General features: G+C 39.7%; 2 protein-coding genes and 1 long non-coding RNA gene across 3 annotated transcripts in view; 1 reads left to right on the forward strand and 2 right to left on the reverse strand.

Annotated features, from left to right (window-relative positions):
- Nucleotides 1-16,204: 16,204 nt before the first annotated feature.
- Nucleotides 16,205-21,320, forward strand: LOC134677780 (uncharacterized). Its single transcript, XM_063536208.1, has 2 exons — nucleotides 16,205-17,536; nucleotides 17,616-21,320. Exons 1-2 carry the CDS (start codon nucleotides 16,205-16,207, stop codon nucleotides 21,318-21,320), a joined length of 5,037 nt encoding a protein of 1,678 aa, XP_063392278.1.
- A 9,286-nt stretch (nucleotides 21,321-30,606) lies between these two features.
- Nucleotides 30,607-31,908, reverse strand: LOC134678020 (uncharacterized). Its single transcript, XR_010100152.1, has 2 exons — nucleotides 31,800-31,908; nucleotides 30,607-30,749 (listed from the first exon to the last, which is right to left on the reverse strand). It is a non-coding gene; the product is annotated as an uncharacterized LOC134678020 (long non-coding RNA).
- A 34,110-nt stretch (nucleotides 31,909-66,018) lies between these two features.
- The window catches only part of LOC134677781 (uncharacterized), a 7,852-nt gene continuing 1,781 nt past the window's right edge, over nucleotides 66,019-72,089 (reverse strand). The window contains exon 3 of the mRNA XM_063536209.1: nucleotides 66,019-66,149. Coding sequence (XP_063392279.1) covers nucleotides 66,019-66,149 — 131 coding nt within the window. The remainder of the gene's footprint in view (nucleotides 66,150-72,089) is intronic.

Here is a 72,089-nt window from a genome sequence, read left to right on the forward strand (position 1 = left end):
TTTAGACGCAACGCAAGCGTTACCGTTCATTACTACCGTGCTGTGTTTGTGTTTGAAGATAATAATGGAAGAAACTGCAGTAAGTGTAATTTATGTGTTATAATTACGCGTGCGAACTCGCATGCGCGTTTCTTTTCAGTCCACAATGTAATTAAAACCGTATGTGATTTCGCGCGTCGTCCAAATAAATAATCGCCTACAACAACGGTCGTTTTTGGGGACGCGCTGTGGTTTATCTCTATAATAATAGTTGATCTTAGACAAAAGATATTTATTATAACATTTTTTACACGATGAAGTATTTAAAAAATGGTATTAGTATGTTAATAAAAATTACATCGGTCCCAAGGGCGGCCTCCCATTCCTATTTTGACACTGCGATTATAATTATGCTTGTATCTAACAGAACACTATCTATTAATTTATATGGCGGATATGTTGTTTATTAAATACCTTAGATATACCAGGATATACTTATCTTAAAAACAAAAAATCCTCCTGTAGTGGCTTAAAATGCCAAAAATAATATTCTTATATCACCCATATTATCACTAAGTATACACGTTTTGTTATCGTCAAATTTAAGGGAATAAAACTCATAACGGCAAAACAGAGGCTCTTAAAAAGTCTTTGGGATTTATAACTGTGCGTTTATTGAATTTTTATATTATGATAGAGTAGGTACCCAAATATTTGCATATTTACTATGAAAACCGTGTGGGAATTCAATTTTGTGATAAAATGTGATATGTAGTGTGTTGTATTATCAACGCGCCCTTGTATTTAAGTGGTTTTGTGCTAAAAATGTGGTTAATTATTTTGTCATGTTTTGAGCAAGGCTATTACAAGAGCAAAAGGAATTAGCATATCGTCTGGATTGAAATTGAGTTGAAATTTTCACAGATGATGTATTTCTGTTGCCGCTATAACAACAAATACTAAAAACAGAATAAAATATAGATTTAAATGGGGCTCCATTACAACAAACGTGATTTTTGACCAAAGTTAAGCAACGTCGGGAGTGGTCAGTACTTGGATGGGTGACCGTTTTTTTTTGCTTTTTTTTGTTTTTTTTTTTTTTTTGCGTTATGATACGGAACCCTTCGTGCGCGAGTCCGACTCGCACTTGCCCGGTTTTAATAAATATCGATGATATACCTGCACAGTATACCTAATAAATAATGATATTATAGAAAACTTGCAGTCATTAATTTGTTTAATTATAAACTGTATTTACCCTTATAATTATATATTATTGAAATAAGAGTTGACTTATATTTAATTTACACTATGTTTCATTTATTTTTCCATTTTAATTTTAACGCCATCTATGAGATGCAGCATGCTTTTTCAGTATTTAGAAATACGTTTTACAAATCAGTGTCCTGTTAGTTCATTTAAAGTCGCTACTTCTTGCGTGGCGCTGTTGTATCGTCATTGTATCTAGGGTCGGTCGGGACGGGTGGCGTGAGGGGAGGCTCGATTGTAGATTTCATTTGGGTACGGGAACGGCCTTAAGGAACGGCTTTTAAAAATAAGTTACGGCAAACATGTAACAATTATGAATCTAATACGATCGTTTATATTATATTCTTCTGCTTTCATAAGTTTTTGATTTTTAAAAAGCGTTTTTCAATTAAAAGACATGTCAAGGTCGCTTACCTTCTTGAAAGTTCTTTCTAATGCTAAAAAACGAACTACCTATAGTAATAAAATACAGAATACATTATTTATGTGCATAGTCCAGTTATGAAACTACTGACGCCATCTATTGCTTAACGTGGTAATCGTTCCAGGGCAGTATTTGATTTTATTCCAACTTACAATATGTATAATATTAAACAAATAATGAATTTATGATAAATTATGTGATGTTTATCATATCCTATTCTAATACCCAAATAGTAACTTTTATTGCTTAACATATAACTCGGCTCAGTATGGTACCACTGTCGCCATCTGTTGAAAATCTTAGTATTTCAAGTAATGTGCTGTAACTGTTATCACATATTTGTTATTTTGCCTAATTTTCACGAGTTCCGATTTTTATTTATTTCATTTATTTTACCTTTACATATTAACAATCCTTTGAACGGCCGTCATTAACTAATCAAAATGCCATATTTTTTAATATAGTTGTGTTTGCTCAGAGCATAAAAAGGTCAACCACGGCGTTGCATGAACAAGAGATTTTCTTTGGCAGGATTGATCCTTAGGACCCAAGGATGGAATTAAGAAGTGGAGCCACCCAGATTTTTGCTGCAAGTCCGGTGGGGGGGTTTTTAAGCGTCTGCGACGTCTGAGGTTAATAATTATTTAAGTTTAGGTTTTAAGTCAAGTTTAGTATCATTTTCAACTAAATCAAAGATGTAGACATATATTTCATCGAAATCGGTTCAGCGTTTATTGATTTTCCATACAATCCTACACCTTACCTTTCATTTTTAAGGTATTTTTTTCGGAATAAAAACTATCCTATGTTCTTCCTCGGGACTCAAACTATCTCTATACTTACCAAATTTTATCTAAATCGGTTCAGCGGTTATTGAATCCCCATACAAATTTCCTCCTCCCTTTTCACACCCTTAAGGGATGATTTTTGAGATTAAATGTTTGCTATGTTATTCCCCGGGACTCAAACTATCTCTGTGCCAAATTTTAACTAAATTGGTTCAGCAGTTTAAGCGTGAAAAGGAATTTAAAAATAAAGTATTCTTTAGGGTTCCGTACCCAAAGGGTAAAACGGGACCCTATTACTAAGACTTCGCTGTCCGTCCGTCCGTCCGTCCGTCCGTCCGTCCGTCTGTCCGTCTGTCCGTCTGTCACCAGGCTGTATCTCACGAACCGTGATAGCTAGACAATTGAAATTTTCACAGATGATGTATTTCTGTTACCGCTATAACAACAAATACTAAAAACAGAATAAAATAAAGATTTAAATGGGGCTCCCATACAACAAACGTTATTTTTAACCAAAGTTAAGCAACGTCGGGAGTGGTCAATACTTGGATGGGTGACCGTTTTTTTTTGCTTTTTTTTTGTTTTTTTTTGCATTATGATACGGAACCCTTCGTGCGCGAGTCCGACTCGCACTTGCCCGGTTTTTTAAGATATGTTTATAGATTAAAAGACCAAAAGTTCAGAAAATTAGTATCGCTGATTTTAGCGGTATTTAGATATTTACCCCTTATTCATAAACATTTACTAAAGTTAACAAGCCGTTAATAATCGTTTGTCCCTTTCCATTATACCGATATGTCGGAAAGGGACAAACGATTATTATCGGCTTCTCAACTTTAGTAAACGTTTATGAATAAGGGGGTTAGTTTATACTCGAGAGTGAATAGCCGAATTTCGTCAGCTTAGCTAAGAACTATCATGGCGTATTTTGCAAACATTCGCTTTTTTTGTTTGCACACAGAAAGTCTGGGTTCGATCCCCAGTGAGACATAACCTTTTATATTTTATTTTTTTTGTATTATTGATTGATCAAACCGCTGTGTGGCGCTGTCATCGTGCACGGTCCCAATAAGCTATGCTCGCGAGGTCTACAACTCACAGAGCCACTAGTTTAACGCTGATTTACTTATGTACTTTCAAAATTATGAAAAATACAAAAAGTGGCAAAGTGGATTGTCGTTAGGAATCAAGATGACAAAGTAAGTTTTTGAAAGCTCCATTAACTGTTAAAGCTTTGAATACTACTGCCACACCCCGGACACTGGCGATAAAATGTATGAAACAAACGCGTTCCTACGCACAGACTGTGTGCGTAAGTAAGCTCGTGTAGGTAAACGCGTACCATACTTGTGTGAGTGAGATAAGACGTGTGAGGGTTCTCGCCAGTTTGTTGTCAAGTTCGATGACCTCAATTACTCAAAACTCATTGCGCGAATTAGGAAGAAATAAGAATCGTATTATGTTGTAAGGTGGGTATCTAAGCTTAATTTATACAATAGTTTCCTATTTTGAATCAGTATAAACAAAGTAACGAAAATTTTGTAAGGAAATTCAGGCCACCAACATATTACGTAAGTTGTAAACATGATTTTTTGTTCATATAGGTATTGTACTGGTTCCAGTGTGATCTGATAGGTTTTGTAAATATTTGTTTAATATTTGAATATTTTACGTGGCCTCCGCTCTGCGCACCGCGTCGTCGCGTCCTTGCCGGCCGGTAACTGTGAGGTAACCGAGAGCGGGTGGGCGGCACTTTCAACGGGAGGCAGGGAGTGTCCATACTGTACGTTAGTACTCTTTATTATACTGTGCTACTGCTCCTCACAAGCGTTTTGTTCTGGCGTCAAGCTGTACCTAGGAACAATTGAATCTAACTCCCGAAATAGCGAGACGTGAATATTTGCATCTGACGGCATTTCATATGAATTTATTTTTGGTAAATTGATTAAGTCTGATTGAATTGTGCGCCTTAACAACGGTATTAACAGCGCTTACCTCCGACCCATTGACGGCAGAATTACGCCGCGCATGCTTTTGAATCAGCACTTGCGCAAACGACATATCCCCTCTCCGATATCCCCTTCACTTGTATATGCAGACAAAATCGCGATGTATGTCTGTAATGCATCAAATTCATCATATATGTGACGTTATCTATGAAAAGGGACCTTATTGTCGATGGCGTTTACGCCATTATTAACGATGTTCCGATATAAATACAATACCGCGCGACGCTGTGCGGCATAAGCGCCATCGACAATAAGGTCCCTTTTCATAGAGAATGCCCCATATAGGCATTGTATTGTCGAATCTTAACTGTAACACGGCAAGCTTTCAAATCAATTATTAATTGTGGTTCGGCTGCTAGTTGATATAAATACAATACCGCGCGACGCTGTGCGGCATAAGCGCCATCGACAATAAGGTCCCTTTTCATAGAGAATGCCCCATATAGGCATTGTATTGTCGAATCTTAACTGTAACACGGCAAGCTTTCAAATCAATTATTAATTGTGGTTCGGCTGCTAGTTTCGAAACAAACTTCTGAAAAGCATTGAGTTTGCCTTTAATAACCTCGCGTTTGTAATTAAGTTTCCTTAAATCTTGTTAATAAGACATCGTGAAATAAAGTAAATTAAGTAATGAATGAACCTACTCAAAATAAGATGAGTTGTCTTTTAATAGAATTTGCTCTGAGAAAACATCAGGCGCTTAACTTAATTGCAATATAGATTAGAGATGCACCGGATATTCGGTTACTATCCGGTTTCCGGCCTGTCCGGCTATAATTTTCACATCCGGCCGGATACCGGGTAGTGGCGTATTATCAGGCCGGATACCGGATAGTAACATTGCTTGATTTCGGAGTTAACAAAATTGGAATAACGGCCATAGTCGTACTCGTTTATTATTTTAAAACAATTTAAACATTGCACGAGCACTCATTTCGAACCTAGAAATGAGTCCACGAGAACGTTCACTATGAAACAGATCAAAATTTACTGATTTTGTGTTCACGTGAGATTATGATAGTTTTAAATTGAAATTATACTATAGTGAATTGATTAACTAATGAATGACTGTGATTAATGAACAGTTAGGTATCAAGATGACAGTAAAATTGTGAAATTAAATCTCATGTATTGCAATGAAATGTGCTAAGAGGTTATATTTACCTACACTAATGAATACGGTTTACTAATATGTGGCCTAAAATTGTATGGCAAATTATCACTTCCCAAACTATTTTTCCCATAGTATCTGTTCGTATTTTTGCCTTCGATGTTATAATTACTAACTGTAAACCATAGGTTAAATGTTTTATTGTACTAGCATTACACAAACCACCAAAAATGAATCCACATACCTCTTTGACGAGTCTGGCGACGGCAGCTATATGCACTGGTTGATTTACACACAGATTTCAATGTTTCGACCGGGCCCAGCGTAAATCTTTATGCACACACACTTAAAGTTATGTTACAAATCTTTTTATGGTCAAACGAGTTCACTTATCACACAATTCTATGTAAAATATAGTTTTATGAACCGAGAAAAACTTTCATAACCCGACATCTTTTTAACCGAGAACCAAACTGCTCTCATTGGTCCATTTGAATGCTTGGTCTATTGCGCGACTGCGCAGTGCATCGTGGTGTTGCCATGCCATAACACAGGCAATGGATTTAAATGTTGAGAGAATGAATAATGCTTGCACAGTATCATTTGGCAAAACTATCAGATGGCAAACCAATGTTTCGCATATATAACATATGTCGCAAATGATTATTTACAATATTATTGTATGGCAAAATATTTAGTTGGTCATGTTTCAAAATGTCTTTTATTGTTATGTCGAATGTACCTATTGATAGGCATAAATTATTTTTCGCCTAATATTGTGATGCATACTACTAAATACCCTAATAATGTAGTACTCAACTACTCATGGTTCAAATTACAGTAGCATTTTATTTCGTTACGTAGGTAGTTTTTCGAAATGTGCAATTCAATGATGGAGGTGGTAATTTTGTTTACTACATTTCTGGCAACTGTTTGTTTTCGTGGGGTCGCAGTTCTTACCTAACCTAACCCACTTTTCTGGCAACAGCTCGTTTTCTAGGGGGTCGCAACTCTAATCTAACCTAACCCACTTTTCTGGCAACAGTTCGTTTTCTCGGGGGTCGCAGTTCTAACCTAACCTAACCCACCTTTCAGGCAACAGTTTGTTTTCGTGGGGTCGCAGTTCTAACCTAACCTAACCCACATTTCAGGCAATAGTTTGTTTACGTGGGGTCGCAGTTCTAACCTAACCTAACCCACTTTTCTGGCAACAGTTCATTTTCTTGGGGGTTGCAGTTCTAACTTAACCTAACCCACTTTTCTGGCAACAGTTCGTTTTCTTGGGGGTCGCAGTTCGAAGCTAACCCACCTTTCAGGCAACAGTTTGTTTTCGTGGGGTCGCAGTTCTAACCTAACCTAACCCACTTTTCTGGCAACAGTTCGTTTTCTCGGGGGTCGCAGTTCTAACCTAACCTAACCCACCTTTCAGGCAACAGTTTGTTTTCGTGGGGTCGCAGTTCTAACCTAACCTAACCCCCTTTTCTGGCAACAGTTTGTTTTCGTGGGGTCGCAGTTCTAACCTAACCTAACCCACTTTTCTGGCAACAGTTCGTTTTCTCGGGGGTCGCAGTTCTAACCTAACCTAACCCACCTTTCAGGCAACAGTTTGTTTTCGTGGGGTCGCAGTTCTAACCTAACCTAACCCACTTTTCTGGCAACAGTTAGTTTCCTTGAGGGTTGCAGTTCTAACTTAAAACATGTTGGTACATTCATCAAATCTATTAACGTAGTGGCACCCCTGCATGAAAATATGTACATACGTTTGATAAAAAATAGCCACTAACAGGGCAAATAGCCATCAAAATATATTATGAAAAGTAAGTATAAATAAATCAAAGGTTTTTTGACAATTAAGAGTTAGCTAAGTTGAATCATTTGCTCAGTGATTATTTGTCTTAATGAATTTTGGTAAAATCTACTAAATAAAATTGCAATAAAATAAAAAGTATGCGAAGTTTCAATTTTGGCAAACGTTATGTAACAATAAATAGTTAAGTATAATAAAACATTTGCTTAGTGATAAACCGTGGTAAAACGAACATCTGCTAAATAAAATTGTGATTAAATAAAAATTATGCTAAATAATAATATGCTAAGCATTAGTTAGCCAACTAAAAGTACTGCAATAAGTTAGTTGGGAAGTGAAATTAGGCGAAAAATATTTCGGCGAGATGGCAGTACACCAATGAATACCGGTAATGAATACTATTGAATATCTAGGTACTTGCTACTGGCAATGAAAACAATTAATCTACTTTCTGTACTAGATGGAAAAGTGGTGAATATGAATATGATAGAAATGTATGGGTGGTGCAGCTACAAAGGAAAACAAAAGAAATGTAAATGGAACAAAAGAAATAATAACGGTCTCACCACTCTCTTCTTCTTCTTCTTTTTAGGGGCTATATAAGGCTCCAAAGCCTATGTATCACTGCGACCATTCCTGATCTATTGTGATCGCCACCTACGACAACTCTCGATCCAAACCTGCAACTTCAAACAGCTGCAGGATCCTTTTGGTCTCGAGAGACTTTACCTCCTCCGGGCGCAATATGTGTCCGCCCAGGATTAGGTCACGAGTACGCATATATTAGGCAAGGGCACTCTGTGTGGATGTGCAAGAGCGTCTCCTCCGCCTCCATGCAGAGTCTGCACCGCCCTATCTCACGTTTCCCCATAGTGAGCATGTGCTTATTTAGGCCACAATGCCCGGTAAGCACCCTTACCAAGTTGCACAGTTGGTTCCTAGACAGCGCGAACGCGCTCACCTCTCTCGTTATCCCATTATAGTAGTTTAGAAACGAACAAAAGATTAGGATCCTGTGTTAGTAAAAGGGACACATATATTAATAGTTCATCGCTGGCTGTTCACACTGCCGGCGAGAACACTCGCTCTACTAGTTTGTCGCCGCGACAAGATAAAACTAGCTCAGCGGTACTCGCTCGGCGATGCTCGCTTCGTAGTTAGTAGCTGCGAGACCAATCAGTATGCGTGTTCAGGGCTACGCTGCACCGCCCGAGCGAGTGACGCGAGTAATAGCCCGTCGCACTCGAACACTCGCCTATAGCCGAGCGACAAAACTATTGGAGCTAACACTCGCTTCCCGCCGCTCGCCCACTCGTTTCTACTTCATCGTTCTACTCGCTTATCGCTCATCGTCGGCGGCGGTTCCGAAATTGCCGGTCAGTGAGCTTGTTTAAAATTCGAAATTCAAATTTGTAGCGTTAATTGTTTAAAATTCGAATAGCAATTGTAAAGTTACCTTGCAGACCTCGCATCTAAATATATTTGGTCATGATATTTTGAGTTTTATTCACCAGTACTAGAGTTCACTTTTATTAGCGATTTCATCAAGATGTAGCTTTATTGAATTATATTGGTGTGATATAAAGTTATGTAACTGTGAGATTCTCGTATCTCAGCCCGTACAAGATTAGAACATTGAGCTTTATTGCTTAATATATAATATTCGTAATGGATTTGAAAAATTGAAAAATCTGTTTCTGTCAGCTTAGTGGTTTAATTGATAAAAATATATGATTTTATATTAAAAAAACAGTGGAAAATTATCATCTCGTGACTATTATGGAAATTCTACTTTTTCTCCCACTCCTGCCGCAATTTTTGCCGAATGCCCTCCATCAGCCGTGCGACAGTGTCATTATAGCCACTTTCCTGCTCGCTGCGTTTAGGGTTGCCATATGGAATTGGAATTAAATGTCCTGATAAAAATTCGGACATCACCCTAAAAATCCGGACATTTCTTGTAACAGAGATTTGGCATAGCTTTAACGACGCCCCGGCGGCGGTAGCACGCTGCTTTCTGCGGTGTACTGTATCGTGGATCTACCTTTCCCTTTCCCTCCGCCCGACCCGCATCGCATTCGTTACGCAGTAGGTATATCACGTAAACATATTTTTTATAAGGTCATTCCTAAAATCCGGACACTTGCCAAGTCCGGCCGCAATCCGGACAAAGGGTCAAAAATTAACGCTGTCGCGAGTTTATCATTTTTTCCCAACCTCAAAAAGTGTTCAGCGCCGCTAAAGAGATTTTCACTTCAAAAACCGGCCAAGTGCGAGTCGGACTCGCACACGAAGGGTTCCGTACCATTATCTAAAAAAACGGTCACCCATCCAAGTACTGATCCCACCCGACGTTGCTTAACTTCGGTCAAAAATGACGTTTGTTGTATGGGAGCCCCACTTAAATCTTTATTTTATTATGTTTTTAGTATTTGTTGTTATAGCGGCAACAGAAATACGTCAACTGTGAAAATATCAGCTGTCTAGCTATCACGGTTCGTGAGATACAGCCTGGTGACGGACGGACGGACGGACGGACGGACGGACGGACGGACAGCGGAGTCTTAGTAATAGGATCCCGTTTTACCCTTTGGGTACGGAACCCTAAAAACAAAATTTCCTAAAGAAACAAACAAAATTTAAAAAGACATCAACGCGTGCCGACTGAACCTCATTCACTTTGATTACTATACAACACCTTATCTTAAGTACCTACTATTTAAGACTAATGCCTTGAGCATAATAACGAGGACCATCAGCATTCATCAAATCGCGCCGCATCGCGGTCACATCGAGATCGCTTACATAGGACACTTCTATGGGCATCAAAGGATTGATTGAGCCGCCTCGCGCCGCGTCCCGCCGTTTCGCTTCGGGATCGCGCGATGTTCGCCTACATAAGACGCTGCGTAAGCAAGATCCATATTTATTAAAAAACTTTCAACTTTCAACATTCTTACAGATTCTGTCAAACAACATCCCATTTGACAGTATCTGTCAATAATAATACTTAAGTAATTTTATTTTGTACTTAACCATGACAAAATATGATCTTACACTAAATTTGACAAAAAAACTGTCAAATTTGACAGTTTGACAGATCATGTCAATATACACTGCGACACTATAACATGTCACTTTGTACCAAATATTCCCATACGAAACCCAAAAAGTCGCCCAAAAATATATAAGCACAGCGATCACTGGGGCTGCAAGTGCGTTGCCGGCCCTTAAGATGAGAAATGCAGTCTACAAAAAATTACCCAACATTGACATTTAGTACTAAACTATGACAAAATATAATACTCTACACTAAATTTGACAAAAAAAAACCAATTTGACAGTTTGACAGATTATGTCAATATACATTATGCCATGTCACTTTGTACTAAATATTACCATACACATAAATGCATGTATATAAGTGGCGTACACAAAGAGAGGCCTATAGGTCAGCAGTGGGCGACTGAAAGCGAAAATGATGATGATGATGATTACCATATAATTACCTATTCTATTCTATTCTATTCAATAATAATATTCAAGTAATTTTATTTTGTACTTAACCATGACAAAATATGATCTTACACTAAATTTGACAAAAACTGTCAAATTTGACAGTTTGACAGATCATGTCAATATACACTAGGACACTGTAACATGTCCCTTTGTACCAAAGATTCCCATACGAAACCCAAAAACTCGCCCAAAAATACATACGCACAGCGATCACTGGGGCTGCAAGTGCGTTGCCGGCCCTTAAGATGAGAAATGCAGTCTACAAAAAATTACCCAACATTGACATTTAGTACTAAACTATGACAAAATATAATACTCTACACTAAATTTGACAAAAAAAAACCAATTTGACAGTTTGACAGATTATGTCAATATACATTATGCCATGTCACTTTGTACTAAATATTACCATACACATAAATGCATGTATATAAGTGGCGTACACGAAGAGAGGCCTATAGGTCAGCAGTGGGCGACTGAAAGCGAAAATGATGATGATGATGATTACCATATAATTACCTATTCTATTCTATTCTATTCAATAATAATATTTAAGTAATTTTATTTTGTACTTAACCATGACAAAATATGATCTTACACTAAATTTGACAAAAACTGTCAAATTTGACAGTTTGACAGATCATGTCAATATACACTGGGACACTGTAACATGCCCCTTTGTACCAAAGATTCCCATACGAAACCCAAAAACTCGCCCAAAAATACATACGCACAGCGATCACTGGGGCTGCAAGTGCGTTGCCGGCCCTTAAGATGAGAAATGCAGTCTACAAAAAATTACCCAACATTGACATTTAGTACTAAACTATGACAAAATATAATACTCTACACTAAATTTGACAAAAAAAAAACCAATTTGACAGTTTGACAGATTATGTCAATATACATTATGCCATGTCACTTTGTACTAAATATTACCATACACATAAATGCATGTATATAAGTGGCGTACACGAAGAGAGGCCTATACTCAGCAGTGGGCGACTGAAAGCGAAAATGATGATGATGATGATGATGATGATGATGATGGTGATTACCATATAAATCATGACCCGAACTTACTAACCCGAAATTACAAAAAAAAAAATTAATGTATGTAAAACGGTCAAGTGCGAGTCGGATTTCAATATTTCCATACAAAAAAGTCATCAGCCCCTGATGGAGCTAATAGCAAAGTTTTTTCGTAAATTCGTACCTTCAGAACGATATATCTCGAAAACGGTAAGAGATAAAGCAAAATGGACTTCAGTTTTGAGCTGTCGCTAGTACGAAGTACTAGCGATTAATGCATTTCCGTATACATAGACCTTTTTTGGGACCGATTTGGACAAAAAAAAAAATCAAAAAATGAAAAATAAAAATTTGACCCGGGTCTAAAATCTTTATTTTTAGAGCTAGAGAGATGAAAAAAAAACCGTTTCTGTAAAATTTTAATATCTTTTGTTCAACCCCAAATCCAATCATATAGTCTTGTAACTTTAATTTAAAAAAAATAAAAACTGAAAAATTTGTATGGGAGGTCCCAGAAGGGGGGGGATTTCCACCCCTAAAGGGGGGTTCAGAATTTAGATCTCCTTAAGAAACCCTTATATACCGAGTTTGAGTCAAATCTACCGAAGGACGTACCCTTAACCTAACCTAACCTAACCTAACCTAACCTAACCTAACCTAACCTAACCTAACCTAACCTAACCTAACCTAACCTAACCTAACCTAACCTAACCTAACCTAACCTAACCTAACCTAACCTAACCTAACCTAACCTAACCTAACCTAACCTACCTAACCTAACCTAACCTAACCTAACCTAACCTAACCTAACCTAACCTCACCTACCAAACCTACACCTAACCTAACCTAACCTAACCTAACTACCACCAACCTACCCCACCCAACCCTACCCACCCCTAACCAACCTAACCACCCCTACCAACCTAACCTACCAACCCTACCAAACCTAACCTACCTAACCAACCTAACCTACCTAACCTAACCTAACCTAACCTAACCTAACCTAACCTAACCTAACCTAACCTAACCTAACCTAACCTAACCTAACCTAACCTAACCTAACCTAACCTAACCTAACCTAACCTAACCTAACCTAACCTAACCTAACCTAACCTAACCTAACCTAACCTAACCTAACCTAACCTAACCTAACCTAACCTAACCTAACCTAACCTAACCTAACCTAACCTAACCTAACCTAACCTAACCTAACCTAACCTAACCTAACCTAACCTAACCTAACCTAACCTAACCTAACCTAACCTAACCTAACCTAACCTAACCTAACCTAACCTAACCTAACCTAACCTAACCTAACCTAACCTAACCTAACCTAACCTAACCTAACCTAACCTAACCTAACCTAACCTAACCTAACCTAACCTAACCTAACCTAACCTAACCTAACCTAACCTACCTAACCTAACCTAACCTAACCTAACCTAACCTAACCTAACCTAACCTAACCTAACCTAACCTAACCTAACCTAACCTAACCTAACCTAACCTAACCTAACCTAACCTAACCTAACCTAACCTAACCTAACCTAACCTAACCTAACCTAACCTAACCTAACCTAACCTAACCTAACCTAACCTAACCTAACCTAACCTAACCTAACCTAACCTAACCTAACCTAACCTAACCTAACCTAACCTAACCTAACCTAACCTAACCTAACCTAACCTAACCTAACCTAACCTAACCTAACCTAACCTAACCTAACCTAACCTAACCTAACCTAACCTAACCTAACCTAACCTAACCTAACCTAACCTAACCTAACCTAACCTAACCTAACCTAACCTAACCTAACCTAACCTAACCTAACCTAACCTAACCTAACCTAACCTAACCTAACCTAACCTAACCTAACCTAACCTAACCTAACCTAACCTAACCTAACCTAACCTAACCTAACCTAACCTAACCTAACCTAACCTAACCTAACCTAACCTAACCTAACCTAACCTAACCTAACCTAACCTAACCTAACCTAACCTAACCTAACCTAACCTAACCTAACCTAACCTAACCTAACCTAACCTAACCTAACCTAACCTAACCTAACCTAACCTAACCTAACCTAACCTAACCTAACCTAACCTAACCTAACCTAACCTAACCTAACCTAACCTAACCTAACCTAACCTAACCTAACCTAACCTAACCTAACCTAACCTAACCTAACCTAACCTAACCTAACCTAACCTAACCTAACCTAACCTAACCTAACCTAACCTAACCTAACCTAACCTAACCTAACCTAACCTAACCTAACCTAACCTAACCTAACCTAACCTAACCTAACCTAACCTAACCTAACCTAACCTAACCTAACCTAACCTAACCTAACCTAACCTAACCTAACCTAACCTAACCTAACCTAACCTAACCTAACCTAACCTAACCTAACCTAACCTAACCTAACCTAACCTAACCTAACCTAACCTAACCTAACCTAACCTAACCTAACCTAACCTAACCTAACCTAACCTAACCTAACCTAACCTAACCTAACCTAACCTAACCTAACCTAACCTAACCTAACCTAACCTAACCTAACCTAACCTAACCTAACCTAACCTAACCTAACCTAACCTAACCTAACCTAACCTAACCTAACCTAACCTAACCTAACCTAACCTAACCTAACCTAACCTAACCTAACCTAACCTAACCTAACCTAACCTAACCTAACCTAACCTAACCTAACCTAACCTAACCTAACCTAACCTAACCTAACCTAACCTAACCTAACCTAACCTAACCTAACCTAACCTAACCTAACCTAACCTAACCTAACCTAACCTAACCTAACCTAACCTAACCTAACCTAACCTAACCTAACCTAACCTAACCTAACCTAACCTAACCTAACCTAACCTAACCTAACCTAACCTAACCTAACCTAACCTAACCTAACCTAACCTAACCTAACCTAACCTAACCTAACCTAACCTAACCTAACCTAACCTAACCTAACCTAACCTAACCTAACCTAACCTAACCTAACCTAACCTAACCTAACCTAACCTAACCTAACCTAACCTAACCTAACCTAACCTAACCTAACCTAACCTAACCTAACCTAACCTAACCTAACCTAACCTAACCTAACCTAACCTAACCTAACCTAACCTAACCTAACCTAACCTAACCTAACCTAACCTAACCTAACCTAACCTAACCTAACCTAACCTAACCTAACCTAACCTAACCTAACCTAACCTAACCTAACCTAACCTAACCTAACCTAACCTAACCTAACCTAACCTAACCTAACCTAACCTAACCTAACCTAACCTAACCTAACCTAACCTAACCTAACCTAACCTAACCTAACCTAACCTAACCTAACCTAACCTAACCTAACCTAACCTAACCTAACCTAACCTAACCTAACCTAACCTAACCTAACCTAACCTAACCTAACCTAACCTAACCTAACCTAACCTAACCTAACCTAACCTAACCTAACCTAACCTAACCTAACCTAACCTAACCTAACCTAACCTAACCTAACCTAACCTAACCTAACCTAACCTAACCTAACCTAACCTAACCTAACCTAACCTAACCTAACCTAACCTAACCTAACCTAACCTAACCTAACCTAACCTAACCTAACCTAACCTAACCTAACCTAACCTAACCTAACCTAACCTAACCTAACCTAACCTAACCTAACCTAACCTAACCTAACCTAACCTAACCTAACCTAACCTAACCTAACCTAACCTAACCTAACCTAACCTAACCTAACCTAACCTAACCTAACCTAACCTAACCTAACCTAACCTAACCTAACCTAACCTAACCTAACCTAACCTAACCTAACCTAACCTAACCTAACCTAACCTAACCTAACCTAACCTAACCTAACCTAACCTAACCTAACCTAACCTAACCTAACCTAACCTAACCTAACCTAACCTAACCTAACCTAACCTAACCTAACCTAACCTAACCTAACCTAACCTAACCTAACCTAACCTAACCTAACCTAACCTAACCTAACCTAACCTAACCTAACCTAACCTAACCTAACCTAACCTAACCTAACCTAACCTAACCTAACCTAACCTAACCTAACCTAACCTAACCTCCCCTTTACAGAGGCGGCAACCTTCACGATAAGTCGGGAGAGCCCCGACAAGGAGACAAGCGGTTCTGTAGGACTTCTGTAGGATCGTCTTAGGCTAAGGCACCACCACCGCAAAAAGAAGAAGTAGATGTTTGGTTTCCGCACGCCTGTCAAAATGGCCGGAAACCAGGCGAACGACGGTGGCGAACCGTCGAAGGTGAGGCGCAGCATCGGCGAATGGGAGGCCTCAGGAAAACAAAAACAGGGGCAGAGCCCCACAGCGGCCCCCCCGCCGGCCAAGGAAGCCTTGGAGGCCCCTGGCAAAGACCTCCTAAGACTGACAAGTCCTCAAGGGCAACGAGTTGCACAAGTAAAAGTTGGAGAGGCAAAAACCTCACCAATCACCTGCATAAAAACCGCCGAGGCCAGGAGACTAATGGAAAAAGCGAAAAACCAATTAGACCTTTCCGGCAACATTAAAAAGGAAATGAAGGCCTCGGTGAAAGAAATTATTGAAAAACTCTACAAGATGGTGAAGGACTTGGAACTCGAGAAAAAACGCCTAGAGATGCCTCGACTCAGTTCAGCAACAACCCCAAAGCTGACCAACACAGCAAACACCACATTCACAGTCACTCCGGAGCCAGACCAATGCTTTCCTAAGAACATTCTGACAAAGCTGGAAGAGCAAACCAAGCTCATAGAAGAGAACGGCAGAAAAATGGACGAGCTGAGGGCCTCGATGGAGACCCAAAAGGAGACCCTTGGGAGGATGGCGACGACCGCGACATACGCAAGCGTAGCGGCGGCGTCCCCAAACTCGGCACCCGGTGCAGGACCGACCTTGAGAAGAGGTACCCTGCACTCAGTGGTCGTTACCTCCAAGGATGAAACTGAAACGGGAGACGAGGTCCTCGACAAGATTAGGAAAGCGGTAGATGCGAAGGATGGGTGGATTACGGTGGAAAGAGTCAAAAAAGCGAAAGACAGAAAAGTCGTAATGGGGCTGGCTACTAGAGAGGAAAGGGAAAAGATCAAGGACAGGCTAGCAAAAGAAGTAACCAATCTCATCGTCGAGGACGTGAAGAATAAGGACCCACTACTCATCCTTAGGAGCGTGCTCTCCATAAACACGGATGAGGACGTCCTAAAGGCACTGAGAAACCAAAATAGGGATATCTTCCGTGACCTTGGCGAAGAGGAAGACCGAGTGTCAATCAAATACCGAAAAAGGGCCAGAAACCCTCATACAGGACATATAGTGATCAGCGTCTCTCCCATTATCTATCAGAGAGCAATAAATAGGGGAAATGTCCACATAGACCTCCAAAGAATCAAAGTGGAGGACCAGTCCCCGCTGGTGCAGTGCACCCGCTGCCTGGGATTTGGTCACGGCAAACGCTTTTGCACAGAACAAACCGATCTGTGTGGCCATTGTGGAGGACCCCACTTAAAAACCGAGTGCGAAGAATGGCTTGCCAAAATACCACCCCGATGCCACAACTGTGTAAAGGCAAACTTGGAAAACGCAGAGCATAACGCATTCGACCTTGTATGCCCTGTACGACAGAAATGGGACAATATAGTTCGAGCAACAGTGGCTTACCACTGCTGAGGGCACCAAAAAGGTACAAACGCCCTACCGGGTAGCGCAAGCAAACCTCCAGAGAAAGAAACTGGCCACAGATGAGTTACTTGTAGAGGCGGAAAGGCGGAAAATCGCCCTTGCGCTCCTACAGGAACCCTACGTGGGGGCCAGTAAAGAAATGAGGAGCCACAGAGGAGTGAGAATCTACCAGAGTGACGGCACTGAAGAGGGTGTTGTAAAGGCAGCAATAGCCATATTCGATGACGATCTCAATGTTGAACAATACCCAAAACTCACCACAAACAACATCGTGGTGGTGGGGATCAGCACCGTCGCTTGGAGGATTACACTCGTGTCCATTTATTTTGAGCCAGACCAGCCCATTGAACCCTACTTGGAGCACTTATCCAAAATAAGAAAAGAAATAGACTCTAATAAATGGATCATAGGAGGTGATGCCAACGCTAAAAGTGTATGGTGGGGTAGCCCACAGACGGATCATAGGGGTGAAGACCTGATGGGAACCCTCAATGAGCTCAACCTGAACGTGCTCAATATGGGAAACATACCGACTTTCGATACTGTGAGGGGTGACAGGCGCTTCAGCAGCTTCGTTGACATAACAGCCTGCTCAACGGAGATGCTGGACCTAGTAGATGATTGGAAGGTCGACGAGGGACTCACGAGTTCGGACCACAATGGGATTCTTTTTAAAATTCAACTCAAAAAATCAACAGGTATCAAAATACAAAGAACCACCAGATTATATAACACAAAAAAAGCAAATTGGACCGATTTTCATGAGAAACTCGGACAATTATTGCAAGAAAATCACCTAACAAAACCAGAGATAGAACAAATAGAAACGAAGGAAAAAATTGAAGAAATAGTAAATAAATTAACGCAAGTAATAACAGAAATATGTAAAAAATCCATCCCAAAAAAGAAAAATAAAGAGAATCTCAAATTACCATGGTGGTCGCCCGAACTCGAAGAGATGAAACAAATAGTCACTACTAGAAAGCGCAGAATCCGCTGTGCAGCCCCAGTAAGACGAGAGAGGGTCGTGAAAGAGTACCTTGAAGCAAAGGAACAATATGAAAGTCGAGCAGTAAAAGCCCAAGTCGAGAGTTGGAAAGACTTTTGTAAAAAGCAGGATAAGGAAGGGCTTTGGGAGGGTATATATAGGGTTATAGGCAGAGTCACAAAAAGAGTGGAGGACGTACCCCTGGAGAAAAATGGCGAAACCCTTAGCGCTAAAGAGTCGGTGAAGCTGCTGGCGGAGACCTTTTACCCAGAGGACTCTGCCAGTAGTGATGACGCCCACCACAGACAAACCCGTAAGAGAGCGGCCGAAGTGAACGATGGCGAACAAAATGAAACTTGTGAACCACCCTTCACGATGGCTGAACTGATATGGTCGTGCGAGTCGTTTAACCCGAAAAAGGCACCAGGCGCGGAGGGTTTCACGGCCGATATATGCTGCCACGCCATTCGAGTAAACCCTGAATTGTTCCTCACCCTACTAAACAAATGCCTCAAGTACCGATACTTCCCTAAGATCTGGAAGGAGGCCACGGTGGTCGTCCTCAGGAAACCGGGAAAGGACAACTATGCAAACCCCAAGTCATATAGGCCGATAGGATTGCTGCCAATCTTCGGAAAGATCTTAGAGAAGATGCTGGTTGCCAGGCTAAAGTCCCACCTAATACCGAGGACCAGTGCCTGCCAATACGGATTCATGCCGCAGCGCAGCACCGAGGACTCCCTCTATACCCTTATGCAGAGAATTAACAAAAAACTAGGTGAAAAAAGGATCGTCACGCTGATCTCACTGGATATAGAGGGGGCCTTCGACAGCGCATGGTGGCCTGCCATCAGAGTCCGGCTGGCCGAGGAAAACTGCCCCGTTGGTCTGAGACAAATGATGGACAGTTACCTAAAGGACAGAAGCGTCACGGTGCGGTATGCGGGTGAACAGTATGGACTGGAGACCAGCAAAGGCTGTGTACAAGGGTCAATAGCGGGTCCCATCCTCTGGAATCTACTGCTGGACCCACTCCTCAAAAGTCTCCAAGCCAGGGGCGACTACTGCCAGGCGTTCGCGGACGACGTGGCACTTGTGGTGGATGGAAGCACCGCAATGGAAATTGAGGCCAAGGCCAACTCTGCTCTCGAACATGCCCGGGAATGGGGCGTCAGGAACAAATTGAAGTTCGCACCGCACAAGACCAATGCAATGCTTATTACACGAAAACTAAAGTACGACACCCCACGCCTGTGCATGGGCGGGATTAATATAGGGATGGTCAAGGAAATAAAAATGTTAGGTGTTGTCATCGACAACAAGCTCACTTTCAACGAACACGTCTCGAACGTCTGCAAAAAGGCAGTGGGTATCCACAAGCAGCTCTCCAGAGCGGCAAAGGCAAGCTGGGGACTTCACCCCGAGGTTATTAAGACCATATATGTAGCGACAGTGGAGCCAATAGTCCTGTACGCCGCAAGTGTATGGGCCCCGGCCGCAACAAAAATAAGTGTCCAGAAGCAGCTAGCAGCGGTCCAACGAGGAATAGCACAGAAACTGTGCAAAGCGTACCGCACAGTCTCCCTCAACTCTGCGCTCATCCTGGCCGGGATTCTCCCACTCGACCTCAGAGTTCGAGAGGCGGCCTCGCTATACGAAGCCAAAAGAGGTGTCCCCCAGCCGGGATTGGGCGACTGGGAAGTGGAGAGAATGGCTCCAGCCGCAGAAATGCCACACCCCGCAGAACGCCAGGAGCTGAAACTAATAAGCCTCGTTGACCAAAATGATGTCAACAATCATAGTAACTATGAAGTGCGAATTTACACGGACGGTAGTAAGATAGGAGGTGGAGTCGGAGCCTCACTGTCTATATGGCGGGGGGAAGCCGAGATAAAAGCCCGGAAACTAGCTCTACCTAAGTTCTGCACTGTCTACCAGGCGGAGCTTCTCGCAATCTGTGTGGCAACAAGAGAAGTCAAGAACAGTAAAGCAAATACGTTCGGGATCTACAGCGACTCCATGGCAGCCCTTCAAACCATCCAGAACTACAGCTGCCTCCACCCTCTAGCAGTGGAAGCGAGAGATAACATAAGAACAATATCTCACCAAGGCAAAATTATCGCTTTGCATTGGATAAAAGCACACGCAGGGCTGGAAGGTAATGAAAGGGCGGACGAACTCGCCAAGGGAGCGGCTGCGGACTCCAAACGTAAGCGTGACTACGATCAATGTCCGGTATCATTCGTGAAGCGAAATATCCGTATGGCCACGCTTGACAAGTGGAATTGGAGATACACCACAGGTGAGACAGCATCGATAACAAAGCTGTTCTTCCCGGATGCGGTAGCGGCTTACGGGACAGTCCGAAAAATTGAATTCACGAGTCCAGTGACACAATTAATGACAGGGCATGGTGGATTCTCCGAGTACTTACACAGATTTAAGTGCAAGGAGAACCCATCGTGCATATGTGAACCCGGCAGACCAGAGAGCATTCCGCACCTAATAGCGGAGTGCCCTCAGTTTAGCATACAAAGGCACGATACAGAAAATAAAATTGGGGAAGAGATAAAAGTAGAAAATATTAGTAAAATAATGCAAAACAAGTATATTAGAGACACGTTTCTAGAATATTGTAAGAAAATTGTAAAAATAGTAATAAATAGAAATAAGTAGATATAAGATAAACTATGTATATTATAATAATAAACATGATGTTTATCTGGATTAAACAAGTATAGCTCTAATGTATAAAGTAATACAATAGGTATAACAAAGAAAAAACCTGCTATGTAAAGCCAACTCCCTATTATAAGAAATATGTATAACGAAAGATAAAGTAATCAATAAAGAATACCCTGTCTAAAGTTTATTCCCTATTAAACATAATATAAATAAATAAATAAAGTATAGAGATAGGTGGGAGCCCCACCCACGTAAAGCATAAATGACGATGAATGAAAGAAAGAACCGTATGAAGCATGAAAGTACGAGCAGTAGAAAATGCGAGAACTGGCATGAATGAGAAACATAGATAAATACTGTCTCCGATAGTGTTGGAGGACAAAGAGAAAAAAAAAAAAAAAAAAAAAAAAAAAAAAAAAAAAAAAAAAAAAAAAAAAAAAAAAAAAAAAAAAAAAACCTAACCTAACCTAACCTAACCTAACCTAACCTAACCTAACCTAACCTAACCGAGTCGGTCCCCGGCCGTGGAGTGGATCGGACGCGCCCACTGCTGCTCCGAAAGTAGCTCCGCCACGGCGCAGCCGAGGCTCAGCGCTCCGCGAACAGCGCTCCGAGCCCTGCGCCACAACACTTAGAGCACAAACGCTCTAAGTCCAGCGTCTGGTGCTCCATTGCTCCAAGACACTGGCCCAGTGAACCGCGCACCAGTGTACAGGGCTCCGAGCTCATAGTCCCCAGTGACCCGTGCTTATGGACAGTGCGATCGTGAACTAGTTACACAACAGACAAGATAAAATGAGTGACTTTGACTACAAAGACGGATTCAGACGGCGATTCAGCTTTCAATCGGATGAGAGTTCGGACGAAGACGGCGACGATGCTCCGAACTGCATCGGAGGAATGTTCCAATCGGACGAGAGTTCGGACGACGAGGTGGTGGTAGAAGGCAGACACACTGAGGGAGCGCAGGAAGTGACGCCTCCGCCGCCCATACAGACTCCCCCAGACACGCTCACGAGGGTAAGGAACCTGCTCCAAGACTATATGGAGCAGCTTGCATACGAAGTAAAAGTGATAACTAATAACCTGCTAACGAGCAAAAACCACAGAAGTGTTACAGTAGAGAACAAACAACGTATCGCCGTTGCTTGTGATAACATCAAGACCGTAGCTTCAGTCCACACAGAAGACATAATGAGATTGTGCTCCACCATATGCTCCACCTCCACCACCATACAAGTCGAGACAGGTCATGACAGGCAAGCCGATTCAACACCAAGTAAAATTAAAGAAATCCCTCCAATAACTACCCCAAAACTTAAGACAAGAAACATAGCCATCCAAACCGAAGAGGTTGCACAACCTCAACCCAAGACCCCAGTAAATAAACTATTAGAAGACATCATAAACGGAGTAAAGACAGAAATAGGGAAACTAATACACGAACAAAGGGCAGTGAACGAATTAGTAGTGGCAGCACTACCAAGATCAATAGAAGAGGAAAATGAGGCTGCAAAAACAACATCAGTGGAACCCCAAAACGATAACACAGACCGAAACCAAGCCAACAAAGGAAATAGGACAGGAAAACGCAGACAGATAAATAAAGAGAACAAACAAACCCCATCTAGTGCAAACAACAACAACCAAACACAAAGAAAAGTAAGCAAAACAGGTAACAAAAACAGCAATAAGGTAGAAACCAGCTATGCAGTCATCCTACAAAACATAGATCCTGGCAAAGAAAAAGCAGACACATTAAAACAGGTACAAGAAAAAGTAGATGTCATACAACTAGGAGTCGGAATCCAACAAATTAGATATACCAAAAGTAATAAAGTAGTCATAAATTGCGAGAACGAAGAAGACAGAGAGAGACTCAGCACGGCGATCAAAAACAATAACACCGGAGTAACAGTGGAAGTTCCCAAACTCAGAAACCCACAAATTAAATTAATCGGGGTCATCAAAGACAATGTAGGAGATAACATAGTAGACGCTATCCAAAGACAAAATCCTCACATAATCAGCAACATAAATGAAGAACAGAGACATGTCAAATATATACGACACATAAACAGAAGAGACAGCCAAACAAAGAACGTTATCATAGAGGTAAGCCCAGAAATATTTCACAGAATACAACAGCAAAGGAAAATAAAGATAGGATATCAGTCGGTTGTAGCAGTGGAGCAGCAACAGCTTTTGCAGTGCTACAAATGCATGGGATACAACCATAGAGCCTTCATCTGCACGGCTAACACCATATGTGGATACTGTGCAGAAACACATGACACGCGTAAGTGCCCAAACCGTAGGAATAAAGACCCAGCCTGCTCCAATTGTGCGAAGAAGGGAAAGGAGCACATCCACGCGGCTTATAGCCAAGACTGCCCAGAGTACAGCAAATGGTGCAGAATCGCAAAGATGTCCATACGATACCGGTAAGGGCACACACACACAGCGCAGCATAGAACACCGCAATGTTAACTACCACTCCACGAACTTAGAAGAAAAATTGTAAATGCTCCAGAAGTACTGCTCCAGGAACTTAGGAACTTAGATATACCAAAATAATTACTAGCATTGTATAAAATCAACACAGTTGCAGATTTAATCTTTAAATGTAGGACCGCTCCATGAACATAGAATTTATTGTTAATGCTCCATGCTCCATGAACAGCCACTCCACGAACTTAGAAGAAAATTGTAAATGCTCCATAGTAACTGCTCCAGGAATTTAGATTTATTAAAATAATTGCTAGCATTGTATAAAATAAACACAGTTGTAGATTTAATCGTAAAATGTAAAATGTATGACCGCTACATGAACATGGACATTATTGTAAATGCTCCATGCTCCATGCACAGCCACTCCACGAACTTAGCAGAAAAAATTGTAAATGCTCCAGAATAGGTGCTCCATGAACTTAGGAACTCAGATGTACCAAAAATAATGACTAGCATTATATAAAATCAACACAGTTGCAGGGCACATGGTCGCCCGTATCCATAGCGAGGACCATATGTCTATAAATTCTCAGAATATCATTAAAGCAAAAAAAAAAAAAAAAACCTAACCTAACCTAACCTAACCTAACCTAACCTAACCTAACCTAACCTAACCTAACCTAACCTAACCTAACCTAACCTAACTCAAAACCTAAGCTAACTCAAAACCTAAGCTAACTCAAAACCTAAGCTAACTCAAAACCTAACCTAACTCAAAACCTAAGCTAACTCAAAACCTAACCTAACTCAAAACCTAACCTAACTCAAAACCTAACCTAACTCAAAACCTAACCTAACTCAAAACCTAACCTAACTCAAAACCTAACCTAACTCAAAACCTAACCTAACTCAAAACCTAACCTAACTCAAAACCTAACCTAACTCAAAACCTAACCTAACTCAAAACCTAACCTAACTCAAAACCTAACCTAACTCAAAACCTAACCTAACTCAAAACCTAACCTAACTCAAAACCTAACCTAACTCAAAACCTAACCTAACTCAAAACCTAACCTAACTCAAAACCTAACCTAACTCAAAACCTAACCTAACTCAAAACCTAACCTAACTCAAAACCTAACCTAACTCCGAACCTTACCTAACCAATCTATAGTCCAAATGACCAGATAGTTCATGGAAAAATCTTAACAGCGCGATCTGTCTGCAAGACTCACCTCCTATAGGCGCCATCTATCGCTTATTGCAAAACACTTTCTCATTATGATAACAGCAATGCGTTTCAGATTACAATTTTTTCGCCGCTAAACGGGCTAGAGTTAGATTATGGTTTATCCATTAATTACGTCATTATTTTATTTGGGCAGTAGGTGAAGTGACGTGGTGGAGGGAGGGCTATTGGGGTGAATCAACTTTTAGAACACTTGGTTTCGTGTCCCTAGCGTGGAAAACTCGATTTTTCAGAAACCATGTTGATGTTTTTACTTTTTATTATTACAAGCTATTATTTTTCTTTCATGATCCTTTCCCGTTATCTGTCTGTAATCAAATCTTGCAAGTTAAATTTGATCCACTTCCCGATTTCCGATTGAGCTGAAATTTCGTATGCATGTATAAATCGGATAACAATCCAATATTATGGTACCATTGAGCTGATCTGATAATGGAGACAGGAGGTGGCTCTGTGATGAAACAACGCAACCTATTGTGTTAGGGATTTTTAGAATTGTCTCGATGAGTATTAGTTGTCTGTCGTAAGAAAAGTACAGTCAGCGATAAAAGCTTGTACCAGAAATGATATTTTTGCCAAAAAAAAAAATTTTTTTACACGAGCATCATTAGATCCGTATTTAATTAACTCATTAAAATTAACAACTTGTTCAGATATAAGTTACATTTTGTACGGTAACGCAGACAAACAAAATCCCATACAAAAAACAGGGACACACCATTGTTGCCTATTTTCTGTTACATTACCGTACAAAATGTAACTTTTATCTGAACTAGTTGTTAATTTTAATGTGTTAATTTAATGTTTTAATGGATCTAATAATGCATGTAAATACAAATTTTTTTAAAAATCTATCATTTTTGAAATATTGATTTTTTTGCTAGGGAGTCTAGGGACACGAAATCAGTGTTCTAAAAGTTGATTCACCCATTGAAGTCACTTTTATTCCATAGTGTAATCAATATTGTTTTGATTTTTTTACTGTATATGCTGTACAGTTAAATAACTAGCTTTAGCTATAATAATAGTTTTTATTCCTTATCGTCTATTACTTATATAAAATAAGAGTCAACCTGGGGGCACGGCCGTGCCCCCGCCAAGACGAGACGAAGGGCAAAAGGCAGTGCATATCTTATCTCGGCACGTTTCGTCGTATTTTCGAACCCTCGTAGTTTCGTTTCGCTTATTAGCTGGCACTTTGATAACACAAAAAGCAGTTAATATGAACAACATGTTAAAGGTACCAAATAACAAATAGTATTTCAAAGAGATTTATATGCCGCCGTCTATCAACATTTAAATACAAGAACTCGATAAAACCCCAGCAAACCCGTACATCTATCGCCCTCCAGTGGTGAATAGAGAAACAAGAGTATTTCCGATCAAACACCTAGATGGCGTTAGTAACCAGTCGTATTTGCGTAGAACTCGTTAGTTCTCAGTTAAATACTGTTCCTTATTTTTTTATATTCTATCTTTCACATATGAACAACATGTTAAAGGTACCTTCTGGAAGGAAGGTTCTCTAGAGGCGCTGCTTGAAGCAACTTAGGTCCGCAAACGCTCTGTCCTTGGAACCAAAAATAAAATAATGTGTTTTGTAAATATAGCTCAATCAGTTATTTAATCGTTCCTCGGACTACCATAACGTCCACAAATAAAGTGACATACATTCATACATACATACATACATAACGTTTTAAACGACTAGAGAAAATAAAATATACCAAAGGTTGAGTAATAGGCACGTAAAATACTAATTAGAAACTAGAGTACTTTTCTTAAACTATTTTAGGAGTTTAAGTTGATATTTAAACGTATTCATGGGTTTACTAACGAATGGGCCAAAAACGTTTCCCAAAGTATCACATCCCAAACTATTTTTCCCAAATTATCATTTCCCAAAAAAATGTTTGGCAAAACAACTTATAGCAATTTTTCAGTTAGCAATAGTCTTTTTTGGCAAGTTATTGTTTAGCAAATAATTACTTGGACAAGTTTCATTTTGTCAAGTATTATTTAGTGAAATGTATCATTAAGCCCTCGTATGAGCCGGAGCGCACCGAACCGAACGAACGAGGAAAATATTAGAAAAAAATAATCACGGCACATGACACAGCATAACTTACATGTCCCAAAATATTACATGGCGTTAATACGAGAAAAAAAGTGTCCCCAAAATTTCATACAAATGCACCAAAAACTTGGGGATATTTTTTCTCAGTAACTAATACCTAATGGAGAAATCTACTGATTCTGAGTAGAAATATTATATCTAAATTCAAAATTCTAACAGAACAAATTTAGGTTCAAATTTAAATAGAGATGCCGGTCAGACTGTAGGTACCAAAGGGGGGCCGTTTCTGGGACTTAGATTTTTTTTTGAGAAAATGAAAAATCATAGCGGTTTCAACACAGAATAATTTACAAGATTTTGATGAAATAATCACTATTTTCTTAATAAACTCTCTAAAATTTAAAATGGCCGTGTTAGACGCGACCAAAGATTGATGTTTTTAAAGGGAGCTGGGACGTGTAAAATTTTATTATTATAAAAAAGGCCGATTCTGGCGTTTCGCCGGCCGCTGCCGCGGCACGCTCGCTTCGCTCGCTCGGCTCGCGCGCTGTAAGGTCGCAGTTCTACCTAACACTCCTCCTCGCTTCGCTCGTCGTCGTATCTACACGGACCTGCCTTAAAAGAGTGTTATGTAAAATGTTTGCTAAATAAGTTTTTGTCCTAATAACATTTGACAAAGTAAAATCATGCCAAATGATAATTTGACCAAAGAAATTATATGCGAAGTGTAACTTTGCTAAAGGTTCCTTTGGGAAATGAAACTATTGCGATAAGTTTGTTGGGAAGTGAAATTTGGCAAAAGGTATTTAGCCCACACGAAAGTACACCGTATTCATGTTACATGTTACTTATCAGGAAAAGGTGTTTTTAGCATTAGAAAGAAGGTAAACGATCTTGACATGTCTTTTATTAAAAATCACTTTGATAAATAATTCACCGCAATCATGGTTAATTGGTTAGAATTATAAATCATATACAATCTTTTATATTATTTTGCTTTCAAAACAATTTTTTTTAAAGCGTTTTTCAATAATTTTCAATAAAAAGACACGTCAAAATAGTTTACCTTTCTTCTAATGCAAAAAAAAACTGAAGTAGGTATAGTCGAGTAAACATTCATTTTGGTTCATTCGACATTGACGTGTATATCTAAGGAGCGGCCTTACGGGCATTATAAATGGTAAGTGCTAGTTCAGTGGTGTGAACGGTTTGCCGAGTAAACATTTACTCGATCAATGTACATAACTAATGAGTAAAAATGCTAATATTTCACGAAGAAGTCTTTTATTAGACGATAAGATACAATTATATTAGCAGTCACGACTGACACACTACACATGACTGCTAATATAATTGTACAACAATGTTCAACCCTTGCCTATAGGTACAAATCCCACTCGTCGCGATACTGAAAAAGAAAAGTAAACAGATTAATAGTTATTTGTTTTACAAGGGGGCAAAGTTGTTGTTTAACCGCTCGTGCTAGTATTGATATCCGAGCAAGCGAAAGATTCCAAAATTGAACCACGAGCGTAGCGAGTGGTTCGAAAAATGGAATCTTGAGCGTTGCGAGGGTTTCAAAGCACGAGGGTTAAACAAAATTTGCCCCCGAGTGAAACACAATTTTTTTCACCACAGCAACCCGAAGCAAATATTAAATGTAAAATATCAAATAAAATCAAACCGAATCAAATCCAAGTGAATGTAAAATGTTTGCTAAATAAGTTTTTGTCCTAATAACATTTGACAAAGTAAAATCATGCCAAATGATAATTTGACCAAAGAAATTATATGCGAAGTGTAACTTTGCTAAAGGTTCCTTTGGGAAATGAAACTATTGCGATAAGTTTGTTGGGAAGTGAAATTTGGCAAAAAGTATTTAGCCCACACGTTGTTATTAAATATTTATCATCCAAAATCATCATTTAAAAGTCAATTCTAGCAGCAAACATGAGAAAACAACTCAAAATTTGCATTTGATTACTTTGCCTCACATGTGAATAAAATGCAACTTTGCTATCGCTTTTTGAAGTGCAAAGGAAGCTGGTGTGGTGAAAACTATGTTGTTGACGTGAAACGTAAGGTGAACGTCTTTAAAAACCCGTAGAGGCGCTTGGATTTTAATTCACTTAAATCTGGTCTTTAGACCAGATTTAAGTGATTTAACGAAACGTGTTACGTATGCCGCGGTGGTTTATATCTATGTAACTATAATACCTAAAATGTATAGTTTTACTATCAATGTATAGAGGAAAGTAGTCATTACTCTGAACTGCATGTGCCGCTGACATAGATGGTGTTTATTCTGCGCTAGAAATCGACGCTTTCGGAGCTAAAAGGACTATAAATGAAACGGTCTAGTTTTTTACATAGGTCGAATAAATATGTTCTCTCCAGTTTGAGGAGTCAATATTTAAACCTAAAAATGTAATGATATTACTTTTTGTTGGAAATAGGCCACAAACATAAGCGCCTGCTTATTTATTACACGCAACACGACGCAGCGCGCATGTAGTCAATCTTGACCTTTAGGAGTCTCTTGCCATACATACGCGGCTAGTAACGTTTCATGTTAATCTTCATTTAAGTTTTTATAATATATTCTTTTTGTTTTTCCCTCAAAAGTCGTATTATTTCATTAGGTTATGGGCCGCCCCATGCCTACGTAAAAAAACAATAGAAAGTCAAAGTGTTTTTAAAGTGAAATAGTTCAAGTAAAATTTAAAGTCATTCTAACCTAAAACGGTCGCCAAGTAGGATTCTTTTTCAGCATAATATCAAGCATAATACATTATAATGACGTCTAATAATGGATTATTGAGCATTGAAAAATTAACTGGAAGAGAAAATTACGCCACTTGGAGTTTTGCCGTAAAAGCATATTTGCAGTTGGAAGATTTATGGCAATGCATTGAACCAGAAACCGGCACGTCAGTCGACGCTAAAAAGGATGTTAAAGCTAAGTCAAAACTTATTTTGCTTATCGACCCCATAATATATGTGCACGTTAGAGAGGCAGAAACATCCAAGCAGGTGTGGGACAATTTAACGTCAGCTTTTGAGGACTCGGGCTTGACTCGAAAAGTAGGCTTGCTAAAAGATTTAATAAATACTACGCTAGAAACAAGCGCAAGTATAGAAGATTACATAAATAAAATAATGTCATCCGCACATCGTTTAAGAAACATTAAGTTTAAAGTAGACGATGAATGGCTGGGAACGTTAATGCTAGCGGGATTGCCAGACGTATATAAGCCCATGATTATGGCTATTGAGAGTTCCGGAGTAAAAATCAGTGCCGATTCCATTAAAACAAAATTGTTACAGGAAGTAAAAACTGTGGATACAACTGCATTTTACTCAAACTCCAGAAGGCAAGAGAATAAAAAGACTGACAACAAAGGGCAAGGGCAAAGTAAATCAAAAGGACCCAGATGTTTTTTTTGCAACAAACACGGGCATTTAAGCAAAAACTGTTGGCATAAGAAAAATAAATTAGATAGTAAAGATAATGCTTTTATTGCAACTTTTTCAGCCACCAGTGCCACCACACATAATGACTCGCTGAACTGGTACGTGGATTCGGGTGCGTCGAGGCACATGACGTTACACAGAGAATGGCTCAAGGACGAAAGGGCACCATCTGTAACAAGCATCAGAATCGCTGACAATAACATACTCAAAGTACAGAGTTGCGGTGATGTAACAATCAAAGTACCTGACACACAAGGAAACATAAGTGAAATACAGGTAAGAAATGTCCTTTATGTACCTGATATAGGCACTAATCTAATATCTGTCAGTAAGACAATAAAAAGTGGCTGTAAAATAGAATTTGATGAGTTTGGCTGCCAAATAATCAATAAACAAACTGGTTTGAGAGTAGCAGATGCCATAGAAATTAATGATATGTATAAGCTTAATACAATAAAAGAAAAAGTTCATGCTATGCCCGCCGCAGTTGCTAATGATGACAATTTTGTTTGGCACCAAAGAATGGGTCACTTAAACTTCAAAGATATGGCAAAAGTTCCAAATTGTACTACCGGTGTAAAATTGTCTCCGTGTAATGAAAATATAACATGCATAAGTTGTATTCAAGGAAAGCAGACTAGACAGCCATTTCCAGGTGAAGGCTCCCGGGCAACTGAGTTGCTAGAAGTCATCCACTCCGACGTATGTGGACCGATGCAAACTGCATCACTTGGAGGTGCCAGGTTTTTTGTCACTTTCATAGACGATTTTTCACGTAAAGTATGTGTTTTTACCATGAAGAGTAAAGCTGAAGTTTTTGATAAATTTGTTGAATACAAAGCAAGAGTTGAAAATGAACTTAATAAAAAAATTAAAACTCTAAGGACAGATAATGGCAAAGAATACGTAAATAAAAATTTTGACAATTATCTCAAGAAATTTGGCATATTGCACCAAACTACAAATCCATATACACCGGAACAAAATGGATTAAGCGAGAGAATGAATAGAACTCTTATTGAAAGATCTAAATGTATGGTACTAAATGCTCAATTACAGAACAACTTCTGGGGCGAGGCAGTGGTCACGGCAGCGCACATTATAAATCGTTCGCCGACGAGAGCCCTTTCCTACGTCACTCCAGAAGAGGTTTGGACAGGCAAGAAACCAGACTTAAGCTACATGAAGATCTTTGGGTGCAAAGCGATGGTACACATACCTAAAGAACGCCGCCAAAAGCTGGATCCAAAATCCCGTGAGTTGATTTTTGTCGGTTATAGTGACTCCGCAAAGGGCTACCGTTTTATAGATCCTAAAAATAAGCAAACTATAACAAGTAGAGATGTCGTATTTCTTGAGGCCACTGTAAAAAGAAATATAGTTAATAATGAATCTGCTCCTGAAAAAGAAAAAGTAATTAACAAAGAAAAGAAAAATAGTAGACATGAAGGAAATGTACATGATGATACATCTGCACCTGAAAAAGAAAAAAAGATTAGTAGTCAAAGAAATAATGCTACACAGGAAATAAGTAACAAAAAAATGTCTCACAAAAAGGAAGAATTAAACTTACCAAAGTCTAAAACGGTTTACTTACCTTTACCTGAAGAGAGAGAAGAGGATAATGATGATATTGATGATAATAACAGCGTTGGAACCGATGAACTGAATAGTACATTTGTAAACATTGATTCCTCATCGTCACCAGTATCAGTTTATTCAGATCCTAATGATGAGTCATATATTCCTGAAGAGAGTATTGAAATTCCACAATTAGATAGGAATCTTCGGCCACGACGTCGAGAAGAAATATATGAAGCTGATCCTCCGAAAGTTGATGCATCGTTTATGTGCATGAACGGTGAATCTGCAATGAGTATTTTAGATAAGGATCCACAAAGTCTTTCTGAAGCTCTACAGAGTAATAAGGCAGAAGATTGGATACATGCTATGAAAGAAGAGCATAAATCACTGCTTGATAATAATACTTGGACATTAGTTGATTTGCCTAAAAATAAAAAAGCAATTCCCTGCAAGTGGGTTTATAAAACCAAAACAGATGAGAAGGGCAATGTATCAAGACTGAAGGCACGACTTGTTGTAAAAGGCTATCAACAGAAAAAGGGCATAGATTATCATGAAATTTATGCACCAGTGGTACGCTACACTTCTATAAGATATGTAATTGGTTTGGCTGTTAAGTATAATTTAAAAATCCATCAAATGGATGCAGTTACCGCATTTTTGCAAGGCGATATTGAAGAAAATATTTACATGTCTCAGCCACCCTACTTTGAAGAAGGCGACAAAGTCTGCTTACTTAACAAATCCATTTATGGTCTGAAACAGGCCAGCAGACAATGGAACAAAAAGCTCAATGGAGCTTTATTAGAAATAGGAATGTCACGATCCAGAGTAGATCCTTGCATATATTACCGTATAGTCAATGAAAAAGACATATTATTTCTGACAGTTTATGTGGATGATTTACTGTGTTTTTTCAATAACGAAGAATCTGTCAAGATGATAAAAGAGAAACTGAGTACAAAGTTTCATATGAAGGATTTGGGTGAAGCTAAATGTTGTATTGGTTTTAAAATTACTCATGATAAATCATTGAATGAAATTTCTCTGGATCAGACTATGTATATAGAAAAGGTACTTACTCGTTTCAATATGAGTGACTGCAAACCAGTGTACACGCCGTGTGAAGCTAACCTGCAACTGAAAAAGGCTGAAAATGATGACGAGGTCTTAAAAGATATCCCGTACCAAGAGTTGATAGGGTGTCTCTTATACTTATCTCAAGGCACCAGACCTGATATAGCCTACGTTGTAAATCAATTAAGCCGATTTAACAATAAACCTACAGCACAGCACTGGATGGCAGCAAAAAGAGTTTTAAGATATCTACGAGGTACACAAGATTTAAAACTCACCTTCAAGAAAAATGATGCCAATATAGTAGGCTACTGCGACGCAGATTGGGCGTCAGATACTGAGGATAGGAGATCCTGTTCTGGATATGTCTTCACATTTCAGGGTGCCGCCATTAGTTGGTGCTCTAAAAGGCAGCCCACAATAGCTCTATCAAGCACTGAGGCGGAGTATATGTCACTAGCTACTGCAACACAAGAAGCCATCTGGCTCAAACAATTGGAGGAAGATTTTTGGCCCACCATGTCAGGTATACCAATTGTCATGTTTTGCGATAATCAAAGTGCTATTAGCATTTCAGGTGATGACATTTACCACGCCAGAAGCAAGCACATCGACATACGCTACCATTTTGTGAGGGAGCGTATAACCAACAAACAAATCTCCGTTCGCTACAAAAGCACTCAAGATATGTTGGCCGATGTTCTCACCAAGGGGCTGCACCGGCCGAAGCATCAGACATTTTCAATGGCAATGGGTTTGTGCCCAGAGGAGGGTGTTGGAAATAGGCCACAAACATAAGCGCCTGCTTATTTATTACACGCAACACGACGCAGCGCGCATGTAGTCAATCTTGACCTTTAGGAGTCTCTTGCCATACATACGCGGCTAGTAACGTTTCATGTTAATCTTCATTTAAGTTTTTATAATATATTCTTTTTGTTTTTCCCTCAAAAGTCGTATTATTTCATTACTTTTTACCCGACTACGGCAACGCAAAAGGAGGGTTATGATTTTGACCGGTATGTATGTGGGTATGTATGTATGTATGTATGTATGTATGTATGTATGTATGTATGTATGTTCATCTGTTCCCTCATAACTTCTAAAGTACTTATTATAATTTAACAAACGATGTGTCATTCGAATCGTCTTAATCGTCCGCTGGTTATAGGCTATATGGCATCACAAATAACCCTCCTTTTGCGTTGCCGTAGTCGGGTAAAAAATGAACATTGTGCCCTCTAGAGGTCATAAAGTCACGAACCAAAAAACTAAAATTAAGTAATGATGATGTGTTATACATCACTGGAAAGAGCTCAATTAGCACATGTCAAATATATAACTATTGTTAGCTTTTGCACCCGGCTTTGCTTGCATGCGCCAGATAAAACATTAATTTATCGGTTAGGTGATTCGAACTATGAATCTACAAACGCTCTGGATTCTATCCGCGTGTTACTCGACTACGGCGATACAAGAAGGTTTTTGCAAAAGAAATTTGTTTGGCCGCTATACATGGTGTTTTTTTAATGTCCTGCAACATTTTATAACGTGAACAGGTATTATAGAAGTCATGATCAGCCAAAATGTATGAAACAGTAAATTTTTTTACAAGATACGTACGTGTTACGAAGCCGGGCGCCTTCGGCGCCCTCGTACTAAAATTGTCGGGCGTAGCCCGACGTACGCGTTCCAAAGCCGGGCGCCTTCGGCGCCCTCATACTAAAAGAGTCGGGCGGAGCCCGACGTACGCGTTCCAAAGCCGGGCGCCTTCGGCGCCCTCATACTAAAAGTGTCGGGTGTAGCCCGAGGTACGCGTTCCAAAGCCGGGCGCCTTCGGCGCCCTCATACTAAAAGTGTCGGGTGTAGCCCGAGGTACGCATTCCAAAGCCGGGCGCCTTCGGCGCCCTCATACTAAAAGAGTCGGGCGGAGCCCGACGTACGCGTTCCAAAGCCGGGCGCCTTCGGCGCCCTCATACTAAAAGAGTCGGGCGGAGCCCGACGTACGCGTTCGAAAGCTGGGCGCCTTCGGCGCCCTCATACTAAAAGAGTCGGGCGTAGCCCCACATACGCGTTCCAAAGCCGGGCGCCCGAGGCGCCCTCATACTAAAAGCGTCGGGCGTAGCCCGACGTACGCGTTCCAAAGCCGGGCGCCTTCGGCGCCCTCATACTAAAAGAGTCGGGCGGAGCCCGACGTACGCGTTCGAAAGCTGGGCGCCTTCGGCGCCCTCATACTAAAAGAGTCGGGCGTAGCCCGACATACGCGTTCCAAAGCCGGGCGCCCAAGGCGCCCTCATACTAAAAGCGTCGGGCGTAGCCCGACGAACGCGTTCCAGAGCCGGGCGCCTTCGGCGCCCTCATACTAAAAGAGTCGGGCGTAGCCCGACATACGCGTTCCAAAGCCGGGCGCCCGAGGCGCCCTCATACTAAAAGCGTCGGGCGTAGCCCGACGTACGCGTTCCAAAGCCGGGCGCCTTCGGCGCCCTCATACTAAAAGAGTCGGGCGTAGCCCGACATACGCGTTCCAAAGCCGGGCGCCTTCGGTGCCCTCATACTAAAAGAGTCGGGCGTAGCCCGACATACGCGTTCCAAAGCCGGGCGCCGAAGGCGCCCTCATACTAAAAGCGTCGGGCGTAGCCCGACGTACGCGTTCCAAAGCCGGGCGCCTTCGGCGCCCTCATACTAAAAGAGTCGGGCGTAGCCCGACATACGCGTTCCAAAGCCGGGCGCCTTCGGCGCCCTCATACTAAAAGAGTAGGGCGTAGCCCGACATACGCGTTCCAGAGCCGGGCGCCTTCGGCGCCCTCATACTAAAAGAGTCGGGCGTAGCCCGACATACGCGTTCCAAAGCCGGGCGCCCGAGGCGCCCTCATACTAAAAGCGTCGGGCGTAGCCCGACGTACGCGTTCCAAAGCCGGGTGCCTTCGGCGCCCTCATACTAAAAGAGTCGGGCGTAGCCCGACATACGCGTTCCAAAGCCGGGCGCCTTCGGCGCCCTCATACTAAAAGAGTCGGGCGGAGCCCGACGTACGCGTTCGAAAGCCGGGCGCCTTCATACTAAAAGAGTCGGGCGGAGCCCGACGTACGCGTTCGAAAGCCGGGCGCCTTCATACTAAAAGAGTCGGGCGTAGCCCGACATACGCGTTCCAAAGCCGGGCGCCCAAGGCGCCCTCATACTAAAAGAGTCGGGCGTAGCCCGACATACGCGTTCCAAAGCCGGGCGCCTTCGGTGCCCTCATACTAAAAGAGTCGGGCGTAGCCCGATATAGGCGGCGCTCTGCGTACATTTCTGTACTGAGGACGCCCATCATCATCATCATCATCTCAGCCATAAGACGTCCACTGCTGAACATAGGCCTCCCCCTTGGACCTCCATTCGTACCGGTTGGAAGCCACCCGCATCCAGCGTCTTCCGGCGGCTTTAACAAGGTCGTCCGTCCATCTTGTGGGTGGACGTCCTACGCTGCGTTTGCTAGTCCGTGGTCTCCACTCGAGCACTTTTCGACCCCATCGGCCATCTTCTCTGCGCGCAATGTGGCCTGCCCATTGCCACTTCAGCTTGCTAATCCGGTGAGCTATGTCGGTGACTTTAGTTCGTCTACGGATCTCCTCATTTCTGATTCGATCACGCGGAGAAACTCCGAGCATAGCCCTCTCCATAGCTCGTTGAGCGACTTTGAATTTTGAGATGAGGCCGATAGTGAAAGACCACGTTTCGGAGCCGTAAGTCATCGCTGGTAACACACATTGATTAAAGACTTTCGTCTTGAGGCACTGAGGTATGTCGGACGAAAAGACATTACGTAGTTTCCCGAACGCTGCCCAACCGAGTTGGATTCGGCGGTTGACCTCCTTCTCGAAGTTGGACCTACCTAATTGGACTACTTGTCCTAGGTAGATGTACGAGTCAACAACTTCGAGTACCGAGTTCCCAACAGAGACTGGGATGGGCACAACATTGGCATTTGAGATTCAGAGGATAGCCGTGGTCGTATGCCACTTTACTTTTAAGTTTATAATCGTGGCATTCGACCACGGCGATCCTCTGAATCTCTGTAAATTTATAAAAAAAATCAGTAAATTATATTACGTTGTATTTTTATATAAAAAAAATGGTAACATTTATAATATTTCCTGCTTGATAATTGTAGATAAGATTCTATCTTGTTTCATACTTTTTAGAGCGCGATTTGCAGTAGTCGGGTTTTAGTTTTTGAACTTATTTTTTATCTGTAATGTCGTCAGTATTAATATTAACTTGTGGCGGAGTTGTTCTAGAAGAATGAAATTGCATATATTTACTGCGTTTTACTCAGATTGAGTAGGAGATTACTATCGAGTAGGTATCCAATCATTCATGTCTGTCAAGGCATCGTTGACATCTGACTCATATGTAAGTTGGTTTTGACTCCTGACTACAATGGTTGTACATATCATCTGTATGATATTGTTTGAATCTGCAAATAGTATGGTTTTAGGCTTTGTGGGTTTAGGAAGATCATTGATGAGGACTAAAAATGCGTGGCGTTGAAAGGGTTAAGCGGTTTCTCCTATATGTAAGTAGGTAAGGTAGTACGTACTGTAACTTGGCTTACCTTCTTGGATTGAAAATCTAAGCACTTGTTCACTTCCTCAGCTCGTTGGCAGCCGCCACCCCCACCTAGCAATGTAGGTACAAATTGCAGAACAGTCCCAAAAAGCGGAAACGTTCTCGAGAATGTTCTCAGAACATTCTGCAACATGGAAATTTATTGTTCCGCCATCTTGAATTTTTCCAAAAAAAAAAATTTGTCATAGGAATCTAGAGGCCTCTATCACCCGCCATGTCAAATCTCAGCGCGCTCGGACCAACTTGAAAAAATTAAAAAAACGTCGGCCATTTTGTTTTTTTTAATGCAGTTTGTTTTGTGTCGGGGCCCTCTATGACATTTGGTGGAGCACCCCCCACCTAGGTCTGACCGTTTGGCCGGGCCGTCATACATTTTTCTGACCGGAAGCGGACGACCAAAAGTCGGAATTTTCTGGGGTTAAGGACTACACCTAAACTATCGTGAATATTCATGGTATAAACTACGATAAATTAATAAATTCTCGTTCTCGAGAACATTCTCAGAAGTTACCGAGAAATTCTCATGTGGAAAGTTTCGCAACTTTGGAAAGTTCTCGTGAGTGCATTGCTACCTCCACCCCCACCCTCGGCACGGGCAACATGCTTGTCCCCCGCCACTGTACCTATGTACATGTAAACAACCACAATAATCATCATCATCATCATCTCAGCCATAAGACGTCCACTGCTGAACATAGGCCTCCCCCTTGGACCTCCATACGTGCCGGTTGGAAGCGACCCGCATCCAGCGTCTTCCGGCGACCTTAACAAGATCGTCTGTCCATCTTGTGGGTGGACGTCCTACGCTGCGCTTGCTAGTCCGTGGTCTCCACTCGAGCACTTTTCGACCCCATCGGCCATCTTCTCTGCGTGCAATGTGGCCTGCCCATTGCCACTTCAGCTTGCTAATCCGGTGGGTAGGGATTGCAATCCGGTCCGGCGGATCCGGTAATCCGGCCGGATCCGGCACATTTTTCATGATACCGGATCCGGCAAAATTCACCGGATCCGGTCCCGGATCCGGTAAAGTGAAATAAAGCGCTAAAATATAAAATAACAGCTTAAAACACTGCTAAAATTTAAATTTTCTCGCTCGCAAACAGCAACACAACAACTTGTTTGTTAGTTGACGCCTGTCTTCTAGCCGACGAAATATGTGTCGTGAGATTTCCGTGCACCGTAAGTACTGGATTGGTTTATATTCAATTTATTGTGTTGTTACATTGTAATTTAATGTACATGTTCGTTTTATTTTGTACAAATCATTTTAGCCCACTTATAATAAGTGTTACCTGCATTTAAAATATAATGAATAAATATTTATAAAATTAAATAGAGAAATATATCTTGACTTTTGACGACCGGTCTGACCTAGCCAGTGGGTAGTGATCCTGCCTGTGGAGCAGCGATCCTGGGTTTTCGAATCCCGGTAAGGACAATTATTTGTGTGATGAGCACAGATATTTGTTCCTGAGTCATGGTTGCTTTCTATGTATTTAATTTTAAGTATTTGTATATTATATATCGTTGTCTGAGTACCAACAACACAAGCTTTCTTGAGCTTACCGTGGGGCTTAGTCAATTTGTGTAAAAATGTCCTATAATATTTATTTATTATTATTATTTATATGTTATTTTGTTATTATTATGCTACTAAATGTACTTGCATAGGTATACACGTTTATTGATTTTGTTTGCTAAAACTAAAATGGTTGAATTGAGAGCACCTTTTTGTTGGAAATGTGGGTTGGGCTATAGATAGTTTAAGAGAAAAAGAAGATTTTATTTGTGGTTAACCCTTATCTTGGCAAGGCTCAAAATATCTTAAATATAAACATTTTTTTAGTTTTTTGTCACCTATTGAGCATACTAGACTATTAAAAAATAAGAAAAAAAATCCAGGATTTTCCAATTTCGGAAAATCATATGTATCATATTTGATACACTGCCAATAACTCGACAAAATAGTTACCTACTTTTTAGAAGAAAAATGAAGATTATAATAAAAATAAAACATTTAATGCAACAGAAATTAGCATTTACTGCTAATTAAACGCAATCTAAAGCATCAGATGACTATTAAACCTGTAAAAATAAATTATATCTACGAATACCTGATCACATGGGCGGAAAATTAGATCCCGTACAGTTTCAAAAAAGTCGTCAGCAAAAAGTTGAGTAAAATATGAAAAGTAAATAAATAATTAAAAGTAAAAAAAATTTTTTTTTTTTACTTTGGGGCCATTTTTTGCCATACACATATTTTTCCGTGCTACGGGCTACGGCGTAGCAATAATGCTACAGCGTACGAATATATAGTTAAATAACATCTAGTACTTAAAAAATCAAAGTTTAATAACTAAATAATACGACAACTAATATTAAATAATTGAAGCATGTTTTGTAACCCCATAAAAATAAAAAAAAATAAAAAATCATGTAAAAATATTTTGACGATAACTTGGAAATGTATTAAATGTAATACAATCCTTTCGATATGTACATTTCTGAGCTCTTGGCAGTGTATCAAATATAATACATAACAGTTTCATGTAAGCTTCTGTGTATTAAATGTTTTTAAATTCGAAGGCATTGTAAATATGTATGCACTAAGAGACAGTAAAGATATCAAAATGTAGATTATAGAAAAATATATACTAACATAAGAAATAAATGCAAAACTTCCAGTACGAACCGAAATCTATTATTTCCGCGGCGCCATGTTGATTATTACTAATTAATTTACAATGACACTCATGTCAATTATTTTTTTCTATAAGTAAGGAGGGTAGCTCGACATATTGATGGCAGAATTATTGTGTTAGGTAATAAAGTGAACCTGCTAGATTTTTTTAAGTTCCATGTATCACGGGTGTTACGATGCCAAGATAAGGGTTAAGTAATGAAAACGTTGATTTTTGAAACTTAAAACAGCCGTCATCGAATTAAATTGTTGTGAGACATACTAACATTGAATAATTTACGGTTTAGACTCACTTGTTTTTAGTCACTCGCGCGACATGTTTCGGAGAGCCTATAGGTCTCCTGTTAAGACACCCGTTTTATTAATCCATTAAAAAATATCCTTAACTTCGCATATAACGCTTAAAACATGATAAAATACGTGACTTGATGAATTTTTTATCCGCAATACCAATCCGGCCGGATCCGGCCGGATCCGCCGGATTGAGGCCAAAATCCGGCCGGATCCGGCCGGATTCAAAACCAGTCCGGATTGCAATCCCTACCGGTGGGCTATGTCGGTGACTTTAGTTCGTCTAAGGATCTCCTCATTTCTGATTCGATCACGTAGAGAAACTCCGAGCATAGCCCTCTCCATAGCTCGTTGAGCGACTTTGAGTTTTGAGATGAGGCCGATAGTGAAAGACCACGTTTCGGAGCCGTAAGTCATCACTGGTAACACACATTGATTTAAAGACTTTCGTCTTGAGGCACTGAGGTATGTCGGACGAAAAGACATTACGTATAGTTTCCCGAACGCTGCCCAACCGAGTTGGATTCGGCGGTTGACCTCTTTCTCGAAGTTGGACCTACCTTAAACCACAATAATGCCACTCGCTAATTCGCACGCTTGTATCGTTAGGGCTGATTTAGACGGCGCGCGAATGCGCTTGCGATTTTCGTTACATTGCGGACTGTTGGTTGCGTCCAATTCAACTGACCGATCAAACCCCGCAATAGTTATAATGAAACTCGCATGCGAGTTCTCGCGTCGTCTAAATGAGCCCTTATTCGTTAGACTACCAGAGGTTTATTTGGATATTTCCACACAATATGTTTCAGAGGTTGACTGATGGCAGATAATGTCGCCTTTTGTAATATTAAGGTTATGTTTTGTGCAATAAAGTTTAAATAAATATATTTACCACTCATACATGTTTTAACGATGTTGTTGACTTCACTTTCGTCGATTATATTTAAATATAAATTATGTATGAACCATTTCCCGAAATAATATTTTGCCATTTCACTCTCCACGAACCCACCGTTCTGATTTACCTGCAAAGCACAACAACTGCCTATAATAAGCTGTAAGAAGCTAGAAGCGATATTAAAATGTATGACTATACTATACTGCAGTCTATACAGTAACTAAGACATAATCCTCTTCAGTGGCTCCACTCCAACAGGGGTTTTATAGACGTGACACGTGCCGGGTGCCACACGCACACACACACAGACACGCACACCACCCCAACAATATAGACGGCTAAAAGTGGTTAGGGTAGATCTCCACGGGTAGGTAGATATCATAAAGATATTGAGTATCATAACATGACACCCTCGGCTCGAGAAACTCCAACCAAATCTCCTCTTACAGCCTCTTACAGCCCTGCTGCTACTTGGGTAGGTATACGAGTACCTAGCTACCAGCTTGATCCTCTGTTTCGGGCCATTTTCTCCAGTCTGCTGTGATGAACGTGTTGTTCAGTGATAAAGGTCTATTTAGATAACCAAAAAAAGAGACAGTACCTACTATTCGGCTCTATGTACAGAGGGAGGCAAAATTGCAGACTCACTTTAGGAATGGAATTTATTGATAAAGTGGGCATGCACTTTCGCAGATGGAGGTTCAGCGAGCTGCAAAATTACATGGATAGGTACCTACATTGTAAATGAAATTCAAACATAAAGTAGTCATGCACTTTTGCAGCTGGGTGTAGGTACAGGTACATCCTCATAAAGGTACCATCAATAGGTACTTACAACCCCATAGTTCCGCATCTCGCACTGAGCGACCTCGCAGCCGGCGTGCGTGCGGTTGCAGTCGTCGAATATCGTGTCCATTACTTCATGTGCCTTCCGTTCTATCTAGAAATAACCGGGAAATGATTACTTAGGAGGAGGAGGGCATTACATGTTAAACTGACGCGCGCAGCTACAGCTCAATATCAACCTTCGTGCATTTTAATAAAGTTCACAATGACGCGGTAGGCGTGGCGTTGAAAGGGTTAAGCGGGTTCTACTGTAGGTAACTTATGCAGCATACCTGATATGTTTCATCAATATAGCACTTATCCAGGTCTCTAACTCGATCGCAGCCCCCGTTGATATCATCGTGCACTGTAAATAAGCACAATCTTATCTTCAGTGGTTCCCGAGATAGGTACTCACGAAATAAAACTCTGTAAATGTAGTATTTCTTTTAATGAATTTAGCGGTCGTGGTCAACGAGAGACGGAACAAAAATAAAAATTAGAATGTGCAAAAGTACCCACGTACGTAAATAATGATCAATTGACACGGCTAGACGAATTGTCCGCATAGACGCCGTGTGAACGTTTTTGAAAGTTCATTGACACGGCTATAGACCGACCGCTTAACTGAGTCCTCGCCTGCGCGGTACGGGGGCGACGGGGAGGGACGACTAAGGGTGGCGGGGAATGTGCGGGCGGCAGGCGTACGGCGCCTAGCTAAAAACTTAGCTAAATGGTTAAAGAACGTTCTATAAGCTTTCAGAATAATCCTTCAGGTATAATCCTTCAGGAACGTGGCGAATTAGGCACGAGGTATGGCTAACGATAACGTCCGATCTCTAGCGCGGTCCGATCAAGTCTGCCGGCGGACCCTCACCGCTCCCGCCTCGAAGTCAAGTTGGCAAACCTGCTCGACCGGTCTACCCACAATACGACAAAACTGCCAACTAATGCCCACCTTCACCCAAGAGAAACCTCTTGACGGTCCAAAGCCTTCTACCTGTCATCTTAGTTCAACAATACGCCAATAGATGGCGTTACTCTCTACGCTACTCTATTATTCCGTTACAACCATGTAATATGAGCCAAACATTGCTAATCGACTTTATACAGGCGTCTAAATCTATGAACTGTAACGCTGCAATACGTCCTTCTGGAGTCACGCTCCGACATATATATAATATAATGATAGTATAATGGCTTATTTAAATAACATATTTGTAAGACGTACCTGTTAGTATGTATTCCCTGAAACCATTGACTGAAAATAATTAACTTATGTCAGACAAAACTTAAACATGAGAAATTGGCGCATGCACTTACGAGTACTGACTTACGAATGATCTACTCTTAGAGCAGAGTTCTGTACATTCTAAATATACTTTTTGTATTTTACTTTGAAAGACAAAATAGAATGCGAGTTTTTTTATGGACGGTATGTTGTTTCAACATTTCGTGGCAGAATATCTAAATCAGTGGTGGGCAAAGTACAGCCCGTGGGCCAGCTCCGGCCCGCGAATGAATTTTATCCGGCCGGCCCGCTGCCGGTCCTATGAAATAATTAATATATGGCATTGGCCCACGATTATCGCAAATCAAAATAAATTTTGGCTACAATTCTGGCCCTCCACTTTTCCTAAACTTTCTGGCCCCCTATAAAGAAAGTTTGTCCACCACTGATCTAAATCTACCACGAAATGCAGTAGTATTGTGCAGTGCGCAGATAGGACGAGTAGCTTCTCTATTAACATACCGCTGTGAATATTGCCATTCTTTAGATAAATATTCGGGTGCCAATGACATTGACATTTTGGCTTCACGTTGGTAAAATGACGAAGCCGTTTGTAAAATGCCGAAGGCAAATTGTAAACGGTCCGCATTATGTAAAATACCTTATGAGTCTTATGACATTAACAGCTGCAGCGCCATTTGTAATTTGCCGCAGCATTTTGGTCGAATGAATGCTTTAATTTACCACGCGTGGCGCTGCACGGTAGAACTATGAAAACCGCCGTGGCCGGGGTGTTCATCAAATCTGGAGTTCTTGGATGGTCCCACCGCACTGTTTCTTTTCAAAAAACATGCCTCCACAACTTAACTAGACAGAACTCCTATTTCTGGGCCTAGTGCAATGAAGTTTGAATAAATAAATAGGTATACATATTTACCATGGTTGCATTTCTTAGGCAATTGGTGGAATAGAATTTCTAGTTCATGTAATCTTGTAGGTAGTCTAGGTAATATGATATTCTTTATAAATTCTCTCATTTTACTCTCCACGTAAGATCCGTGCCGGTCCAACTGCAAAGTACAAACTATAAGAAGCTATAGAAGATGCAATATGCCAAGCTATGACACTAATACGAGTAGGAGTGGTTAGAGAAACTCAGGCAGAGAAGAGTCCGCGCTGCCAGACCAGGCCTGGCGCCTTCCTATGAGAGCTGTGGCAGGAGATGGTATGGGACTCTTTAGCCATCGCAGACGTTGCGATCAACCTGCCCTACCCGCAACTTTACATCTGAAATAGATGACGTGGCTAATGATGATGATGATGAGGACACTAATGTGACTACTTTACTCGTATATATACCTCGGGCGTGCAATGATGATCGCTATGACAGTTTCTCCCAGTCGCTTTCACTTCGGAAAATACTATGTTTTTAAATTTTTTTTTTCAAGATAGAGGTGTGTGCTATATTGTGCTATCATTTTTTATAAAACATTTAATAAAGGCATACCCAATTTATAAAAGGAATTCGTTAATAAAGTGGCCATGCAATTGAGCAGCTGGCTGTACACCCAGCAGCCACATTACCTATATGTGGCCATGCACATGTGCAGCTGGGCTGGGCTGGGGACAAAACTTACAATTCCAATTTGCTCATAGTAACAAAGCATGTCACAAATCTTGCGTGATCTGCTTCTGCGGCATGTTTCTTTAATCATCTTTAATATTTCGGGTGTTATCTTAAAATAACCAGAAATTAATTAGTGCATGAGGAATCAGAATCTTAATCACATACATATCAGGTATAAGAATATATTATAACAACTAGATACGTCACATTTTTATAAGAGTAAGTATGTATAATTTTTTAAACACACAGTTTGGGTCAGTCAAACTAGATTATTTTTCAGGAATGAATTCCCAGCAAGCTGGTAATCGTCATAATAGCTTATGTTTGGTTCTATATTAGTGTAGGTAATCCGAGTTTGCTCCGTTCCAGTTGTGGAAAAAATTTAGCTTTTCTCAGTTAGTTGCTTGTAGTTCGAAAACGGTGCGTGCGACGAAAAATTGGTCCAATCATGATACAAATTGACATTTGAGGATCCGAAAGGACTTACCTTAATAAGAATTCGTAGTCAACGATTGTAAAAAATGGCCGCCACTTTGAATTTTTTTTTGACGTGATCCGTCCATCCGTCTGTCACCAGGTTATTGTATCTCACGAACCGTGATACTAGCTATCACAGTTGAAATTTTCGCATCTGTGATCTGATCATCTGCCGTATTTCTGTTGCCGCTATAACAACAAATACTAAAAAGTACAGAACCCTCGGTGGGCGAGTCCGACTGGCCTATGTTCAGCAGTGGACGTCTTATGGCTGAGATGATGATGATCATGAAATATTTATAATTCAAAATCATAATTCAAAAGATAATTCTACCAGGGGGCCGATTTTTGAATTTCGACCACTCGATTTCGTTAAATAATAACTATCTCCACTACTAGTTAGGCATTAAAATTCTACTAATAGAATTGAAATCGAGTGGTCAATACCAATAGATTCCAAATTTCGCTCGCTCGTATCGTATTTCAAAAATTAGCATTTCGCCGTTTTCTACCGATTTTCGAGTGACGAAATCGAGCGATCGAAATACAAAAATCGGCCCCCAGCAAACATAAGAAAACAACTCAAAATTAGCATTTGATTACTTTGCCTCACGTGTGAATAAAATGCAACTGTGCTATCAGTTTATGAACAGTCAAGAGAGCCTTTACCGGTTGGTGAGGTGAAAAATGATTTCCAGCATGCTGGGAATTAATTCCTCAAAACGCTTTTTTTATCTTAATGGAACAGCGCGCTTTTGGGTGTTAAACACCTTAGTATCACGATCAGCCGCCGTTGCCCACAGGTCGGTGCCGTAGATCAGGATGGAGTGGAAGTAGCCGTAGTATGGTAAGGTAGGGGCCAGCCTCGATAGCGAGTAGGGGGCTGAGCTTAGCTTTCTGCAGATGGCATCTATATGGGCCATATGCGGTGACCACGTGAGACCTGCGTTAAATCGTCATACAAAATCCAACGTATTTTACCTGTTCCACCTGGGGTGCAGATATATTGCCATTTTCATTTGTAGTGTTCTGCAGCTGAAAATGCATGATTGGTTTTAGTTGTTTCGACGTTAATGAGTATCCCGTTTGCCTTTAAGTCCTTAAACCATTACGATATATTAAATTATCGACTGCCCCGTTTACTTTGTGTTTTAAGTTACATACAGTATCGGCGTTTACTATTATACATGTATTTGAAGATCGGTCTGGCCTAATGGGTAGTGACCCTGCCTGTGAAGACGATAGTCCTGGGTTCAAATCCCGGTAAGGGGTCATCCATTAATTACGTCACACGAATTTCTAGGTTTTTTTACCCCTCCCCCCTCCTTGTCACACTTGGTCACATTTGGCAAACCCCTCCCCCCTAGTGTGACGTCACATTTTTTCTACGAAATCGCAAAATGGAATTAAGTAAGTACCTAAGTATTATTAATATTTTATCAAAATATTTTTGACGATATAAATAGTAGTAATTTTATAACCTAAAACTACTTAGGAAAGAAAATTAAACGAATAAAAACGATTATCGTTTTAAAAACTTGTTATTTAAATGTACAGCGAATAAAATAATTTAAATAAATTTTCGGTTACTGATGAAGTTAAAGTGACGTCACAAAGTTAGATATTTTTTCCTGAGTCATGGATGTTTCCTATGTAAGTATTTGTATATTACATATACCGTTGTCTGGGTACCGACAACACAAGCCTACTTGAGCTTACCGTGGGACTTATTCGATTTGTGTAAGAAATAAATGAAACATTTTATTTATATACCAATAAGACAACAAAAGGACAAATAAATAATTTATGAACTAAAAATGTCTATGAATAAAACTAAATTAAAAGGAAGAATGTCCCTAAAAGTAATATTTATTTATGTATCATCGGCGAGTATTACATATTCCAGGTCAGTACATGCAGTACCTACCATCTGTCGTGATGTCATTGGCAAGAGATAGAAATAGACCGGTAATGTCGACCATGGTCGATCCTTGAGAACAGCGCGACCGTCGACCATGGTCGATCCTTGAGAACAGCGCGACCGTTGACCATGATCGATCCTTGAGAACAGCGCGACCGTCGACCATGGTTGATCCTTGGGGAACAGTGCGACCGTCGACCATGGTCGATCCTTGAGAACAGCGCGACCGTCGAACATGGTCGATCCTTGAGAACAGCGCGACCGTCGACCATGGTTGATCCTTGGGGAACAGTGCGACCGTCGACCATGGTCGATCCTTGAGAACAGCGCGACCGTCGAACATGGTCGATCCTTGAGAACAGCGCGACCGTCGACCATGGTTGTAGACATGTGTAAGTAATGCTCGTAATATCACAAATGAGATATCTCTCGAACACGTAATATGCCATTACTCGTCACTCCGAGAAATCAACCATTACTTCAAACATTACGCATCACGCGAGCCGAGCGCCGAGCGCGCGACCGCCAACGACCGGCCGAAGCGCGCGAAATGGATTCAATTCCACTTAGGTTGACGCGCCGATATGAATGGTCAGTTAAAGTCTACTCACAGAGCGCGTAATGTGTAATGACACTTGTGATAGTGTCATGTTTGTTCGTCATGCCATGATTGCTTTGTTATCTCACTCGCACTCGCTCTCAGCGCTCGGTCGCTCTCGCTCTGCGATGCTTTCGGCTATCTTCGGAATAATACGGATCGGTCCGCTCGGCCGATCGCCGCTGTGCGTTTAAGTAGTCGCAAACTTCACATTTAGTTTACGTATATAATATACGTATATTCTACTTTTAATTCATAATTCTAAAATAATTAAATAATCATCGAAGTTTGCCAGTCCTAAGCCTGGAATTCCATTTTGTTTTGGTAAAGTATGAAGGGAAATCAATTTGAATATCTACCTCCGAATCTTACATACATAATTAGTAATTAATTACATTATTTACAATTTTTAAGAATTAACAAAAAATCTTACGCATAGCGGTGACAAAACGCAACGCGTAATAAATAGATCGATCGCCGATACGGATCCGAGACGCCATAGAATCACTAGAGTGCCGTGGATGCGCTGCGTAATTGAGGAGATAACTGTAATGTGGCCATCTCGCGCGCGCCCGCGCGCTGTTTCACGTTCGGGTCATGTTTCGAGTGATGAGTGATGTGATATCTCAGTGTACCATTACGTGTTCGGAAAAGTGATGTGATATAGCATCACTTTTCGAAGCACTGTTTCGCGCATGTCTACATGGTTGATCCTTGGGGAACAGTGCGACCGTCGACCATGGTCGATCCTTGAGAACAGCGCGACCGTCGACCATGGTCGATCCTTGAGAACAGCGCGACCGTCGATCATGGTCGATCCTTGTGGAACAACGCGACCGGGCAATGATTCAATGCCGGAGCTGGAATTAAGCACATAAGTATTGCATTCGGTTACCTAATAGAAACGATGCAGAGGAAACTGCTTTTGTTTGGAGAAAATTGCCTTCGACACCGAAGGTGCGCTAACCAATCTTTTTACGAGCAGTGAGTGCTCGACCATTTTGAATGCACGTGACGAGTCGCAGAATATCGCTGCTACTACTCGTCGCCTGCACCCGAGGTGCGCCAGCACTCGCGCGATCACGTCGCGCGCCGCATGCACCGCGCACGAAGCGACCCGGTTAATACGCTAAATTGGTATGATAAATATGCACCCATGTCATTAGCAGTGAGGTGGTGCTTTATCCTCTCTTACTCATTAAACGCTCGAAAACTTTCGAGACGATCGCTATTAATGATATTGTCCGCCATTTTGTTTATTGATTGACGTAAAGGCATGAAACGCAGAAGCCAATTCAGCATTCAGCCACGATAAATTATGTAAAATAACTTTTAAATCAGTCATACAGATATGAAAACAATAAAACTTTCTTTAATGACCAATAAAATTAAATTGAAAAAAAATCATGTATTTTGAAGTCATTGTAACACTCGTTTGAAGTGTACAACAAATACTTACTTGACTTAATAACCTCGTTAGTTCAAATGGCTAAGTGCAATAGTTTAAAAAAAACAACGGGTTGCACTCCGGGAGTGCCGGGGAGAAGTGAAAACTCAAAGACATTGTAATTCAAAATATTAATAACAACGCCATCTAGTGCAAAATGTCTGCAGAACGATGTATGATTGGGTTAACGCCATCTAGTTATTACGTCGCATTACTTGAAACAGTTGTTGTTGTTAATATAACAGTTGAGTACTACAGTTATATTAATACCAGTTTCAGGGAAACTCACTAGATGGCATTTAAATAAAAAAACTCAATGACATTGACCGTCACACGTGACGTCACGCAAGCGCCCTGCGCCGCCTAAACGAAACAGCAGGCTCAGGCGCAGTGGCGGATTAGCCCTAAGGCCAAGTAGGCTAGGCAGGGGCCGAGGGCGGCAAGGTATTAGGGGCGGCTAATTGTGACAAAAAATTCAATGATGATAACAAGAAATAACTCAAAATGTAGTCAATATTATGGGTGCTGAGAAAGGGGCGGCTACAGGGCCTGGGGCCTAGGGCGGCATAGACTGCAAATCCGTCACTGCTCAGGCATAAATTTTGGCCGCGCGGTAGAAAGAGAGGATTAATTACACCTTACGCCTTACGCTGTCTCGAGTTTAATATTTCTTCCCCACCTCAAAAAGTGCACAGCGCCGCTAAAGAAGTTTTCACTTCAAAAATCGATCATAACACTCTATGAATTAAAATGGGTTAATAACTCCTGGTAAACCTGCGTGAAAAACCACTAGCACGTGTGATGGAACAGTTTTTTATCACACGAGAGAGCAGAGCGGCAATCTTTTTGCTAATTTGAAGAAGTTGGAACATTACACTTTATTGTCATTTTGAATATGTTATGTTATTTCCTGTTCTGAATATGTTATGTGTTCCTGGACTATGTGAGGAACTACTCAAAAATCTTCAAGAGAGTGTGTTTAACAGCCAAAGCCAACTAAACAAGTTCTAAACTGAAAGTGTCGGACAGCAAAGTGAAGACAACATGGAATATTATAAATAGGGAAGCTGGTAAATGTAAATCACGCGATTGTCAAGTCAACATTGTCTCGGATAAACAACTGACCATGTCAAACAACGATGTTGCCTCGGCATTCGAAGATTATTTTTCTAAAATAGCTATTAATACCACGAAATGTCTACATTCATCTTCGTCTCGAGCTCATTCCTTACTTTGTGCTAATGTTAAGAAATGTAATATTAACTTTGAGTTTAGTCTAGTAGATTCAGCAATTATTCTTAAAACATTCAAGTCACTCAATTTAAAGAAAACGGAAGACTTATGGGGAACATCCGTTAGAGTCATTAGTCATGTCTTGGACGTAATAGCGCCTTACTTAGCCGTAATTTATAATATTTCAATTTCACAAGGCGTCTTTCCAGATCTTATGAAATATAGCAAAGTCATGCCTCTTTTTAAATCGGGTGATTCGAGTGATATGGCTAATTACCGTCCAATATCAATACTTCCTGTACTAAGTAAAGTTTTTGAAAAGTTAATGTTAAATGATCTACTGGGTCACTTCAACAGACATACTTTACTTAAAACAAGCAATCAGTTTGGTTTCACAAAGGGCCGTTCCACGACCGATGCTGCTTCAGTACTTATTAAACATATTTATGATATTTGGGAAAATTCTTGTGATGCAATTGGCATATTTTGTGATCTTTCTAAAGCATTTGATTGTGTGGATCATGGAACGCTCATTTTGAAATTAGAACACTATGGTCTGAAAGTAAATGCCCTAAACTTTATGTCTTCTTACCTTAGCAACAGAACACAAACAGTTGTTGTAAACAAAACCCGGTCTAGCGGTACTGTAGTCCAATTAGGAGTGCCACAAGGTTCTATTTTGGGTCCATTCCTGTTTTTGGTTTATATAAATGATTTGCCATGTGTAGTAGAAAATCTTTGTGAAATTGTTCTTTTTGCTGATGACACATCATTACTTTTTAAGGTTGATCGTAAATCTACCGATTACAGTGTAATTAACAGCACACTCGTTAATGTACTAAACTGGTTTACTATGAACAATTTGCTTCTTAATGCTAAGAAAACTAAATGCATTCGATTTTCTTTGCCGAATGTTAAACCAGTCGATACTAAGATACTTTTGAATAATGAATGTTTAGAGATGGTAGATAAATCACTGTTTCTTGGTTTAACATTGGACAAAAATCTACAATGGAGTCCTCATATAAGAACATTAGCAAACAAATTAAGTTCGGCCGCTTACGCTGTGAGGAGAATTAGACAATTGACTAATGTTGAGACAGCTCGCCTTGTTTATTATAGTTATTTTCATAGTGTAATGTCATATGGTATTCTGGTTTGGGGCAAAGCAGCTGACATACAGACTATATTTGTCTTACAAAAGAGAGCCATTCGTTCTATAATATATAATTTAAGGGTGCGTGAATCATTAAGAGAACTTTTTAAAGAAATTAATATTTTAACTGTAGCTTCCCAATATATATATGATAGTATTATTTATGTTGTTAAGAATCTAGACTCCTTCACTAAGAATTCTGATGTCCATAACTATAATACTAGAAATAAAAATAAGCTTGCTATCAGAAAGTTTCGTGTTCAGAAAGTACAGAAATCATTCGTTGGGCAATGCATTCATTTTTATAACAAGTTACCCGAGGATGCTTTAAGATTACCCTTTCCAGCTCTTAAAAATTACTTAAAAAAGTCATTGATGTTGAAGGCTTATTACAGAGTCGAGACTTGACAGACAAACATGCGTGGTCCAAACCAGAAACTGTAATAACGACAAGTAGCAATTAAAACATTGTATTATGTGTAGAGTTAAAGGTGATTCAGCTCAGGTAAGAAAGCACATCAAATTGTATGAAAGCATCTCATAACAATCAGTCAGATTCATATAATATGTATTCTCATTTATTTTATTGATTTTATTTTTTTTTCCTTTTGTAAGATTTGATATGTTTTCTGAAAGAGCTACGTATTTGTGATTTCATGTACATACCGGGTGTGGCCTGTAACATGAGCAAATAATTAAAACATAGATTGTACTCCGCAAACGGTGACACTTTTGCTCAACAACTTTTAAAAATTATGATTTATTTAGACTCCCGATTTTTCATACAAAATAAATATTATCTTCAATGGACGCCATCGCCACGCCATATCATTGTGATTGACGTTGCTTGTCACGCCTACAAAACAAAATTCGCAATAGGTACATTGCGTCTTAGAATAAACTTTAAAGTGTGTTAAAAATCAAACCACAAGTTATTTTTAAAAGTCGCTGAATAAATGTTGGTCAGTATGAGGAGTACAGCCTACAGTTTAATTTTTTGCTCATATTACAGGCCACACCCGGTATATGTTTATTTTTTATATCAAATTCTATAATACAATTTAAATTGTATTTTTCTTAATTACTCGTAATGCATGTTAATTATAAGATGTAATAATGTTTTGAAAAGATGTGTCCCGCCGAGTTTTATGCCGGTCCCATATTGGGATACCCTCCTCCAATTGAGGGGGGATTTAAATCTTCTCGGGGCAGAGGTGTACGGTTTGAGCCGGTAAAGGTTTATTTGACGTTCATAAGCGCATTGTAATATGCCTACTTGAATAAACTATTTTTTAAATTATCTTATCTCATTTCTACTTTAGAATCACGAGCTTGTTCGTTCCTCATAGATAAACAAGTGTTCCAAGATGTTATTTCCAATCCGTTACCACCAACCAGGGTTCCGTCTCCGCCGTGTCCTGACTCCGTCGTCGCCGTCTCGTTCACGTTGTCTTGGTTATTTCGTAGAACCTATAAACACAAAATATAATTTTGCGTTAATTAATAAACGCATGCTAATTGCTACTTACAAAATATAGAAAACTGGATGTCCCACAAAATAAACTATATTTCGAAATTTTAATTCAATAAAACGTCATTTAGAGAAATACCATTTCTAAAATATATATTCTGATTTTTTTATTCTTCATTAAAAATAAAAAACGATTGGTTGATGAAGTCTGGGTAATGATTGATTTTTAATAAAAATAACAGACGGGAATCCCGCTGCAGGTCGACGACCTTTTAGTTCTCTTGGTAAACAAATAAATATTACAGGACAATTTTACACAGATCGATCTAGTCCCGCGGTAAGCTCAATAAGGCTTGTGTTGTGGGTACTAGACGACGATAAATATAAAATACACATATATATAAATACTTATATACATCCATAACTCAGGAACAAATATTTGTGATGAACACACAAATTAATGCCCCTTACTAGGAATCGAACCCGGGACCTCCTGCTTCGTAGGCAGGGTCACTACCGACTAGGCTTGGTATTTCGTAAATTTCTATTTCCTTAAAAAAAATGGTGCCATACTGTCCATGAGTAGATAACAATCATAGTTTTAACTTGTTAATTATTGGCGACCGGTCTGGCCTAGTGGGTAGTGACCCTGCCTAATGAAGCCGATAGTCCCGGGTTCGAATCCTGGTAAGGGCATTTATTTGTATGATGATACAGATATTTGTTCCTGAGTCATGGTTGTTTTCTATGTATTTATATATTATATATAGTAGTGGACCCTATAATGGACGTGGAACCAGTAATGGGACAAAAATATAATTCCTCTAAAATTTATAAGTATCTAAAAGTAGTTTATAAACACTGGCTGTATATTATCATAAATAAGAGTCCTAGAGCTGTTTCAGTTTGAAGTTTTATTAAATTTGGTTGTTTTTTAAGAAATTGGCGTCAACCTAAAAGTTGTCGTGTCACTGAAAAAAAATACCACTACGAATTCTTAACAACTTCGCTAAGAGAGGTGAGTTAATTTATTAAATTTTAATTAATTAATACTTGATGAAAACTAGAATGTGTTTTGTTAACTGCATTTACCATGAGATAAGGTATACAACACACTATGTTGTGACTCCACAGAAGTAAAAAAATAGTGGTATTTGGCCCAATCCCATTATAGGAGCTGTAAAACTGCGTACCTCCTATGATGGGACAAATGACAGAATGATGCTTGCTATGCCATAATTTCATGTTTAAACAATACAGAAATAAAATGTAGTTACGAAATGCCTCAGGGGCCTATTTTAGATATAAGCTAGTTATTAATTTCGTTTAGTTACGAAATATGTCAATCAGGAGGTATTCTCGGACTTCGGATAAATTAATATCATTTTTCCAAACTTTTATTTAACTTGCCCTGTTAGTTAGTGTGGGTCCAATCTTGGTAGCTGAATTTGAGCCACTTTTCGATTTCCGATTCAGTTGAAATTTTGTGTAAGTACGTAATTAAGTATGCAAATCGGATGATAATACAATATTATGATAACATGGACCTGTTCTGATGATGGAGACAGGAGGTGGCCATGGGAACTTTATCGCATTAAACCCTAACTAATTGTGTTAGGGTATATTAGAATTGTCTCGATGGATCTAATACAATAATAATTGGCTGTTGAAAGAAAAATACATTCATGGATAAAAGCTTATACCAAAAATTGTTTTATTTTGCCGTAATTTATTCCTCATTTCAATATTTTATACTGATAGAGCAATGTCCATTATAGGGGGCCCATTACTGGATCCACGTCGGATTACTGGAACTTTGGTGTCCATGACTGGAGAAAAAAAGCATAGTTTTAATTTGTTAAATATGTGGAAACTAATTGCAGTATCTTTGATACAACACGCCTAAAACATGAAAGACGGATAGGACTTTCATCTTTTAACACGCTAAGCGGTAGCCCATTTACATTTATAAGGGAAATATCATAAATACTCCAAATTTCCTCTTAAATGTCCCATGACTGGTGCTGTTACTATATATCGTTGTCTGAGTACCCACAACACAAGCCTTCTTGAGCTTACCGTGGGGCTTAGTCAATTTGTGTAAGAAATGTCCTATAATAAAAAAAAATATGTAGGAACAATGGCAGGACCCTTCATGAAACACGGTATGGTAAGAGTGAAATATCAAAAATACCCCACTATTTAACCTAAATATCTCATGATAGGTGCCGTTACCATACCAAAGATAATAATTATCTTTGACCATACTTACTTTATGTAATCAACTAGTTAATCATTACTTACAGCTGCGTGCAATATCAAATATTGCAGGTGACTATACACTACACTTTTTTTTGTAATTTTGTAATTTTTAGGGTTCCGTACCCAAAGGGTAAAACGGGACCCTATTACTAAGACTTCGCTGTCCGTCCGTCCGTCCGTCCGTCTGTCTGTCACCAGGCTGTATCTCACGAACCGTGATAGCTAGACATTTAGAAATTTTCACAGATGATGTATTTCTGTTGCCGCAAATACAACAAATACTAAAAACAAAATAAAATAAAGATATAAATGGGGCTCCCATACAACAAACGTGATTTTTGACCAAAGTTAAGCAACGTCGGGCGTGGTCAGAACTTGGATGGGTGACCGTTTTTTTTTTTTGCATTTTTTCCGTTTTTTTTTGCATTATGGTACGTAATCCTTTGTGCGTGAGTCCGACTCGCACTTGTTCTGCTACGATTGAGGTCGTGATTCTAAGTAGAGACTTAGAATCACGACCTCAATCGATCCTTAATGTAATGGAAAAAAAAGTACATAGAGTTTTATTTCCAATCCGTTGCCATTTTTTCATAGACTTTGTATGACAGTAACGGAATGTATGGATAATTTAGAAAGGTTTTTTATCATTTTTATCATATTAGGATCGAAATAGCCGGCGATTCTGAGTAGAAACAACATAAAAACTTCCAAATCCCATCTTAACCGTGATAAAATGTATTATGAAAGCAAGTTGCAGAGAGCAGTGACAATCGTTTGCAGAAAACGAAACAAAACGCTAACGTTAATAATATATGCAAATATATGGAAATGATAGCGTTTCGTTTTCTGCAATTTAATCGCTCCCCCATTGCCGAGGATCATGACTCCACTTGCGCTTTATTAATTGCCTCCAACTGTTTCGGTCTGATGCTTGATGGAGGGCGGTGGTAACAGGTATAGCTCCAGCCGTTCGTTGTTGTTGTTGTTGTTGTTGTGTGTTGGTTCTAATGTATTCAAGTAAAAGTATGTATAGTTTAATGTAACTACTAACCAAACAAGAGAGGGGCTGCAGCTGGAGCCACAACGCCGCTGTCATGTACACGATCAACATTACTGGCGCCGCTGTATCAAATAATATCATTATAAAATTATGAATATATCTTCTCGAACTGCAACAGAAGGTAGATTTTGTAAATATATAGGGTGATTCATGAGACGTGAGTAGGACTAATCCTGCACACTCAGTAACTGGTAATTGATCGATCACCGTCGTATTTAGGTGAAACAACGACACTTATTCCTATTTTGTAACTTTTTGGTGAGGGCAAATTTAACTCTCTACAATCATGGTTACCCTACAAGACCTAATTAATAAACATAAAACCTCTTTAACCGTAATGACAGCATTTTGATTACGAAGAAAATAAACTGTCAAACTTGAGTGAAATACGAGTTTTCAAAAGTAACCAGACCGTGATGACAGTGATGACATTCAATTTGACATAGAATATCGGTAGTTTAGTATTCTAATTTTAGGGTGACCATGCATGTCGTAAATAAATACCTTTGATTCGGCAACTAATCGCACGCGCGAGAAAATGTATAGGTAGGTACTTAATAAATTATAAATGTTCACCTAGGTATGTATATAGTGTGGAAAGATAAGTCGGGCCCTGGAGGGAAACTACCTTAAATCCTTAAGTTGGCTCATTTTACTTAAAGGAGACATTCCTTTATTTTTAAAAAGAAACAAAACTGCATTCAAAAATTTTACTTTTTTTCTTCAATTAAGCTTGTCTAAAAAAATCTTGAGTATTAAATTTTAGATTTTATGGATATTTTGTACGACAGACGAGTGTAAGACCTAAAGTTTCTTGGAGAAATGTTATCATTAATATTAACTGTATCGACTAGTAGAATAAAATTGAGAGTTTTTATTTTTTGGAATTTTTAGTCGGTTCGAGTCCCGGACGAGGTAAGCGAGTTTTAGAAAATCTTTGCAGTTCTGTTTCTTTTTAAAAATAAAGGAATGTCTCCTTTAAGTAAAATAAGCCAGCTTACGGGTTTAAGTTAGTTTCCCTCCAGGGCCCGACTTATCTTTCCACACTGTATATACACTGTATAGTGGTTCCGTTCAATTTATACCATATAACCGTTACATTTTCTTGAAAATCAATTATGTATGTGGTTTTGATTGCAATGCGTTGATGAGCAATCACTAGGGTTCCGTACCCAAAGGGTAAAAAGGGTACCAAGGTGCAAGACGTCGGATACGTCATTACCAAACTCAAGTGGAGCTGGGCGGGACATGTTGCCAGGCAGAGTGATGCCAGGTGGGCCAAAATGTTAACGGAATGGTGGCCGCTTACAGACGAAAGGAGTGCCTGGCGTCCGTTGGCTCGTTGGGTGGATGACATCCGGAAGACTGCGGGTCACTTCTGGATGAGATTGGCTCGGGACCGGGATAAGTGGCGTACTCGAAGAGAGGCCTGTGCTCAGCAGTGGGCGATAAAAGGCTGATATGATGATGATGATGATGATGATGAAAAAGGAGACCCTTTTACTTAGACTTAACTGTTCGTCTGTCTGTCTGTCCGTTGTCTGTCACCAAGCTGTATCTCGTTTTAAAAAGTCCGACTCGCTATGTTCGGTTTTTATTTGTTCTGCTGGTACTCTAGGGTTGATATTATGAGATTTTTAACGTAGATTTCATGAACGCTCGACACTCCTACCTAGGGCTTGTATTCCGGAATTTCGAAATTCCGGAATCTCGGACGAATTTTCCGATATTACAATTCCGGAATTGATACAGCTGAATATCGAAAATTCCGGAATTGGATTTAAGTACTTTTATGGGTTTACTATTGAAAATTGTCAAGAAACTACACTATACTTGCGTTTTTTGTTGTTATTAAGTGCCCCTTAGTCGTTTAGTGAACTACTAAAACAGTGGGACAATGAGGGCTCATAAAAAAAGCAAAGCGATTTACTTGCTTAGAATAGTCTGAATCCTACATAAGCGAATTTTAAGAATTGAAATTTAATAATATTTGGGAATACTAGGTTAGAAAAAGTAGTAAGCTATTATATTTAACTATTTTATAAAATTATGCATCGAATGGTTTGCTAGCAACTATAGTTTCGCCAAATGCCCAGTATCATAGAAGTGAATAAAAGCATCATTAACCATTAATTGTATAAAGTGGTAAAATAAGAGGTGAAAAAAAAAACATAGCAACCTACTTCAAATTAAATTTCTCTGAAACAATACTAACTTTTATAAACGTAAAGTATCAGAATTTCACATTTTTTTGTTGTTTTGTACTAAAAAATCTAATAAAAATATGTTAAACCCTAGTTCCGGAACCAGTTCCGGAATTCCGGAATTGGTATCCAATATCGAAAATTAGTTCCGGAATTGGAAATCATCCGATATTGCAAGCCCTAGTTGCCACCGTTAGGTTACCTGCACAACTTACTAACCCCCCAACACTATGTTGGATCGGAACTAGTTCTCTCTACCCCATAAGTATGATACGAAATAACTCACGAAACTAAATTTAAATTAATATATAGAGTATTCCAACCAAGATCATTTTAGTGCTAAATATCACTAAAATAAACCAGGTCAATACACTACACATATTAAACACAATTAAAACACAAACTAATTAATTTACACTGGAAACAACTCAAGACTTTACAATCTTTAAGACTCTATTGAATTGTAACCTAGACTTAATCATATCAGTATCGTATCAGTATATTATAACACACTAGCGCTTGTCTAAGCACAAATCAATTAAAATTCACTAAAATTATTAAAACCACTATGAACAAAATTAACTTTACAATACTAATAAGTCTATTGATTTATAATTTAAACTTTACTAGTACAATATTAAATACTAGCACTTGTCTGAACCACAAATCAATAACCAACAATAAAGGATTAAACCCACTAAAATTAACACAATTTAAATGTACTTCTCTAAAATTATTCAATCCAACATTATGCTCCAATCCAAACTCTACCAGAATCATGAGAAACTAGCAAAGTCTAGACCAGGACACAACATAGGTAACCTAGATAGACCTAGCCTCCTAAACTAGGGAACACGTCCGACGGCTTGCGTTAGGCCACGAAGAATCCTCTCCAAGGGTTTTTATGGATCCCTACCATCATCCTGAAACCACTCTTCTTGTACCTGATTGGTATTCCTAATAAAATATGTATTTATTATACAAAAGTTTAATGGTACATAAATAATCATACAAAAGTAACTTAAATATATCTAAATGTTCGCAGAAATCGCGAAGCGTCTGGTTGACGTAACTGTTGACCGAAGAGCTGGCGGCTACCTCGCACAACGTATCAGTATTGTGATACAGCGGGGAAATGCCGCCAGCATCCTTGGTACAATGCCTCAGGGGCCTATTTTAGATTTAAGCTAGTTATTAATTTCGTTTAGTTGTACCACTGTATATATATTGTTTGAAAATTAAATAGTTACGAAAAAGAATATTAAAATATTTTAATCTAGAAGACCTCCGCGGGCTGTACCGGGTGCAAAGGTGCCCATTATACTTGCCGTTGGATAGCGATGGCCAGCCTTTGCACCAGGTATGAACCCGCGCGAGCGTCAGAGGTCGTCTCCCTGATTCTACCTCCCACCTCCCTTATAAAATCTATGGCGTCCGACCCCCAACACCCCGTTACCTCGAAGGCGAGTGGCACAAAATAATAATTCACCTCAAGGTCGGAGTATTTTACGGAGTATTCCTAATAACAAATACTGAATTTCATAATTTCGTACAATCCTCTCACTAATTACACGTTATTCCCTAATTAAAATAAGGTCCAAATATACCTACTTTAGGGTGTGGTTCATACTATTTCTTTACGCCTATAGGATTGACACTACAGTTTTTTTATTCTAACCACCTTTGTTTTTCTATATGAGCACATAATTGTAGAGCACCGCCCTTTCTTAATTCCTTATAATATGGTTCAAATTTGCGTAGAATATTTTATCCACAACAAACATTATTCATTTAATTTTACGACGATGTGTGAAATACAAGTCGATAGCACTTGAAATTTAAGAAACCAAACTGATTTTTAACAGAATTGTATACTACAAAAGCTTTATAACATTGAAATAAAGCTCAAATTATTTTATGAATAAGTATCTCAATATATTCGTTTACTATTAATCACTAGGCTCTTCAAAACTTTATCTAGAATTTCAAACGATATGGCCTACTTGAGATATGAGAAGAAATATAAATATTTCAACTATCGCGGGACACAATATTGGAATTTAACCGACTTCAAAATAGAACAATACTATGTTCACATATGATGACAACATGGAAGGAAGCCTCTGACAAGTTACAACAGTTAGACAGCTATACGTTCTTCGCGCTATAATAATATAATTTATTTATTCAGATAACTATAGCTATAGCTGCAAAACAAAACTTAGTGCCTTTTTACAAACACTATCATATCAGGAAACTGAAAATCTGTTATCGTGCTTGAATTAACCCATAAATAAATATTGCTCTCCACATTAAAAATATCATGCTAGTCATAATTACAAACCGCATTAAATTCTCTCTCTGAGAAACACTCTCCCTAACCTCACACCTCCCCATACACACTTCATACACACCTACACACACCATACACACACGAACCTGCGCATGCACTGACTTACTCACAATTACAGACATACACTTATCTTGTCGCACAACTACACTAACACTACACACTTGCTTGAATACACTTGTCTTGTTGTTGCTGGCTTATTTTCTTTTTTTTTTGTTTGTAAGTTACTGTTTTTTTTTGTCATTTGCTTAGTTACCATATTGAGAGCTCACACATAGAAGAGGACGCTGTCGCCCGCAGCCTTACTAACAAATCGTCGGATGACAAGCAAAACTCACTAAGTACTATCAAAAAATTAAAGTAACAATGCACTTTATTACACTTGTAACACGGTTTATTGTCCCATAATTTCAATGGTGTTAGTTAGTGACTTTTGTTTGTCACCCGACGAAATACATCACTTGCACCGCCCTTGCATTTCATATTTTTGCCCGTCTCTGCCGATATTACCCGCCATACACTTCTACACATGTTATCACCATTACTGTTCGATATTAAGGTTATTAATAAAATTACTACGTACTTGTCTCAACGTTGTCCGGTAGTCAGATTCTAAAGTTTGCAGCATCAGCCGATCGGTGCGTGACTCAGTGCTGTCAGGCTGCGAGTGCGATGATAAAACCTGTTTAATTATGTTTAATCTTTTTTACGTAAAGTGTTTACAGCTTCGTTGATCCACACACTTACAGTATTTTTAACTAAATGTTTATTTATAGGAAAATAGATACCATAATAATGTTTGATGACATTCATTAAGAGTTCAGTTGTTTTGCTAGGGCAGTCACTTTTATTAAGAATTTGATCCCATTGATAATTAACTCTGACACTGAGTGAAGTCATTTTTTCGCATCAGTATTGCGATTTAGCGAGGGAATGCTGCCAGCATCTTTGGCACAATGCCGCGGGGGCATTTTTTAGATTTATTTTAATTTAGATTAGTTTAGTTTTAATTTTAGTTTTAAATTTTAATTTTAGTTTTTAATTTTAGATACCTACGTACCCTAATATGTAGTTTACATTAACCTTTTGTATATCATATTTTTTCGTTGAAATGAGAATGATCTTTTGGAAATGTGGTTAAGTTGAGTTAATCGATCATTTGACATGTCAAAAATTATACATACACAGAAATGGTCAGATAAATTCAAGTAATAACACGATACATATTTAATGTCATTATTAGCGACGCTACGACAAGACGTAGATAAGTTATAAGTTAATTGTAAAATCAAATACCTACGTTTAAGTCTGTATTCTGAATAAAGATTTTATTGCTAGGTAGGGAAAACCACACTTAGATTGTTAATAGACATAAGTATTCGTAATATTCGTTATTTAGGTCTTCATCATCATCATCATCATCATCATCTCAGCCATAAGACGTCCACTGCTGAACATAGGCCTCCCCCTTGGACCTCAATTCGTACCGGTTGGAAGCGACCCGCATCCAGCGTCTTCCGGCGGCCTTAACAAGGTCGTCCGTCCATCTTGTGGGTGGACGTCCTATTACGCTGCGCTTGCTAGTCCGTGTCTCCACTCGAGCACTTTTCGACCCCATCGGCCATCTTCTCTGCGCGCAATGTGGCCTGCCCATTGCCACTTCAGCTTGCTAATCCGGTGCGCTATTATGTCGGTGACTTTAGTTCGCCTACGGATTTCCTAATTTCTGATTCGATCACGCAGAGAAACTCCGAGCATAGCCCTCTCCATAGCTCGTTGAGCGACTTTGAATTTTGAGATGAGGCCGATAGTGAAAGACCACGTTTCGGAGCCGTAAGTCATCACTGGTAACACACATTGATTAAAGACTTTCGTCTTGAGGCACTGAGGTATGTCGGACGAAAAGATATTGCGTAGTTTCCCGAACGCTGCCCAACCGAGTTGGATTCCGGGTTAGAATAGTTAGTTAGAATTAGTAGTTAGTTCGAATATTTGTAATATAGGTCACAGAACGATAACGAGATAATGAAAATTTGCACGTAGTTTGCCTTATGACGTAACCGACCAGTCACAGGCCGAGTAATTCCGCGAATTAAGACGGTCATGATTTTATCTCCTTATCGTAGGATTCGTAGGTGACTCTCTTTCGTAATTTTTTGTATAAAAGCAAGACGGTATCGCTTCGAATCGTACGGTACACCACCAGCAGCCGAAAAGGAAAAAAGGAAGAAAACCAAAGAAGACCTGAGGGATCCGAAGCTGTACCGCCTAATCGTTTAGGAGTATTTTTAACAAGCTTTTTTTTTATTTTTTTATTATTAGGTCGACATGTATGTAACTAACTTGTAATGGAATCTAAGGTAACTAATTTAACCATCTTCCAAGTGTCGTAGCGTCATGAAAATTGGCAGCTGTATTTACTTCTGATGACAATACAATAATATGGTACTGTCGAACTGATCTGATGATGGAGACAGGAGGTGGCCATAGGAACTCTGTGATGAAACAACGCAACCTAATTGTGTTAGGGGTTTTTAGAATTGTCTCGATGAGTATTAGTTGTCTGTCGTAAGAAAAGCACAATCAGCGATAAAAGCTTGTACCAAAAATATTTTTTTTGCCAAAAACTTATTATATTTTTGTACGCGATAAATAAAAGGCAGTTTTTTAAATCGGTAGTTTATTTCGTTAACGCGAGGCTTTCGAAGAGATTCGTTGAGGGCTTCGCACCGGGGCACCAAGTAGCCTGGGCCGACTGCGGTTTCGAGCGAGGCGCCAGTAGACCAGCTACCTTCTCCAACTGCTATCGTAGGCTATATTGGACGTTGAGAGTGTATCGATCACGCATATAGCAATATAAATAAAGCATATAGCAATAAAAATGACTATTGATCATTTTTATTTATATTGCTATATGCGTGATCGATACAGATCTTTAGAATAGTGATACGAATACATTGCAAAACTTGCTAATAGACCTATTAAACCGATCGAAAACAAAGTGTCGGAGTTAAGTGCAAAATTAGACGACTTATTTGCTGAAATACGTGAAGTAACATCAGTTTTACCGATCAAAAATACTGTGAGGTCAACCGATCTGTCCAATAACAGCGTAAACAACAGCGCCTCGTCTACAACATGCAGCGCGGTGTCGACACCGACTAGTCGTCCTGCTCGCACTCAGGCGCGTGCGCCGCGTAAAACGCGCGCTTCCGCCATCCGAACGAAAGAGAAGCTGGCTGCGCTTGTAAGCAAACCGTCAAATTTCAAACAAAAGAACCAGCTACCAAACCCGGAGCCCCAGCGCATACCGACCGCCATGACAATACAAAATGACAAAGCAAAAAATGCTGAAATTATCAAACCAAAAAGTGACCAAATTATGAATGACATTGTACAAACGGATTATTTAAGTAAACAAGCACCCGTGTAAGTATCTAAGCACTTGTACTCCGGTAACCTCGGTGTTTTTGCGGCCCCCTTTATTGATACGGGGGCAGGTTTTATGATTGCGCCGACGTTGGTGACGGCTCTTCGGGGGCTCTCGACCAGGCTCGTCGGGCTGGGTCTCTTTGTTTGAGGGCTCGGTAGACGAACTTTCACTGTTTGTTTTCGGTACAGGGTTATGTGGGGTATTATTCACTTGTTTACTTAAATAATCCGTTTGTACAATGTCATTCATAATTTGGTCACTTTTTGGTTTGATAATTTCAGCATTTTTTGCTTTGTCATTTTATATTGTCATGGCGGTCGGTATGCGCTGGGACTCCGGTTTTGGTAGCTGGTTCTTTTGTTTGAAATTTGACGGTTTGCTTACAAGCGCAGCCAGCTTCTCTTTCGTTCGGATGTTTTACGCGGCGCAGGCGCCTGAGTGAGAGCAGGACGGCTAGTCGGTGTCGACACCGCGCTGCATGGTGTAGACGAGGCGCTGTTGTCAGGCGTGTGAGGCGTGTCTCACTCCGCGATTTCGTCGCTTTGCTACAGGTAGCTAAAAGTACATCCGTTCGGCCCCAATTTTGGGGTTTGCCATAAGCCGCGCGTGGCGCTGTCGCCACCTAGCGGCCATATCTGTGCTGATCGTAACAGACGCGTTTTGTTAGAGAGTGAGTCTTCTGTACTTAGTACTATTATTTATTCTGTGCTGTTGTTTACGCTGTTATTGGACAGATCGGTTGACCTCACAGTAGTTTTGATCGGTAAAACTGATGTTACTTCACGTATTTCAGCAAATAAGTCGTCTAATTTTGCACTTAACTCCGACACTTTGTTTTCGATCGGTTTAATAGGTCTATTAGCAAGTTTTGCAATGTATTCGTATCACTATTCTCCATTTTGCTCGTTAATATTGCAAAATTGACGAGCGTCCGTTAGTGACGTTTGGCCGACGCGCACGACAGACTACTACTGATACTATTAACCCTTCTTCTTCTTCTTCTTGACCTCCTTCATTAAATCATTGGCATATTGGGCGTCACTAACTATTTGACCATTAGAATACGCGTCATATGCGGCGTCTTGCCGAGTCCAAAGAGTACGAAATAAATCTGGAAACAGTCATTTAATTAAGTCACTAAACATTGAATATGCAATATTGTATTGTAACCTGAATTACGATAACTATATGCAATAAATAAATACAAAATAAAATAAAACCCAAGGCAATGAGGGATGAATCGATTTTCGCTGCTTCACGCATCTTATTTAATTCAAAATCCATAAAATTAGTGAGATTTGACTGTTCTTAACATCAGGCCCCTATTTCACCAAGTACGACAGGTACGCCAATTGTCAAAAAATGACAGACCTCTGTTTCACCACGCCGACATTTGTCAGTGACATATGTCGAGTGACAATTGTCAAGTGACATGAGACAGGTGACAATTTCTTAAATTGTTTTGTATAGAATTCATATAAACATGACAGGGATTTTGGTACAGTTGGCCATCTTAATGACAATTATTTTGTGAAACAAGGGTAATTTTTACTAGTCGACATATTTGTCAATTCTTGATAAGAGATCGTTAATTGCTTTCAATGTGCCGTGTTTTCATCACTAACGTGATATTGATTGAGATTTCGACCCCATCTAATGCAGCATACCTACATTATTTGTTGACAAGGCGTGAAAGCATTATTTTTTTTTACTTTTAAGTTAATTTTTCTGCAAATGCAAAGTCAGTGACGTCAATATAGAAATCTATTCGTACCTCCTTTATATATTCCCTTGTACAAGAATATCACTTCTATTCGCGGAGATTCATTTTCTAACTAACCAAAACTCTCCAATCCAAATCCTAAATGTTGAATTACTAAACGCCTTCATAGGCAACAATTACTATTTATAGTGTAATTATGATTTTATGCTTGTTAAGAAGAATTTAAAAGCGATTTAATGCGATTTTTAGGGTTCCGTAACTCAAAAGGAAAAAAACGGAATCCTTATAGGATCACTGGTGCGTCTGTCTGTCCGTCTGTCACAACCTATTTGCTCCAAAACTACTGGACCAATTAAGTTGAAATTTGGTACACATATGGAAGTCTGTGACCCAAAGACGGGCATGTAATAAAAACAAATGAATTTTAAGCATTGGGGGCTCTTTTAGGGGGAATATGAGAAAATTAAAAACAAAGTTTTGGAAACCATATCGTGTTACATATTAAATGAAAGGGCTTATTTTGAGGATCTCAAGTATATATGTATTTGTTTATAATTTTATATGAAATAGTTTAGAAGTTATTTAAGACAATAGACAAAAAATTACCATTCCCCCCTCCCCCACTTAACTCCGATATTACTGCGTCTAACATTTTACACATACACATATACATCGCCACTGACAAATGTCGGCTTGGTGAAATAGGGGCCAGGATCTATTTTTAGGGTTGCGTACCACACACACACACGACAGCCAGACACACGAGTGATCCTATAAGGGTTCCGTTTTTTCCTTTTGAGGTACGAAACCCTAATACGTACCTATAGATCACGGGAAATCCCATTAGAAATGTGTAGTCAAGCGTGTGTCGGACTTAAATACTTAGTTTTTGATCCGACCTTTACGGGTTGTTTAAAGACATTTCACTCACGTTTCATATCAAAAAATGCATTGTTAAAAATTGTGTAATTCATGTACGGAACCCTTGGAACGCGAGTCCGACTCGCACTTGGCTGGTTTTTATAATTAGACATTCAAACGTAGGGGCATTGCTGTGGTTGATATACAACTACCATCAATTGTGTTAAAATATTTTCAATAATGTTAATATCCAGAGAGGAGAATGAGAGAGAAGTACATACGTTTGTATGAGAAGGCGACTACGCGCGGCCCGCGGGCCCTCCACTTTCGTCTTAACTACCCTCATTTTCGGCGTTCCGCAAGTGTCCGGCGACCATATACATAATATATATTATATGCCACAAGCCTTCTTGAGCTTACTGTGGGACTTAGTCAATCTGTGTAAGAATATGTCCTATAATATTTATTATTTATTTTATTATTATTTATATGCATACATATGTAAATATAATAAGCACTAATCATATTGGACTTACCGGACTCCATATTACACTCTCCTGTATGAATAATGGACCAAGCTGCAAATAAATAAACAAATATGTATTTTGAAATCAGTGGTGGTACTCTAAATTGTAGACATTTAGTGAGGGCGCCTGTGAGCTTCAGCAGGCAACACATGATGCCAACATCCGTAAATATATCTCATTCTGCCGGTGTATGTACCTACCTACTTCCCTTTGGGCCAAATACTCTTCGCCAAATTTCACTTCTCTATATACAAACTTATCTTATCGCAGTACTTTCATTTACCAAATGAATCTTCAGCAAAGCAAAGGATCATGCCGAATTTGGCCTACGATTCCATAAGGATGCCACATAGGTATATACGAATGGTCAGGTTATGTTTGTTTTATCGCAAAAGCGAAATTAGTAACGAAAATGCGGACAAACAATATTATGAATTTTATAGGAAACAATAGAGACGCGAGACAGATATCGTTTCGTTTCTCTGCGACCGATTGTCGTCTCATTTCATTCGTCTCCGTTCATTCCAGCGGTTCATTCGGTCAAGATCCTAATCAATCATACACAGCCTACACAGGCAACAAGCTAAATGTACTTACAGTAACCTGAAAAAAAAAATTCATAAATTAACATAGGTATACAAACATACTAATACCTACCAAGCAAGTCTAAATTCGAATCCGGCTTATATTTGATAACGAATGAGGGTAGAAGAAGAATGATGGACTTGGAATTTAAAATGGCAATGCTACCTAATAAAAGTAATAAACCTCCATACTAGAAATATTTTCGACCCATTTATAAAACGTGGTTGAATACTAAGCCCTTCAGAGAGTTGATACATACGCGCCCAATCCTGGTAATTTATGAAACATGGTGGAATACTAAGCTCTTCGGGGAGTTGATACATACGCGCCCAATCCTGGTGGTTTATGAACATGGTGGAATAATAAGCCCTTCAGGGAGTTGATACATACGCGCCCAATCCTGGTGGTTTATGAAACATGGTGGAATACTAAGCTCTTCATAGTTGATACATACGCGCCCAATCCTGGTAGTTTATGAAACATGGTGGAATACTAAGCTCTTCAGGGTGTTGATACATACGCGCCCAATCCTGGTGGTTTATGAAACATGGTGGAATATTAAGCTCTTCGGGGAGTTGATACATACGCGCCCAATCCTGGTGGTTTATGAAACATGGTGGAATAATAAGCCCTTCAGGGAGTTGATACATACGCGCCCAATCCTGGTGGTTTATGAAACATGGTGGAATACTAAGCTCTTCATAGTTGATACATACGCGCCCAATCCTGGTAGTTTATGAAACATGGTGGAATACTAAGCTCTTCAGGGTGATGATACATACGCGCCCAATCCTGGTGGTTTATGAAATATGGTGGAATATTAAGCTCTTCGGGGAGTTGATACATACGCGCCCAATCCTGGTGGTTTATGAAACATGGTGGAATAATAAGCCCTTCAGGGAGTTGATACATACGCGCCCAATCCTGGTGGTTTATGAAACATGGTGGAATACTAAGCTCTTCATAGTTGATACATACGCGCCCAATCCTGGTAGTTTATGAAACATGGTGGAATACTAAGCCCTTCATAGTTGATACATACGCGCCCAATCCTGGTGGTTTATGAAACATGGTGGAATATTAAGCTCTTCGGGGAGTTGATACTTGATACATACGCGCCCAATCCTGGTGGTTTATGAAACATGGTGGAATAATAAGCCCTTCAGGGAGTTGATACATACGCGCCCAATCCTGGTGGTTTATGAAACATGGTGGAATACTAAGCCCTTCATAGTTGATACATACGCGCCGGGTGCATTACATTTGTTATAATTACTTTTCATATATTATGTACATAAAATTTAATTAACTGATGTAGATTCTTATCTAGCCTTTTCATATATTATAGTTTGATATATCGTTATTTTGAATAACGTAATAAATGGCATACTACCGTAATACCTAATTAACGGTATACATAATGTTATTATTGGTATAATGGTCATAAGGTATATTAACACTTCGTCTAATATACATTGCCATAATTATTACATACTCTAAAGCACATTATTTGTTATAACAAGTGACATCACATAATTATGTATATGGCATAATAGTTGCTTGGCATAAATGGGTTAGGTTAGGTTGGAACTGCGACTCCGCACAAACGAATAACTACCTAACAAAAGGAGGGTTAGGTTAGGTTAGAACTTTGACCCTCCGTAGAATAAAATACTCGAGCAAAAAAAGTGGTTTAGGTTAGGTTTGAACTGCGGCCCCCGCAGAACGAAAACCGTGAAAAAATTGGTTCGGTTAGGTTAGAACTGCGACCTCCCTAAAATAAAATAGCTAGCAAAAGCAGTAGGTCTGACTAAAAAGTAAGTAAAACTACGTTATCAGTAAAAGCAATATGTCAAAAAAATGTTATACAATATATATATTTATACTTGACAAAATTGTATGAAGTATTACGTTATACAAAAATATAATATAACAAATGTAATTATAAAATATGTCTATATACTATTTGAAAATTATATTACATTAGGCATTATATCAATGACAGTTTAGATGAAATCATAATATAATAAAGGAAACGTATAATAAAAATTACATTATAACATACAATAATATATCAAGTGGCGTTATAACAAATGTATGATAGTTTTTTTATAATTATATTAACCATTACACACCCATACGCGCCCAATCCTGGTGGTTTATGAAACATGGTGGAATAATAAGCCCTTCAGGGAGGTAATACATACGCGCCCAATCCTGGTAGTTTATGAAACACGGTGGAATACTAAGCTCTTCAAGGAGTTGATACATACGCGCCCAATCCTGGTGGTTTATGAAACATGGTGGAATACTAAGTTCTTCAAGGAGTTGATACATACGCGCCCAATCCTGGTGGTTTATGAGGGTCTCTATTGTTTCCCAAATAGTTTTAAGTCATAATGTATTGATTGTCAGAATTTTCGTTAGTCATAATTGGTTTTTCTCAGAAACGCGTAACTTTTCAGGATTGCCACAAAACAAACCTAACCTAACCTAACCTATCTATAGCATAACCTTAGGAAAATCCTGAAAAGTTAACGGTTTCAGTTTTATGACTAACGATAATATGTCAAACAATACATTATGACTTAAAACTTTATGGGAAACAAAGGGACCCCGGTTTATGAAACATGGTGGAATCATAAGCCCTTCAGGGAGTTGATACATACGCGCCCAATCCTGGTGGTTTATGAAACGTGGTGGAATAATAAGCCCTTCAGGGAGGTAATACATACGCGCCCAATCCTGGTAGTTTATGAAACACGGTGGAATACTAAGCTCTTCAAGGAGTTGATACATACGCGCCCAATCCTGGTAGTTTTCCTTTTCCATGTCACACCAGTCATTGAACGTCTTGTAGATGTATTTCCACGTGTGTGTGTTCATACGATACGCACACAGTTTCTCGTTCGCGGATCTGAAACACAAGTGACATTGTCTACGTCACAAGGCGGTTAGCCCGGACTCCCGTGGTCGCGTTCCGATACTTCTCTTTCCTTTGGTGCTCGTTGCTGGTGAGGAGCGCCTCCACCGCTCCGGTGTGACGCCTCGCGTGGTCCGGTAGGAGCTAGGCCTTCCAAAGCCTGCTGTGATGCCGCTGAGGACCCTGGCCGCTCCGGCCTGGGTGGTTCGGGTAGGTGTGGCGATGAAAAGAAACTCAATGTTTCACATGCACGTATATTTTACGTTAATCTACACTTATTCGTTCGTACACTGACGCCTGATGCGTGACAATCGTGACACGACAACTACTATTCTTAGAAAATAACTATACTGAAAACACACGCGGCGTGGTCAATGGCTGCGGCCAAGTCTAGCTTCAAACCCGGCAGGAATGCAACCTACGTGCGTTCGC

The sequence above is a fragment of the Cydia fagiglandana genome, chromosome 27 (genome assembly GCF_963556715.1).
Source record: "Cydia fagiglandana chromosome 27, ilCydFagi1.1, whole genome shotgun sequence".
NCBI lineage: Eukaryota > Metazoa > Arthropoda > Insecta > Lepidoptera > Tortricidae > Cydia > Cydia fagiglandana.

Bases quoted from the DNA above. Each gene is read 5' to 3' on its own strand.
- LOC134677780 (XM_063536208.1), top strand. From the start codon at position 16,205: ATGGCCGGAAACCAGGCGAACGACGGTGGCGAACCGTCGAAGGTGAGG. The intron at 17,537-17,615 runs GTAAAGGCAAAC...GGGACAATATAG, and splicing joins CACCCCGATGCCACAACTGT to TTCGAGCAACAGTGGCTTAC.